The following is a 60,948-nucleotide window of genomic DNA, read 5'->3' on the forward strand; positions in this document are numbered from 1 at the left end:
TCCGGATGGGCACAAGCCCCTCCATCCCCCAGGAAGGCTTTACGAAAGACCAGGGGTGTACCCGGAGCCCTCCAAGAAGGGCTGCAGAGGGAGCAGGCCCAGCAGATGTGCTACATGGGTGCTCTAGCTGGTGACCTGCGCCATGTGGCAGACAGCCTGGCCTCCTCAGCCAAGACCCAGGCTGAAAGCACAGCGGTTGTGCAGGGCACCTCAATCTCTGACAGCCTGCTTGATGTGAGCGCAAACTGCGCTGCTATGGTTATATGTTTGGGTGACCAAGCCCAGACCCTGGAGGCCATGCAGCACCACATGGTGGCAGGGGGTCCCTCACCATCTAGTGACCAGGGCTCCAATATTCAGGCCAGGTGAAGAGCCTGGGGGAGGCTATCCAGGCCAATACTGCTGCCATCGAGGCGGAGGGAAGGCAGACCACCACCCGCCAGCTGCGGATGCAGGCGGAGACCAACTCTGTCCTCACCCGCATCGCCCTTGAATTGGAGGGCAGGCAGCCAGCATCTGCCAGGAGTGACAGACCAGGGGATGAACCTCCTGATGCCCCACCCGAGGCTCCCCCCATACTATTGAGGAGCAGGACCCGTGGCACCAGGCCTGGCCCACGAGAGGGCAAATGACTGCTCTCTTTGTTTTTTGTTTGCTCAGATTATGAGCTTTTTTTTTTTGCTTGCTCAGATTATGAGCTTTTTTTTTTGGTTTGAAATGGACGTGCACAGAAGTATGTGCCGTCCTTCTGTAAGGGCATGATCCCTTTTTTTTTTCTGCACAGGGTGAGGAGTGCAGAAGTGGTGCCCGGACACCCCTTTGCAGGGGCAGGGTTTGCCCGGTGCTGCTACAGTGTAACTGTGTGCATGACATTTCTGCCAGCAAGGCGTGTCAGCTGGCAGGGGTCACCTTGGTTCGTTGGGGAGAGGTTATCCCCACGACCGTGTGAATGTGGTATGAATGGACAGCAACATCATTGGGGCCTTGGCGTGGCGTTGCTGCTCCCAAGTCCTGCATGGTGGACTTGGGCTAAACCAATGTGAGGTGGATGTGGTGTGTGTGAGCTAGGGACCACAGTGGTGTGCATGTGTGCATTGTCCGTGTGCCATGATGAATGTGTGTGTGTTAATATGCAAAGATACATTCCACAAGGCAACTCCTGACTGCTGTTCCCTCAGCAGACGGGGTAGCCTCGGTTAGGGGGGGACTGTGTGGCTCGGGGGTCAGGTCATCACATATGTCAATCTCCAGGCCCTTTCTCACGGCGTAGTTGTGCAGCACGCAACATGCACCGATGATCTGGCACACAAAGTTTGGGGAATACAACAAGGTCCCCCCTGATTTATCCAGGCATCGGAAACGGGACTTCAGGATGCCAAATGTGCTTTCCACCACTGCACGGGTACGTATGTGTGCAGCATTGTATTGTCTCTCTCCTCTGGTTTGGGGATTCCGGTAGGGAGTCATGAGATGGGGCCCAACTGCATATGCGAGTCACCTGGAAGGGAAAAGACAGGAGGATATTAGTCGTGCATGTGCCCCTCGTGATGTCTGCATCATTGGGTCGGACAGTCATGCCTGACTCCCATGTCACTCACCAACCAGCCAGCTGTCCCCATACACGTTGTGTTTGAATTCCGTTGGGATGGTGCTTTGACGGTATATGTAGCTGTCGTGTCTGGCCCCTGGGTGTTTGGCACGGACGTGCCATATGAGGCATTGGGCATCGGCTATCACCTGTATGTTGATGGAATGCCACTGCTTACGATTGCGGTATATGTGCTCTGTGTCACGGGGGGCTGTAGTGCCACATGTGTGCAATCAATGGCCCCCACGGTGCGTGGGAATCCTGCAATTTGATAGAAATCCGCCATTGCCTTATTCCTCAGGTGCTCATGGGTGGGTTTGATGATGTGGTGGGACATGCGTGTGAGGATTGCGGGGACAACCTGGTGCACACATCTGCTCATGGTGGATTGTGACATCCCAGCCACGACTCCACTTGTACGTTGAAAAGATTCACTGGTGAGGATATGCAGTGTTGCCAGGACCTTGACCAGTGGCTGCACTGCATGTGAGCGTTGTGTCTGGCTGGTGATGTCATCATGCAGGGTTGTGGCTAATTCCAGGATGGCATCAGGGCTGAATCTGAAGATGTGATACACCTCCGATTCCCCCATGCCAAAGACGTTCATGCGCATTCAGTTTATCCTCTCCCGTGCCGTCCTCTGTGCCTGTGGACGCAGTAGTGCTATGACCATGGCTGCCCCTGGCTTGTTGGCATACAGATGTGTTGTCCTGCAAGTGTGGTTGCTCAGCTCGTCCGTAACGGTGCTGCTGCAGCTGCTCTCCAGCTGACCTGTGCACATCTGTTGCTGAGTTACACCTCCTTTATGAGGGATAACTTTAGGCCGGACGTACAACTTACGCACACATCGCGTAGCCTGTGCCGTGCGCAAGTACGTTCGTAAGTCGCCGTATCTCCCTCATTTGCATATGTGAATACAAAATCAATGGGAGCGCCACCTACGTCCAGCGTAAATATGCGCCCATGATACGCCGGCGTAGGCAAGTTACGTCGGTCGGATGAAGCCTATTTTCAGGCATATCTTGGTTTCTGAGTCCGGCGCATATTTGCACTTACGCAGCGTATCTGTAGATACGTCGGCGTAAGTGCTTTGTGAATCCGGGCCATCATCTCTACAAGTCTAGTCATGTTCTAGATCAGGGCTCTCAAAACTAGATGCTCCATTCCACCAACCTTGTAACAGTGAGGGATGGTGTGACCTTCCTGTGTGGAATCCCGGGAATACAGAGGATGGGGACATCTCTCTGGGGGGTTTCTGTAGCTGGATGACTCCACCATGGTGTCCTGGTACAGATCTTTGTGTTCTTTTAGAAACTCCTCCATTACCCCATCCTCATCACCCTCCTCTTTTATCTCTTCTTTGATGTCCACTTTAGGATCTCTCAGGTTTCCACTCTGAATATAGAATAAAAATGACATCAATGGTAACAATGCAGATAATGTACAGATCCTAATGATACTATCAGTGATTGTTCCTCATCTACCTGATGATGGTGGGGGATGGTGTGACCTTCCTGTGTGGAATCCCGGGAATACAGAGGACAGGGACATCTCTCTGGTGGGTTCCCATTACTGGATCCATCTGTAGGAAACACACACACTGACTGAATACATTGTTTCTATGTGTTTATCAGATGATGGGGGATCTAGGTGGAGCCTCCGTACTGCTCTCTCCTTTACAATAAAGTCTCCTCTTACCCGGTGATGTGAGGGGCGGCTGATTGTCCATCATGACGTCCTTGTAGAGATCCTTGTGTCCTTCTAAATACTCCCCCTCCTCCATGGAGAAATAGACAGTGACATCCTGACACCTTATAGGAACCTGACACACACAATGATACAGTCACCATCCAGACACACCCCTTGTCTGTTACTGGATAATGTCCCAGAATCCTCCTCACCTCTCCTGTCAGCAGCTCCATCATCTTCTTGGTGACTTCTAGAATCTTCTCCATGTTGTGTCTCTCAGGTTTTAGGGAGTCACATGGAGGCCCTGTGATGGTCATATGATCACCTGACTTCACAAGAGGAAATCTCTGTATTGAAGAACCAATAGGAATATCATGTTAGAATCCCAGAATCCCCCTCACCTCTCCTGTCAGGTCTGTATTATTAATAAAGATAAGAGGGATGTCATGTGACCTCCCAGAATCCTCCTCACCTCTCCGGTCAGGTCTGTATTATTAATAAAGATAAGAGGGATGTCATGTGACCTCACAGAATTCTCCTCACCTCTCCGGTCAGGTCTGTGTATTATTAATAAAGATAAGAGTGATGTCATGTGACCTCCCAGAATCCTCCTCACCTCTCCGGTCAGATCTGTGTTTTATTAATAGAGATAAGAGTGATGTCATGTGACCTCCCAGAATCCTCCTCACCTCTCTGGTCAGGTCTGTATTATTAATAGAGATAAGAGTGATGTCATGTGACCTCCCAGTATTCCTCCTCACCTCTCCGGTCAGGTCTGTATTATTAATAGAGATAAGAGTGATGTCATGTGACCTCCCAGAATCCTCCTCACCTCTCCGGTCAGCAGGTAGATGATCTCCAGGGTGAGGTTTAGTATCTTCTCAGTCATGTGACTCCGCTCCTCCTCCATCCTCATTGGTGGCCTCATTTGATCTATACAGATCTCCTTGTAGACGGATAACTTTGGCAAATGAAAGTAAGAATTATTTGGATGGTATTGGTCACACAATAATAGGATGTGGATGTGAGGGGGTAATAGGAGGGTTGCTGTACATTTAAGAACTTCTGCCCCCATTGGAAAACATTTAATCTGGACTGTTACGTGTTTGTTCCATCTTGGAGGACCCGGTACCCACTTGGCCTGACAGATCAGATAGATCCCTTAAGAAGAAATGCTCACCAACAAGTGAAGGAATTCCCTTCTTCATCTTACTTGATATTCCAGAACAAATCATGTGACCAATAAGATGGTTAAGATTGCCAGTTTTGTAAGGTCTGAAGAATAAAATAAGTGCAGGTGGGGGTGGGAGAGTCATCACAGACTCAGAGACCCTCCCTGTCCCTCAGAGTCCCCTGAGCCCTCCAGCCCCCTATTCTCTCAGAGCTCTGCAGCCTGACTACTCATTCGAAAGGTTTCAGAGTCCTTTATCTACATTTCTCCTTCAGAGGCCCCTAAAGTCTTTCAGCTTTACTAAACCCTCACAGCTCATCTACTTCCCTCAGAGCCCTCAGTATTTTCCTCCCTCTGACGCCAGGGAGTCAGCACTGCGCTAATCACAGGCAGTGAGACATTTCCTGATCTCTGCAGCCGCACATCGGGACAATGTATTACTGCAGTGCTGACTTCCTGATGGGCGCTGCACGTGGGGTTTGCGAACACGCCAGAGCTCATCCTGAAAAGAGAGTAGTAATGCGGTGCACATAGCGTGCTGCAGTGAGCGGTGGGCGTGGCCAAATTGCTTTTTCTAACATCACCCTGCTCCCCCCTAGCATACCTCCCAACATTTGAACTTCAGAATGAGGGGCACATTAGGGAGTAAGGGAGCTGCGGCGCGCGTAACAGCAACATGTGGGTGTTGCCAAAATCTTAATGGATGGAGGGTCTTATAAGACTGTGATTAAACAAAACCCAGCTCTCTCACCAATCCTAGCTTTCTCAGCAATTTCCCCTGGCTCGGCTCTCTTACAAATTCCCCCCCTCTCTTACTAATGCCCCCCCAGCTCTCCCACCAATCCCCCCCCATCTGTTACTAATGCCCCCCCAGCTCTCTCACCAATTCCACCCTCTATTACTAATGCCCCCCCAATTCCACCCTCCTCTATTACTAATGCCCCCCTCCTCTCTTACTAATGCCCCCAATTCCACCCTCCTCTATTACTAATGCCCCCCCAGCTCTCTCACCAATCCCCCCCATCTGTTACTAATGCCCCCCCCAGCTCTCTCACCAATTCCACCCTCTATTACTAATGCCCCCCCAATTCCACCCTCCTCTATTACTAATGCCCCCCTCCTCTCTTACTAATGCCCCCAATTCCACCCTCCTCTATTACTAATGCCCCTCCAGCTCTCTCACCAATCTCCCTCTCTGTTACTAATGCCCCCCCCCCAGTTCTCCCACCAATTCCACCCTCCTCTCTTACAAATACCCCCCAGCTCTCCCACCAACCCCCCCTCCTCTCTTACTAATGCCCCCAATTCCACCCTCCTCTATTACTAATGCCCCCCAGCTCTCCCGCCAATTCCACCCTCCTCTCTTACTAATGCCCCCCCCCATCTCTCTCACCATGTCCCCCCTCCTCTGTTACTAATTTCCCCCCAGCTCTCTCACTAATTTCCTCCTCCTCTCTTACTAATGCGCAGACTGATATGTCTCCCTGTGCTTTTTTTTTAAAAACACAGTGGGGCAGATTCAGGTACCGCTGCGCACTCCTTACGGAGGCGCAGCGTCCCGTTTTTGCCCTGCGCCCCCGCAAATTATTTGCACTACGCTTCATTCACGAAGCAGTAGCCACGTAATTTGTGTGGGCGCTCCTCAAAAATGCCCGGCGTAAGGGCGCGTAATTTAAATGATCCCGTAGGGGGCGTGGATCATTTAAATTAGGCGCGTTCCCGCGCCGAGCGTAGTGCGCATGCTCCGTCGGGAAACTTTCCCGACGTGCATTGCGGCAAATGACGTCGCAAGGACGTCATTTGCTTCAAAGTGAACGTGAATGGCGTCCAGCGCCATTCACGATTCACTTACGCAAACGACGTAAAATTTAAACTTTGCGACGCGGGAACGACGGGTATACGTAGCATTGGCTGCCCCTGCTATTAGCAGGAGCAGCCTTACGCGAAACCCGACGTACGCAAACGACGTAAACTGCGTATGCAGGGCTCGCATAGGGTTGTGAATCGGCGTTAGTATGCAATTTGCATACTATACGCTGACCACAACGGGAACGCCCCCTAGCAGCCAACGTAAGAATGCAGCCTACGATATGACTGGCATAAAAGCCTTATGCTAGTCATATCTTAGGCTGCCGTCGGCGTAACGAGGTTCCTGAATCAGGAGCATTCGAAACGCCGGCGCAAGTAAGCAATAGATTGAGATCCGCTGAGAGCCGGCATGGAGGCTGCTGACACACAGGATCGGGGACGCTGAGAGCCGGCATGGAGGCTGCTGACACACAGGATCGGGGACGCTGAGAGCCGGCATGGAGGCTGCTGACACACAGGATCGGGGATGCTGAGAGCCGGCATGGAGGCTGCTGACACACAGGATCGGGGACGCTGAGAGCCGGCATGGAGGCTGCTGACACACAGGATCAGGGATGCTGAGAGCCGGCATGGAGGCTGCTGACACACAGGATCGGGGACGCTGAGAGCCGGCATGGAGGCTGCTGACACACAGGATCGGGGACGCTGAGAGCCGGCATGGAGGCTGCTGACACACAGGATCGGGGACGCTGAGAGCCGGCATGGAGGCTGCTGACACACAGGATTGGGGATGCTGAGAGCCGGCATGGAGGCTGCTGACACACAGGATCGGGGACGCTGAGAGCCGGCATGGAGGCTGCTGACACACAGGATCGGGGACGCTGAGAGCCGGCATGGAGGCTGCTGACACACAGGATCGGGGACGCTGAGAGCCGGCATGGAGGCTGCTGACACACAGGATCGGGGATGCTGAGAGCCGGCATGGAGGCTGCTGACACACAGGATCGGGGACGCTGAGAGCCGGCATGGAGGCTGCTGACACACAGGATCGGGGACGCTGAGAGCCGGCATGGAGGCTGCTGACACACAGGATCGGGGATGCTGAAAGCCGGCATGGAGGCTGCTGGCACGCCGCTAATAGGCAGGATCGGGAGCCGGAGATAGGGCGGAGCTGAGAGGCCTGCAAATGATGTCATCAGTTGCTAGGACGCCGGCGGTCCTAACAACCGGTGACTGCATGGGGGGGGGGGTTGAAGCAGAGATTGCGGCCAGATTTTCTATCAGAAATCCTCAATTGGTGCTGGGTGTGAGAGCACACATTGAGGATAAACCTACTGAGTGGAGCCCAGGGCTGGAACTTGTTCCAGCTCTGGGCTGTGGGACTTCAGCCCAGATCGCGGGACTGCAGGACTTGCTTTAAATCGCAGGAAGGTCCCGCGGAATCCGGGACGGTTGGGAGGTATGCCCCTAGTGTTGCTGAACCTGCCCCCAGACATCAGCCTGCAGCTCCCGGATGGCAACAGATTTTTGTGTAACTATCTTGGTTACTTGGGGAGCCACAGCATGGTCTGAATAATGTGTCCGGGTTTCAGTCTTCCTGAAACCTGAACACATGATTCAAACCCCAGACTGTCCGGGTGAATCCCCTGTTCTGACCCTGAAGAGGTAATCTAGGTCTCCACACTATATATGTGTGTATCATCGTCTGCTGGAGATAAAAGACGTCACAGTGACTATGGAGGAAGAGGACGGACATGACGGGGTTACTGGGTGTAAATAGAAGATAAGATCTTATTACCTCCTCTGCTTCCACTTCCAGCACCTTCCAGTGATGTCTCCTCTCTACTTCCTCCCGACTCACCTCTCACCCGAAACTTCCTGTCTGTGCCTGACATCACTTCCTGTCTGTCTTCCATAGAGATTTTCTGTCTGGGTAGAAGTGAGATCACCACCTTGTGGAGCTTAGAGGAACTGCAACCCCAAGAAATGTCTTGTAGTGTTCATGTGTACTGTACACTGATCAGCCATAACATTCTGACCACTCTTTTTGAAAACAAAAAAAAAAAAACATTCTGACCACTGACAGGTAAAGTGAATAACATTGATTATCTCATTACAATGACATCTGGGAGAGAGTGGGATATATTAGGCCACAATTGAGTTGTCATTGATTTTGATGTGTTTAAAGTCAAAAGTGCCAACAATGGGCACATGAGCATCAGAACTGAAGCACAGAGCAATGGAAGAAGGTGGCCTGGTCTGATGAATGATGTTTTCTTTTACATCATGTTGATGGGTGGGTGTGTGTGCGCCACTTACCTGGGGAAGAGATGGCACCAGGATGTAGTATGGGAAGAAGACGAGCCGGCAGAGGCAGTGTGATGCTTTGTCTGGTGGAGTCCGTGCTTTGATGGCAGCAACAGGGGGACCTACTCAATATTAGAGGGGTGATCCTAATGTTCTGGTGGATCATCCTAATGGTCTGGTGGGTGGTTATAATGTTCTGCACATATTTCCCTTTCTATGTCTCAGCAGATCTCCTGCATCCTATTAGCACCTATTTCCCTTCCTATGTCTCAGCAGATCTCCTGCATCCTATTAGCACCTATTTCCCTTTTTATGTCTCAGCAGATCTCCTGCATCCTATTAGCACCCATTTCCCTTTCTATGTCTCAGCAGATCTCCTGCAACCTATTAGCACCCATTTCCCTATTTGAGAATAAAATGGAGGTAGTTCCATTTTTTATGTCACATGATATTAGCACAATGGTTTAGGAAACACAAAAAAAACACCCAGTGCAGGTAAGTTTGGGGCCACAGACACACTCTATCCCCCAATTCATAGATCCCTAGAGAAGAGATTGTTGTGGAAGTGAAGTTGTGTACAAATTAATGAAACCCCCGACACTCCCTGCTGAGAACAATGGAGGAGTTTACTATTCCAATCCTCCAACCAGTTTTATGTCTGGGAGTAGAGTTGAGCGGACACCTGGATGTTCGGGTTCGGACCCGAACCCGGACTTTGAAAAAAAAGACTTTGACCCGGACCCGAACCCCATTGAAGTCAATGGGGACCCGGACTTTTGACTACAAAAATGTCTCTAAAAAACGAAGGGAAAGGGCAGGAGGGCTGCAAATGGAAGCAAAATGTCGGGAAGAGCATGGCAAGTACTCTAGAAATAAATGTGGATAGGGAAATAACTTAAAATAACATAAAAGAAATAAAAAAAAAAATATAATGATTTTAACCTTGGAGGACGAGGTCCATACAGTTTTGTTCCAAATTATTGAACCCCCCAATGCTGTAAAGGGTTTTAGGGAATTTAGTGTACATTTGTAATTGTATTCATAATGAAATCCTACAAGGACTTCATAAAGAACCATATGCAACTAATATGACATCAATTGGTTTTGTAATACAGTAGTAAATGCAAAATTGAAGGCAAAGGGCACTGTTGAAACGCTACCTGGTCGTGGCAGAAAGAAGATGCTGACTTTGACTGCTGTGCGCTACCTGAAGCGTAGAGTGGAGATAAGTTCCCGTGTGACTGCTGAGGAACTGAGAAAAGATTTGTCAGATGTGGGTACTGAAGTTTCTGCTCAGACAATACGGCGCACACTGCGTAATGAAGGCCTCCATGCCAGAACTCCCAGGCGCACCCCCTTGCTGTCTCCAAAGAATAAGAAGAGCCGACTGCAGTATGCCAAAAGTCATGTGGGCAAACCACAGAAGTTTTGGTATTGTGTTCTGTGGACTGATGAAACAAAATTAGAACTGTTTGGGCCCATGGATCAACGCTATGTTTGGAGGAGGAAGAACAAGGCCTATGATGAAAAGAACACCTTGCCTACTGTGAAGCATGGCGGGTGGTCAATCATGCTTTGGGGCTGTTTTGCTTCTGCAGGTACAGGGAAGCTTCAGCGTGTGCAAGGTACCATGAATTCTCTTCAGTACCAGGAGATATTGGATAACAATGTGATGCAGTCCGTCACAAACCTGAGGCTTGGGAGACGTTGGACCTTTCAACAGGACAATGATCCCAAGCATACCTCCAAGTCCACTAGAGCATGGTTGCAGATTGAAAAGAGTGGAAGAGGGCGCTATTAATATTAATACCAATATTGCGATACCTCTCAGTGGGAGGATGCGATACCTCTCAGTGGGAGGATGCGATACCTCTCAGTGGGAGGATCGCAATGGTATGATTAAAGTAAATAAATTAATTTAAACACTCCAGTGGACAAAATACAATATGAAATTAATTATGTCTCTACCGTTACTATACAGTGATTTACCATACACAGGTGAGTTATTAAATACAACAAATAAGTGATAGAAAATGTGTCCCATGAGCAAAGTCAACCATAACGTGTCTCTTGAATGACACCTCAAAAGGATGCATCAAGTGAAAAAACAACAAAGTCCATAGGTGATTGCCTTCGCAGGTGAATTTAATCCAAAATCATTCAAAAGAGTCTATGTGATACTGCAGCCACCACCATGTATTGAGACTTCACCCGATGTGCTCTTGACAAGGGATATGCTTACCAGATGCAGTGGCCCCTTTAATTAAAAAGTGTGTCGTTAGAGCTGAGCAGGCCACCGTTCAGACTGCTGCTATCATGTGGCCATTGATATCCAGGATTCCATCACCCAAAAACAAACAGGAGAAGCTAATAGTGCATTACCATTTATTAAAATTTAAAACCATAAAAAACGCTGATTGCCCCTGAATTTGAGAGTGCCTGCCTGGCACTAGGATTGCATGCGTCTCTGACAGGACCTGATTGGACTCTCACCGGTATCTGTGTGCAGACAGTGGGTCCGTAGCTGTAGAGTAAGAGCGCAGGGTCAGCTGATGAGCGGGGATGTCAGACTGCCTCCGACATATGTTTCGTGGGTAACCACGTCATCAGGGGGGCGTCCCTGTCAGAGACGCATGCAATCCTAGTGCCATCGGCGTCAGCCAGGGGACACATAAATGGGATCCCTCTGCTCACAGCGGAAGGGATGCCGTAACCTGGGATCGCTGTGGATCTATCCTATTCACAGTAAGTCACACTTTAGCTCTCCCTAGCTACCTGTCCAGCTTGCCCTAGCTGCTGTATCTTACTTATTTGTCCCCCCTCCCCCTTCTATTTAATTTAACACCTCACTGATTTTTTTTTTTCAATCAAAAAAAGTTTTTATTGAGCAAAATAACAACATACAGGGCATGTAGAAGGCGTACAGTCATAGTATACAACAAGTGTTCACGAACAAAGTACAAGCTTAGGTATCTCGACTATAGGTGACAGAGGGTACAGTAATATTTCTGTCTAGTCTCCCCTCGATGCCGGCCCAGTACAGCAGGGTAAGTAATCCTCCAGACCGCGTCCCTCCCCTTCCCCTCCCGCGAGTTCAGTGATTTTCTGGTCATGTTATCCCTCCCGGGAGCAGGTCGCAGATGAACTTAGCCATTTTCCCCAGATTTTTTCGTATTTGGCCGCGCAGCCCCTGTGCGAGTACACCAACTTTTTATAGGGCAGCGTGCTGTTGACCTCTGTCAGCCAATGGGACAACTCTGGGGGTTCCGACCTCATCCAGACCCGTGCTATTACTTTTCGGGCTATAAAAAGTGTCTCGTGCAGAAAAATCTTAAGAAATTTATTGATTTCAGTGTCTGGGAGGATGCCCAGAAGGCATATCTTGGGCTGTAACGTAATGGGGGATCCCATTTTGTCATGGAGAAATTTCACGACTTGCTCCCAGAAGGTCTGGACCTTAGCGCATTGCCACAGTAAATGAAAAAAGGTGCCCGTTTCACGGCTGCACATTGGGCACATGGCGGAGCAGTCTCTCTTGTATTTAGAAATCCTAAGGGGTGTAAGGTAGGCCCTGTTTATGATGAAGGTTTGCGTAAGGCGGTCTGACAGTTTTGGGGATACCAGTTTGCATGCGTCTAGAGCATCACTCCACTCATCGTCCTCCATTGGACCCACCTCCCCCTCCCACCTGGGCTTCAGGGCGTAGGCCGACACCGTCGCCCTCGGGAGCGTAATCATGGTGTGGAATTGGGTGATCAGCTTTTTGGGGTCTGGATACTTGACAGCGGCCATAAGGGGGTTATCGGCCAGGGCTAAATCGTCCTGAGGGAACTGAGCCCTGAAGGCATGTCGCAGTTGGACGTAGTGGAATAACATATGGTCTGGCAGATTATACTCAGTTTGTAACACCGTGAAGGGTTTCAGTTTTCCGCTCCTGGTGACATGGGACAAGTAGTAGATTCCCCTAGCGCTCCATACCTCGGTCCCATGAATGCGCTCCAACTCCGGTAGTGCGGGGTTGTGCCATAGGGAAGTGTATCCGTGCAGGGGCGATATATTTAGCCTGTCTGACACTATATTCCACACCCTCTGGTAATGGTACAATAGGGAGTATCGTCCCCCAAGTATCTTTGGCCCCCCCGCTATAGCCACTAGGGGATCGCCTATCGTTTGAGTCCACGCCGGACAGAGCAGGCGAAGGAACCTAAACACCTCACTGATTTTTACATTGTTTTAACCTTGTCCATAGGTGTTACTGGCTGGCCTCATTACCACGGCGCCACCCCCCGCCCTCACATTAGGTTATCAACCTTTGAAAATACCTGTTCATCATATCAACATGTGCTCTCAGCACATGTCCAAGCTGGGCTCCATTTCCAGGGGCACCTTCTATGTATTACCTATCTTCACATATCCAAGGTACACACCACCTCTCCCCCTTCCTTTCCCTTCCCTCTCCCTTACCCACATACCGTCCCCCTTCCCTAACCCATTCCTCTTCCCCCCCTCCTTTTCCTTCCTGTGCTTCCTTCCCTCCCCTTCTCCCCTACCCCCTTGCTCCCCCTCCTTTTCCCTCCCTCCACGCACATCCTCACATCACCTTTTTCACCCTTATCACTGGTAGTCATCACGCGTGGTTATGCACTCACCCAAAAGTCCGGGGCCAGGGCCTCTGACACTAACTACCACCCATTGTCTATATATTTGTCAAGTAGATCTCTCCCTATATATCTGCCCTTGGGCTGCCACACGGGACCCCAATTGGTGATTCCCGCCTCTCTCCCTTGCGGGGCTTCCATAGGTAAGCAGCTGAGCCCTTGTTCCCCATATATGTTTTGTAACTTTTCATATGTATAATTGTTTGTTTTCTAATCTTATTGTAGACATGCTTCTGACGAAGCGGCCATCGCCGCGAAACTAGTCAAGTTCAAGTTCTATGTTGGGACCTTCAACCCACAAATTTTCCCTTTCTTGGGACTATTTTATTGGTGTTATGTATGGTCCTCACCATTTTAATTTTTCCATTTTGTCTCTTCATCTTGTATTTAATAAAATTATATTTTATATTCTCAATTGTATCCTTATTACTTATCTGCACCAGTACCGCAATAGTCCAATTGGCCCCCCCTCTTTTTTCTTGGCTCTCTGGTTTGGGGACCTTAGACCCAATTACTTTACATTAAAATTCCTGGATGATGGTACTTTCATCATAATATTTATGTATAATTACCTAGAGGCTATACTCTATTCGAACTTGGTGTTGAGTTATTCACTTTACGGTCAACCCTGAGGACAAGGGGGCACTCTTTACGTCTAGAGGAAAAGAGATTTCACCTCCAAATACGGAAAGTTTTTTTCCTAGTAAGAGCTGTGAAAATGTGGAACAGACTCCCTCCAGAGGTGGTTCTGGCCAGCTCAGTAGATTGCTTTAAGAAAGGCCTGGATTCTTTCCTAAATGTACATAAAATAACTGAGTACTAAGATTCGTAGGTAAAGTTGATCCAGGGTAAATCCGATTGCCTCTCGGGGGATCAGGAAGGATTTTTTTTCCCCTGCTGTAGCAAATTGGATCTCATGCTCTGCTGGGGTTTTTTGCCTTCCTCTGGATCAACTGTGGGTATGAAGTTGGGTGTATGGGATTATACTGTTTTTTTTATTTTGTTTGTTTATTTTTTTGTGGTTGAACTGAATGGACTTGTGTCTTTTTTCAACCTGACTAACTATGTAACTATGTGCTGTAAAATTGGATTAGCAAAACACCACCTGAAGTTTACTAGAACAATTACACCAGGAATGGCCTGCAGTCAGGTATAGGCTTGGCTGGACTACAATGCAGTTGATATATATGTAGGAGACTGTATATACCGTGTTTCCCCGAAAATAAGACGTACTCCGAAAATAAGCCGTAGCGGGATTTCGACGCAAGATCAAAATATAAGACATCCCCCCGAAAATAAGACGTAGCGATGGCGTGTCGTATGCGTAGCGGCGCGGGCGGGAAAACAAGACGTGATAGGCGTACTCTACTGGTGCGGAGCTCAGGAGCTGTAAAGAAGTCGTGCAGCCCTTCTTATCTGCTCCACGGTATCTCTAAGTGACCGGAGAGGTGTCGGCAGCCCCATAAATACGGTAAGGTCGGCACACATACTGTTGTACCATACTTGCTGGTAAAAAAAATAAGACGTCCCCCGAAAATAAGCCATAGTGTGATTTCTGGAGGAAAAATAAATATAAGACGTGTCTTATTTTCGGGGAAACACGGTATATATATTTATGCACTGCAGATCACTGAATCGCCTGCCTGCCTGGAAGTGTAGTTACATACACTAACACCAGGAATGGCCTGCAGTCAGATCTAGCTACACAGGATACAGTGTATATATATATGTGTGTACATATATATCTATATACACAAGCCGGGATATATAGTAAAATACTAAATACACTGCAGATAGCTGAATCACCTGCCTGCCTGAAGTATATTAGAAACAGTACACCAGGGCTGGTAAATGACATATTTAATGGCCCCTTTCCCCACTCTCCATCCTGAAACACCCCCCTGTGTGTTTACAGCCGCTGGCAGGAGGGGAAATGACAGCACTTGGGGGGCTGGCAAGCAGGAAGAATCAAATAGTGGACAGGAACATGTGATCTGCGTGGGGGAAATTACAAGAACCAATCTCCTTGGCTTCCTTCCTGGCAGCCACTAAACACTGGCAGGAGGGAGAGGAGGAGAAGCAGCTTTCAGCAGCTGCAGGGAGAGATGCACAGGAGATCAGTTCTTATAATTGCCCCCCCTTCCCCCACCGCACTGATCACATGCTCCTGTCCACCATGTTTCCTCCTGCTGTCCCCTCTTATCTGTGGGGACACACAACTCTCCTCTCACATGGAGTGCAGAGCGGCGCTGTCAGTTTCCTTCAGTTTAGGTGCGGAAAACTGCAGACATGCTGCATAACCCCACACAGCTCCGCCCCGCACATCACACACGGGTTTGGGTGTGAACCAGACATAGAAAACAATTGTTATCTATGTGTCTTGCACAGATGTGCATTTCCCTAGTGCAGAACAAGGCAGATCTCTGCAGATGGTGAGAATAATGACCCCGAACTCTAAACTGATGACCTGTAAAGACTTTTATAGTGTCACCGATGAGAAATGTTTCATATCACAGATTTTCATCATTACACCGACACACACTCTTTATTTTTCTTCATTCAATAAACTTTTTATTATAATGTTACTTATAACAAGATTGCAGTCATAAAATCAGGAAATAGTAAAGGAAGAAATCCGATTGGTCAGGAAAATGACGTGTCTGGAATGTGGAGGCGGAGTCATACAATACAATACACAACGTGTTACATTATTATAACAAAGTATTGTAGAAAAGATCACACCATAGAAAATGGGGGAAAGGAGAAAATAAACGCGGATATGAAGGTGACATTTGTGTACGAGGAACACCTTAACAATCACCACCATTTTATTCTCCAGGGCCTCTGCTTTCAGAAAATATATGTTTGGGGGTTTTATCTAATCTTCAGGCCCAAAATCTACATTTTACCATGCGTGCAAAAAGAATGGAAAACCAGCTCTGGCAGTGAAAGGGTTAATGTGAGCTACATGGGATCACTCTGCTGTGGTCACACTCTAATCATTAGAGCTCCCCCTAGCTGCAGCCTGGTAATAACATTGCTAGGAGGTCTATTCATTTATCTGCTACATACTTCCCATCTTTATATAAACTTCTCCTGACATTTAGGGGTCTAGTCATAAATAATTGTACAGCAATTTTCCGGGTGAAAATACATGTACATTCCTTCTGTGTGAATGAGGGGAAAATGGAGTTTAATTGGCTATTTGCTGGTCGAATAATTTCCATTGATTTAAAATAGAAAATCCTACATTTGCCACCTGCTGGAGATAATTGTTATTATACTTAGCGCCATCTAAAGCCCAAACATAGTATTTCTCATTTTAATTCAATGGTTAGTCTAATAGTGTTGTCTTATTTAAGTTCTATCCTTCAGTGTGTACTGTACTGATAAGTGTATGAGTATGATCTCAGGTATTAGTATGAAGACATGTCTGATGAAGGGAAATAAGACGTCTGTTTTTCAAAGAATTTATTGGACTAATGTGACAATCATTCATCCAGCTGTTACAATTTCTGGCTGTGATCTAACACAGTGATTTCCTATGATCATCAGCTCCATCTAGTGGTCATAATCGGGTATTTTTCCTGAAATACCTCAATTAGTGCAATACTGCATTATGGTCACTAGATGGAGTCAAGGAAATCAGAGTATGAAATAAAATACGGACAATATTCATCACAGCTGGGTGAATGCCGGTCATAACCATTCAACAATTTTTTTAAATTAAACCTTATCTTAAGATTGTGAAATCTTACGCCACAAAATGTACTCAGTCAACGAGAGGTAATGACTCCATTTTTATTTTTATACTGCTATCAATGGCCAACACGGTACAACACTTCATCCATGTCTTTGGTGATCTCTGATCTCCTTATGAAGTGTTTCTTACATGATGAAGATCAGCCATGGAGTATATCTGAGGTGTATATCAGGGTGTGCTTCTTCCCCACATGAGAGCTGTGATGTCCAGCAACATTCATATACAAGACATTTCCCACACTCAAGGCACTAATACACCTCAAGGGTTGTGTGAGATCCCTGATGTACAGGAAGATAGGACTTCAGTGAGGAACAATTCCCTCACTCAGGATAGGAAAGTGACTTCTCCCCCGTGTGTGATCTCTGATGTGTGTAAAGATGGGATATCTGTGAATAACATTTCCCACACTCAGGACAGAAATACGGCTTCTCCCCGGTGTGAGATCTATGATGTTTGGAAAGACTGGACTTCAATGAAAAACATTTCCCGCACTCAGAACAGGAATACGGCTTCTCCCCAGTGTGAGATCTCTGATGTGTGTAAAGATGGGACTTTACTGAAAAACATTTCCCGCACTCAGGACAGGAATATGGCTTATTCCCCGTATGTGATCTCTGATGTGAGTAAAGACTGGACTTCTGTGAAAAACATTTCCCGCACTCAGGACAGGAATACGGCTTCTCCCCCGTGTGAGATCTTTGATGTATGTAAAGATAGGACTTCTGTAAAAAACATTTCCCACACTCAGGACAGGAATACTGATTGTCCCCCGTGTGAGATCTCTGATGTGTCAAAAGACTGGACTTCCGTGCAAAACATTTTACGCACTTAGGACAGGAAAATGGCTTCTCCCTCGTGTGAGATCTCTGATGTGTGTAAAGATGGGATACCTGTGAAAAACATTTCGAACACTCAGGACAGGAATACGGCTTCTCCCCGGTGTGAGATCTCTGATGTTTGGAAAGACTGGATTTCTCTGAAAAACATTTCCCACACTCAGGACAGGAATATGGCTTCTCCCCATTGTGAGTTCTCTGATGTGTGTAAAGATAGGACTTCACTGAAAAACATTTCCCACACTCAGGACAGGAATACGGCTTCTCCCCATTGTGAGTTCTCTGATGGGTGTAAAGATAGGACTTCTGTGAAAAACATTTCCTGCACTCAGGACAGGAATACGGCTTCTCCCCCGTGTGGGATCTCTGATGTTTGGAAAGACTGGACTTCTCTGAAAAACATTTCCCGCACTCAGGACAGGAATAAGGCTTCTCCCCCGTGTGATATATCTGATGTCTGGAAAGATGGGCTTTCATTGAAAAACATTTCCCACACTCAGGACAGGAATACGGCTTCTGCCCCGTGTGAGATCTCTGATGTGTGTAAAGATTAGACTTCCGTGAGAAACATTTCCCACACTCAGGACAGGAATACGGCTTCTCCCCTGTGTGACATCTTTTATGCACATTAAGATGGTATTTAGAACGGAAACACTTCCCACACTCAGTACAGGCAAGCCTTTTCTTTGTCGGAAGGACGGCACCGTCTCTCACAGTCTGAGGTTCCTCAGGATAAGAGGAATACGATGGTCCGGCACCGTCCAGCACAGTCTGAGGTTCCTCAGGATAAGAGGAATACGATGGTCCATCTACACTGTGTGGTGCCGGATGGACATTTGAGGTAGTCGGGTTTTCTCCTGGACTATACTGTGTGATGTCTTCATCTTCTACTTTACAGTCTGGAGACAAAGTGAGACAATCCTCTGAGGTTTTCCTCATCTCCCGTCCATCTACTAAAATAGGAATAAAAACATTATTACTAGACATGAGCTGATTGGTTCCCCTAAACTAGGACTCCGCCCACATCAGGCAGCTTTGTCTCTGAGGATCTTACAATTCCCCCCTCAAGGTAACTAGTAAATGGCTCCTCTGATCTCCTACCAGATCATTTCTTTATTCATGGACCTTAATCAGAGAGTGAGGAAACAACGAGAACTGTCTTTTATAGGAGTGACAGTGATGAGGGGATTATAGGACGAGTGTCCCACCCCCTCTATCACTCAATGCCATCTTCCCAACACAAGAAGTCCTGCACTACCGATACCGAGCATTTGCCCGAGTACTTGTACAGTCAGCGGTGATCAGTGCAGTGGGGGAGTTACAAGCATCGATCACCTCTGTATAGATTTAAAAGTAGTTTCTCCACTTCTCTCTCTCCCCCCCCCCCACCCCACACGCGGCTTTCTGCTGCTTTAAAATCAGCGTTGATCGGTGCTTGTAACTATCCCACACACGATCACCGCTGATTGTCCCTGCATCCTCCTCCAACCCCCCTCCGTTTTGCTACTGTCTCCCTCCCTCCATGTCCCCCTCCGTTCTCCTCCTCCTCCCCTTGATCTGTCAGGGTGGAGAGCAGAGGTAGGAGCCGGTAAATACAGCTCCTTACTGTTTGGAATGTACAGATCACTGACTCTGTACATTCACATAACTGAAACATCGTAAACTGTGTTTACAATGTTTCAGTCTATGAATGGAGAGGAGCCGATGTCTTCTCTCCGTTCAATTTTAGTGCAGCTGAGGCGGCTGAGAAAAGGACTGGAGAATCTGTGTCCCTAATCCCCTTCCCCATCTCAAAGGGGAGATGTCAGAGGTCTGTTAAGACTCCTGCTATCTCACAAAAGCCCCCAACAGGGCTAATTAAAAAAAAAAAAAATTATTGTAAAAAATAATAAAAAAGAAAAGAAAAAACACACTGACACTGTCCACCCCCCCCTTAAAAAAAAGAAAGCATTGTAAAAAAAAAAAATAATAATAATAAAAAAAATTGCAAAAAATAAAACTACTGACACATGTGCCACTGTCCATTAAATTTTTTTATCGGTAATCGTTATCGGCGAGTACTTGAAAAAAGTATCGGTACTTGTACTCTGTCTTAAAAAAGTGATATCGGGACAACCCTAGTCATGAATAACAGCGGGGCTGAGTGAGTTTGGAAGGAGAACAACCAAGATGAAGACTGGACTGAATATTGGTATTCAGTAATCAGTGGTGGATGAAATGATTACTAGAGACAAGTTGCAGAGATCCCACACCGCTGCCTCCCATCTCCTGAGACTGCACTCAGTGACTTGGGTCTGAGACTATACAGACATATCCCTCCACCCGGCTCAGCCAGCAGACAACAGAGCAAGTGACCCGGGAGAATTGTTCTCCCAATTGATGGTGGCTTCACAAGTGGACTCTCTGATCAGAAGTGCATTCTTTGATCAAAAGTGCCGGAGTTAAAAACCAGGAGTTGGCTATCATCTGCTTCTGCTTGCAGATTTTTTTCCCCCTCTTTTTCTCTGACACTTTTTAAACAGCTTTTTTTCTTTTTCCTTTCTGCTAATTAAGGGGAGGGTTTAATTGTTCACAGGTGTGGGTTTGTTCACAGGTCTTCACAGGTGAGTATAAAGTGGCTGTACAAGCTCCCAGAGGAGCTGGCTCCCAATGATGGTGGCTTCACATGTGGACTCTCTGACCAGAAGTGCATTCTTTGATCAAAAGTGCCGGAGTTAAAAACCAGGAGTTGGAAACAGGAGGTAAGACAGGAGTCTTCATTATTTTTTTTCAATCACTGATCCAGAACAAGCTTGCAGCTAATAAAGTTGGAACTATTGCTATATAGATTCAGCGGTGCAGCAGACGCTCTCATCTTAGTCTGCTCACCCCAGGGATAGTGAGAGCAGGACGCTCTCAAACGAGTCGGCTCTCCCCAGGGATAGTGCAGCCAGGCAGGGTCCTCCCAGCTCTCGGCTGCTGCAGACACAGCTCAAAAAAACAGGACTAAGACCCCCCCCCCCCACACCCCCCTAGCCAATTGATCCAGGGTTGCACCGATCGCCGTTAAGGGGTCAGGAAGGAATTTTTTCCCCCGATCGCTGCAGATTGGCACAGCACGCCGGGGGTTTTTCGCCTTCCTCTGGACCAATCGGGGAGAGAAGACTCAATGAGTGACGGCTCACTTGGACAGTCTTCCACCCATCACGTCCGGCGTCTCGCGGCTCTTCCTGCATCCGCGCCAGACCAGGCCTCATTCGCGGCCGCCGCAATTAGGAAAGAGTGACGACAATGTGACCGGCGACAATGGCTAATCTGCGATACTCTGCGAACTCTATTCGGGGTCTGAGACAATTCGCAACAGCATTACCAGCCGTCACCAAAAAGGCCTTAAAAATAGAGCAACTTTTGAGATTCGATCGACGATCGACCATCAAAAATGTTAACTATTTAAGCCAGCTCAAGCACATATCATGTGCTTTGATCAACACAAGGTCGGCAGTAAAACACCGATTAGAAATCCACGATTTCTTACTACAAAACGATCTAGACTGCCTCTTTATTACAGAAAGCTGGCTCTCAGACGACTGCAACACCATTCTCGGAGAATTGGTGCCAGAAAACTATCGCATTATAACGGAAAACAGAATAGGGCAAAGAGGAGGAGGCCTGGCGGTGATCCACAAGAATCACATTACAATCACTAAGCCAGCCCTTCAAAATCCTCTTCCATTCATGGAAACCCTTACTCTTCAACTTCAAACTTCCCCCCAGGAGACTGTTCACATTCTCCTCTGCTATAGGTCACCTGGGCCAAAATCGCAGTTTTTGCCATCTTTAACGGAGTTTATATCCACTTATACCCTTAACAGCAAACACCTTTTGCTGCTCGGGGACTTTAATCTGTGGGCCAACTCCTCACAGGATCCCATTGCGGACGCCTGCATCGATCACCTGGAGGGATTAGGGCTACAGCAACTTATAAGCGGGCCAACACATGCTTCAGGTCACACACTCGACCTAATTTTCAGACAAAATCTGAAAATAAGCATTTTAGAAAATGAACCATTGCCATGGACAGACCACCATGCAATTAATTTCATAATCTCCAAAATTCCCCCAGTGATAAAAGCACCCAAGCCGGTGACAATACACTGGGCTAGATCTCAGAAGAAGCTCCATTCGGAACTCTTCAAATCTACCTTGGGAAACAGAATCAAAACAATCCATCCACATCAAACAGCCGCAGATACACTGGATGCCATAAACGCAGCCCTGCTACAGTCAGCCGATTTAGTAGCACCGAAACGCAAAGCCTGCATCCGAAAAAGAAAGTCTGGCTGGTTCAACAACCAGCTGTCGCTTCTGAAGCAAGAGCGCAGAAGGGCGGAAGCCGCCTGGAAAAGAAGCCCTGCAGAGGATAACCTCATCATCTACAAGGCAATAACAACACTATATCATAAAGAAATCTTCAAAGCCAAGAAACATAATTTTTCTATGGCGATTAACAGCGCCCTAAACCGCCCCCGCGAACTCTTCAAGATGGTCACCCAGACCATGAATCCAGGATGTCTTGAAGTCCCCAACTCAGACACCCAAGAGTTCTGTAATGAACTATCGGATTTCTTCATCAACAAAATTGAAAGAATCCGGGAAAGCATCTTGCAAAACAATACCCCCCTCAACCCCACCGTCAATCAACCACAAAACACCCACAGAAACGCTCTACAATCAACAAAGTTCACTCTGGAACCGATCTCCATCGATACCACAAAAAATATCATTGGTGCTTTGCGGAACAGCACATCGCCCAATAGGGGTGCAACGGATCAAAAAACTCACGGATCGGATCGATCCTCGGATCAGGAGTCACGGATCGGATCATTTTCGGATCAGCAAAAAAAAAAAAAAGGGTGCGTTTTTTCATTGGTCCAAAACATTTTTTTTATATATATATATATATATATATATATATATATTTTTTTTGGACCAATTAAAAAAAGGAACCTTTTTTTTTTGCTGATCCGAAAAAAGAGCACAATAGCAATTCACAGGGGTGGATTAAAGAGGAAGCAGGTGAGGCTGTTTGGGACTTAAGTACAATCTTGATGTTTTTACAGCAAAATATATATACATATATATATATATATATATATATATATATATATTTTTTTTTTTTTTTGCTGTAAAAACATCAAGATTGTACTTTAAGTCCCAAACAGCCTCACCTGCTTCCTCTTTAATCCACCCCTGTGAATTACTATTGTGCTCTTTTTTCCCCCTTTCCCCCCCCTCCTCTCACACCAGTGCTTCACTGCTAACATTCCCATTCAGCTTGCTAGAGCCCAGTGCACAGCGTGACACGCCTCCCCGGGGAGGCGTGTCACGCTGGGCTCTGGCAAGCAGACTGGCCGCCGCTCCGGAGCTAGGCCGAAGCCGGGGACTTTCCTAGGCCTAGGCTCCGGAGCGCTCCGCGGATCGCGGGGTGTGCCGATCCGAACGGGGTGGCCCGTTCGGATCACGGATCGGTGACGATCCGTTACACCCCTATCGCCCAATGATATCATCCCCACCAAACTGCTGAAGGAATGTACCGACATCCTGGCACCACCCATCACACAGCTTATAAACCAGTCATTTAAGGAAGGCACAGTGCCATCCCTGTTGAAAGAGGGCACAATACAGCCCATCTTGAAAAAACCTAACCTGGATCCCAAGGACCCAACTCACCGCCGTCCCATAACAGGCCTAAATGTTCTCTCCAAGATAATGGAGAAAGTAGTGGTACAACAGCTGCAACAGCATCTAGATACCCACAATCTACTGGATCCATTACAATCAGGCTTCCGTCCTGGACACGGGACAGAAACGGCCTTACTCAAAATATGGGACGATGCCCTCGAGGCCGCAGACGAGGGAGAATCCTGTCTCCTGGTTCTGCTGGACCTAAGCGCAGCCTTTGACACAATAGACCACAAAATGTTACTGATGCGACTAGCCAAGGTAGCAGAAGTCGCAGAAGGTGATTTACCATGGTTTTCTTCCTTTCTTGAAAACCAATCACAAACAGTTAAATTGGGTTCTTTCACGTCGGAAAAGCACACGGTGTCATGTGGAGTCCCCCAAGGATCCCCCCTGTCACCGGTGCTTTTCAACATCTATCTTCGCCCTCTCTTTGATATTATCAGTAGCCAAGAACTACTCTATCACTCTTATGCAGACGATACGCAATTGTATTTTCGCATCTGCAACAAAAAGGATCATCATCCCAGTTTAGAGAAATGTCTCTCTTTGATAGAAAACTGGATGACAAAGAGTTATCTTAAACTCAACAGTTCAAAAACAGAACTCCTTATGTTTCACGCCAGCCGAAAGAGTCAACTGGCAACAACCTGGACACCCCCGCCCATTCTGGGCCAAATCATCACCCCTAGCTCCAAAGTCAAAAGTCTCGGGGTCATCTTCGACACCTTCATGACAATGGACGCACAAATAGGGTCAGTAGTCAGCGGAGCGCACCATCTGTTGCGCCTACTACGCAGACTTATTCCATTTATCCCCAAAGAAGACGTAGCAGTCGTGGTGGGAACAATCGTGAATTCCAGACTGGACTATGCTAACGCCCTGTACCTCGGACTCCCAAAGTACCAAATCTCCCGTCTGCAAGTCGTTCGGAATACGGCCGCCAGACTGGTGACTGGGAAAAAAAAATGGGAATCAATCTCACCTTCGTTGAGAACCCTTCACTGGCTGCCAGTAAAAGACAGAATTGCATTTAAAGCACTCTGCCTGACACATAAGTGCATCCATGGGAAGGCTCCGCAATATCTTTGCGACAAGATAGAACCTCACAATTCGAATCGCGTTCTGCGATCCACCGACCAAAATCTGGTCAGGGTACCAAAAACCAAATTCAAGTCCAAAGGAGAAAGAAGGTTTGCTTTTCAGGGTCCTAGACTATGGAACGCTTTACCAACCAGCATTCGGTTGGAGGAAAACCACCTGACTTTCAGAAGACGAATCAAAACTCTGCTCTTTTGATGTCATGAGACACGAACAACTAGCGCCCAGAAGCGATTCAGTTCGCATGCGCCGCGCTTTATAAGTTTTTCATTCATTCATTCATTCATTCATTCATTCAGAGATCTTGCCAGAAGACCAAAAGCACATTCCCCAGGTACCTAGGTCTAGTAACATCAATAGTGAAAATCCACATTTTGCTTACAGCTGGACCCCAGAATCACCATAAATCCAGTCTAGATACATAAATTGTGTCTGCAGCACAGAGAAGGAAGATTATCCGAGAGGAATACAGGACAGGGAACACAGCTCAGGAAAGTGACCAGGGGATTACAGGTTGCTATCACCCAGTCCCCGCCCTACTCTGGACCAATCAGTGAGCAGTATGGGTGGAGGAATGGATTTAGTGTTAATGACCCACCTGTGCTGATCTCTGTAGGAGTGTCCTCCTCTATAAATGTCCCTGTTATTCCATCCTCCTCCATAGACTGCTGATCATCCCTCACACACCTCTCTTCTTCTTCTTTTGATTTCACCTCAAATTCTATATCGATTGGATCTCCACTCTAAATCAAGAAATGAGACAAAAATTAGGATTTTTTTTATAGTAACCGTAAAATCCTTTTCTCTGTCGTCCATGGACGGACACAGCCTTCTCAAGTCTTGACATATGGGTTATGTTCCTGTTCAAAGGAGAGGACTAGGCAGAACATGTTAGATATTTAAATACATGTTACTTTAACAGAGTTCAACAGTCCCGCCCAGGGGGTGGTCCCTACGGACATAACCCTCCTCCCTGCAGCATGCAGCCTCAGTTCGTAACAAGCAGTACAAACCTAAAAAGGAGGGGTGGGTGCTGTGTCCGTCCATGGACGACAGAGAAGGATTTTACAGTGAGTACAAAAAATCCTATTTTCTCTTTTCGTCCATGGATGGACACAGCCTTCTACAAGTCTTGACATATGGGGCGTCCCAAAGCAGTGTAAAAAACAATGAGGGGTGGGAACAGTATCAAAAAACAACCAACTTCACCCCAAACAAGCAGAGCTCCTCAACAGAGGAGTTGCAGCTTTAAATAGCCGCCTGCAAAACCTTGTGGCCGAAGGAAGCATCTGAAGATGCACTCACATGAACCTTGTAAAATTTGGAGAAAGTGTGAACAGACGACCAAGTTGCTGCCTTGCACACCTGTGAGACAGACGCTTGATGTCGGAAAGCCCAGGAAGCACCAATTGCCCTGGTTGAATGTGCCATGACCGAAAAGGAAGGCGTCCGCCCCTTAAGGGCATAGGCCTGGATGACTGTCTGTCTGATCCACGAGAAATGGTGGCCGACGAGACCACCAGGCCCTTTTGTGGACCAGAAACCGACACAAACAGTGAGTCAGACCTCCAAAACGGAGCCGTAGCAGACAGGTACACCCGCAAGACACGTACCACGTCCAAAGTATGGAGTGCAGTCTCTCTGGGATGCGACGACCAAGGACACAAGGACTTAAGCACAATGTCCTCATTTAGGTGAAAAGTCGAAACCACCTTTGGAAGGAAGGAAGGCGGCGGGCGTAGCACCAAGTATGGTGACTTGCAAGACGAGGCCACCAATTCAGAAACCCTTTTGACAGATGTAATGGCCACTAGAAAGGCCACCTTCTGAGATAGCGTCAAGAGAGGAATCTCTCTGATGTTCTCAAAAGGAGGTTCCTGAAGAACCAAGAGCACCAGAGTCAAATCCCATGGAGGAAGAGGTGGTCTAATTGGGGGAAGCACATGTCGAACCCCCTGCACAAAAGTACCCACCAGGGAATGGGTCGCCAAAGGCCATTGAAAGAAAACAGCCAAGGCTGAAATCTGACCCTTAATGGTGCTTAAGACAAGTTTCTGATCCACTCCACGCTGTAAAAACAGCAGGACCCTGGAAACCGAATACATCCGTGGATGTCACTCCATCTCTTCGCACATAGAGATGTAGGCCTTTCAAGTACGATGTTAGATCTTCCTGGAAAAAGCTTTCCGTGCCCTCAGCATGGTGGAAATGACCGAATCCGAAAGACATCGGCCCCTTAGTACCTGGCTTTCAATAGCTATGCCGTTAAAGCCAGCGACTGTAAAGCAGGATGAAGTATGGGACCTTGAGACAGAAGATCCTACTGCATTGGCAGCTGCCAGGGTGCATCCGCCACCAGGCGCACAAGGTCGGCATACCAGGGTTGCCGTGGCCAATCTGGAGCGATAAGAATCACCTGGATCCCCTCGGTCTCCACTCTGCGGAGAAGACGAGGAAGCAACTTCAGTGGGGGATAGGCATAAATTAGCCTATACTGACCCCACGGGGCCACCAACACATCTGACGTGTCTGCCCAGGGATCTCTGGACCTGGCCACGAATCTCGACACCTTGTGATTGAGTCAAGAAGCCAGGAGATCCACGTCCAGCGTGCCCCATCTCTGGCAAAGAAGTTGAAACACCTCCAGATGTAATGACCATTCCCCCTGGTCCAACATCTGGCGACTCAGAAAGTCTGGGGGGCTGTGGGGCTTGTAAGCATCGCTCTGCTCTCTCTCCCCCTCCTCATAAGCTTGCAACATAATGAAGGGGGTGGGGCGCAACTCTGCATCTTTTGCCATGGGCACTGGATCATCAAGTCTTGGCACTGTCTACAAGGATTCCTCAAGTCCTGACACTGCACTGGAGCAGCTGAGAGTAAGGCAGCAGGAGCTGGAACACTGAAGCAGACGTAAAAACAAGGCTTGATATGGGTGGGAGCTGGGATGGCAGCGGACGTGTTTCTTTTTCAATCTCCTGTGTACACTCTAAAAAAGCAATACACAGTAGTAAGCACAGGATTCAGCTGCCTAAAGCGACCCCCCAGGCATTACATTTAAAGGATTTTTTCATTTTTAGGATTTCTCATTTTGATGGTTTCACTTTAAGCATCAGTAAATCACTACTTATTTAAAAATTATGTTTTTTTTTTAAATGTTTTTTTCCACTGATACATATCCCGCAGGGTAGTACCCAGACCCCCATAACCATTGTTTACCCAATAACTTGCATATAAGCCTTCAAAATGGGCACTTTTGATTTTTACAGTTCAGGCCCCATAGACTTCAATGGGGTTATATGGTTCCGAAAGTTTTCTATGTTTGAAAGTTCTGCCGCAAACTGAACAGGGGGTCGTTGAGTCCCTCTCTATCTGGCAACAGTATTCAAGAAGACCCAGGGCTGTTCTAATCTCATTAACCAGCTTTCTTTTCACATACATCTGATTACTGAGTTTCAAGTTGGCAGAGACCATCATGGCTTCCTTGACTGTTAAATGTAATATGTCCTGTTATGTAAAGCAAAAGGACATTATTACTAAATTCTTGTAGCTCCCTTAAATGCCAGAGCACATAGTCAGTAGGCAAGAGTCTACCCTGCAATCCCTTCCAAAAGCCCCTGTCCTGGTTGGGTTCAGCGACCCTGGGGCGACTGGACCCCCCAGACTCCCCCTAACCTGTGAGGCTGGCGTCCGTCGTAATCACCGTCCACTGGAATGGGAGAAACGACTTCCCGGACCGAAGAACCAGGGATCACAGCCACCAATTCAGAGAGGCTCTGACCAGCTGACTCCCCTAAATCTAATGATCCAGAGACAATGGAGATTTGTTCCATTTGGACAGGATCTCCCTCTGCAATACACGAGTGTGGAATTGGGCATACGGTACTGCCTCGAAGGAGGCTACCATGAGGCTCAGAACTCTCATGCAAAAACAGAGGGACGACCATTTTCGGGATGCCAACAGCTTCACCGCAGACTGGAGTGTCTGCAACTTCTCCAAGGGAAGGAAGACTCTCGCCTCCGCAGGGTCCAGAATCAACCCCAGGTATTCCAAACACTGAGTCGGTACCAGGACCGACTTCTGGATGTTTAACACCCAACTGAATTCTCTGAGGGGCTGGCTGGCTATAGACACATCTACCTCTAATTCTGAGCCAGAAGCTGCTCTCAGAAGAAGATCGTCTAAGTAGCCCACGATGGCAACGACTCGCTGTCTCAGAAAAGCTAGAATCGTGGAGAGCACCTTGGTGAAAACTCTTGGTGCTGACGCTAGGCCAAAGGGAAGAGCCACAAACCGATAGTGGTCTTTTCCGATCGCAAAACGCAGAAACCTCTGGTGTCCTGCGCAAATTGGGACATGCAAGTATGTGTCCTGGAGCACAGCCACCACCGAACAAATTGATTCCATGCGGAACTTCCGTACTCTTACAAAAGTATTTAGGGCTTTGAGGTCCAAGATTGGACGGACTCCGTCCTTCTTTGGGACTACAAACAGATTCAAATAAAATCCTTGAAACCTCTCGTCCAGCGGTACAGGTAAAATTACCCCGCAACTCAGCAACTCTTGCACTGCCCCAATAGGGCAGACCGACGAGTCGGAAGGAGGAGATTTGAGGGAAAGAATCTGTTCGGTGGACAGGAAAGAAACTCTTATCTTGTACCCCAAAGTGACCACCTCGCAGACACACTCGTCGGAAAGCAGGGAGGTCCACCGAGCCATGAGTCGGGCGGGGGCAAAACCTCATGCAGTTGCGGGTTTGGTTGCCGGCTTGTTCGGCTTACGCACCCAAGGACGTTTCTGTCCCTCAGCTGAGCCTTTGTCAGCCTGGGAGGATCTACCCGTGGGCCCTGACTGACGAAAATACCACTTCTGCGTGGGAAAGGAAGGACCCAGCTTACGGCGCGGCTCCTTCCCCTTGGTGGACTGAGGGAGGAGAGTGCTCTAACCCCCAGTGACATCTTTATTAATGTCATCCAGCGAGGTACCAAAAAGTCTCCCACCTTTGAAGGGTAAATCAGCCAAAGCTTTTTTGGATGCTTGGTCAGCGGACCAGCATTTCAGCCAAATCAGGCGGCGCAATACCAATGCAAATACAGAGGCTCTGGAGATCAAGGGGGCTGCATCCAGGGTAGCATCACAGACATATACAAGGCCCTCGACCAACTGGTCGGCCAGTCTTACACACTCTGGAGGGAGCTGATGCTCCTCCACAGTCTGATGCAAAATCTTTGCCCATTCAGTGAGAGTCTGCGACACCAAAGTCGCAGCCAAAATAGGCCGCAACGCAGACCCCAGCATGGTAAACATGGAGCGGGTCACCGCCTCGGACCTCCTATCAGTATGGTCCTTGAAAGCAGGGGTCCCTTCCACAGGGAGAGTGGTTACCTTATTCAACTGAGCGACCGGGTGGTCAACCACCGGAGGAGAGGCCCACTTTTTCAAGAGGCTGTCCTCAAAAGGGTAATGTACGACGCTGAGGGACCACAAAGGACTTCTGCGGCTTTTCCCATTCCTTATCTATGAACTTGATAAAAAAGGATACATAAGGAAAAACTTTTACAGAGCGGTCCAATTTGTGCGACCCAAAAGAGACTGACCCCTCTGTGGATGCCTCAGCTGCAACATCCAGCTTAAGGGAGTCCCTCACAGCATTAATAAGCACACTGACAAGTGCCCTGTTCTGCACTGACCCGGGCGAGGGGTCTTCCTCACAAGGAAGGTCCTGGTCCACATCCTCTGACAACCCAGAACCGGGGTCCTGTGCCGCAGCCATGCCCAGGTCTGAGTCAGAGCATTCCCCAGGAGATGATGGGGGAGGGGAGCGCTTTTTACCCCCCTTACGTACCTTTTCAGTGTGTGTATGTATATTGTGTGTGTATACAGTATGTGTGTGTATACTGTGTGGCCCCATAATCTATTGCCTGGGGGCCCCATAATTTCCTATTGCCTGGGGGCACCATAATCTCCCATTGCTCGGGGGCCCTGGAGCAAAAAAGCCCACCAGCCACAGGGTATGCCGTGACCGACCCAGCATGTACAGTAGCTAAGGTCTGCTCACGCTCGATGGCCGGACTGGGGAGACTACAAGAATCTATAATATCCAGCCTGTCACCCAGCCGTCAGTTGAAGAATCTCAAAATCATTGTCTTTGTGAGTCTGTGTTTTATAAGCTTCTTCCCACCAACCTTGTAACAGTGGAGGATGGTGTGACCTTCCTGTGTGGAATCCCGGGAATACAGAGGACGGGGACATCTCTCTGGTGGGTTCCTGGTATTAGGTGGCTCCATCATATCCTTGTGTCCTTCTGAAAACTCCTCCATCACTCCATACTCCTCATCCTCCTCTTTATACTCTTCTTTAACATCAATATTATCATCCCCGAGGTTTCCACTCTGAATATATAATAAAACATTCATTGTAACAAACATGCTGTGTATAAATCATAACCACCAATAATTGTCACTCATCTACCTGATGATGGTGGGGGATGGTGTGACCTTCCTGTGTGGAATCCCGGGAATACAGAGGATGGGGACATCTCTCTGGTGGGTTTCTGTAGCTGGATGACTCCTCCATGGTGTCCTGGTACAGATCTTTGTGTTCTTTTAGAAACTCTGACTCCTCCATCACCCCGTCCTCATCATCCTCCTCTTTTATTTCATCTTTAACCTCAACTTTAGACTCTCTCAGGTTTCCACTCTGAATATAGAATAAAAATTACATCAATGGTAACAATGCAGATAATGTACAGATCCTAATGATACTATCAGTGATTGTTCCTCATCTACCTGATGATGGTGGGGGATGGTGTGACCTTCCTGTGTGGAATCCCGGGAATACAGAGGACGGGGACATCTCTCTGGTGGGTTCCCATTACTGGATCCATCTGTAGGAAACACACACACTGACTGAATACATTGTTTCTATGTGTTTATCAGATGATGGGGGATCTAGGTGGAGCCTCCGTACTGCTCTCTCCTTTACAATAAAGTCTCCTCTTACCCGGTGATGTGAGGGGCGGCTGATTGTCCATCATGACGTCCTTGTAGAGATCCTTGTGTCCTTCTAAATACTCCCACTCCTCCATGGAGAAATAGACAGTGACATCCTGACACCTTATAGGAACCTGACACACACAATGATACAGTCACCATCCACACATCCCTTGTCTGTTACTGGATAATGTCCCAGAATTCCCAGAATCCTCCTCACCTCTCCTGTCAGCAGCTCCATCATCTTCTTGGTGACTTCTAGAATCTTCTCCATGTTGTGTCTCTCAGGTTTTAGGGAGTCACATGGAGGCACTGTGATGGTCATATGATCACCTGACTTCACAAGAGGAAATCTCTGTATTGGAGAACCAATAGAAATATCATGTTAGAATCCCAGAATCCTCCTCACCTCTCCGGTCAGGTCTGTATTATTAATAGAGATAAGAGTGATGTCATGTGACCTCCCAGAATCCTCCTCACCTCTCCGGTCAGGTCTGTGTATTATTAATAGAGATAAGAGTGATGTCATGTGACCTCCCAGAATCCTCCTCACCTCTCCGGTCAGGTCTGTGCATTATTAATAGAGATAAGAGTGATGTCATGTGACCTCCCAGAATCCTCCTCACCTCTCCAGTCAGGTCTGTGTTTTATTAATAGAGATAAGAGTGATGTCATGTGACCTCCCAGAATCCTCCTCACCTCTCCGGTCAGCAGGTAGATGATCTCCAGGGTGAGGTTTAGTATCTTCTCAGTCATGTGACTCCGGTCCTCCTCCATCCTCATTGGTGCCATCATTTGATCTATACAGATCTCCTTGTAGACGGATAACTTTGGGAAATGAAAGTAAGAATTATTTGGATGGTATCGGTCACACAATAGTGGATGTGAGGGGGGAATAGGAGGGTTGCTGTACATTGAAAAACTACTACCCCCATGGGAACACATTTAGTCTGGACTGTTTAGTGTTTGCTACATTTTTGAGGTCCGGGACCCTCTTGGCCCGACGAATCAGAAATTCCCTTTTGTTTGGTTTCTGAACTGGATTTATTTTGTTTTATATCTGCAGACAAAAAATGATGCACTACTAGACTCACTGGGGTCCATCCATGAGGTGAGAGGCTGGTACTACCGGGGGAGGATACGAGGATTATCTCTGTGATACTTATATAGATTGACAGATCTAGACTCCCTTATCCATCCTTCTCCCCTTCTTCCCAGCTTGTTTACATCTTTAACTGTCACACTGTGTTAAAGACACTTATTTTATTTATTTCTTCTCTGGATTTTCAGATACTTTTTGTGGATGCACTTTTTTATGCAATTCACGCATGGACTTGTTTATATATTCTATTCATTTTACATTACATTCACATGGACTTTGATCACTTGCTGGATTATTTGCGGTGCTGCTTTGTATATTGCATTTTTTATTAGATTTTTATCTTTTATCAATTTATTGTAATATTATTAGCACTTTAACCACTAGAGTAATTAGCGCTACTTCAATACTTATACACATTTCTACGGGTGCTGGCAACACTATAGAAGTTTAGCTGCTGTTTACACCTTCACTTTAGCACTTTATTATTAGTATATATATTTTATGTTTGAACACTTTGGCAGCACATTAGTACCCTATTGTATATCTAGCTAATCAGGATAATTGCCAGAACTCCGGCTGCACGGCTCCAATCTCTGGCAGCCTGCTGACTGACAGGAGTGATGTCACTATAATGGATTGGATTGGATAGCAGGAGGATGCTGCTAGTGCAGTAGAAAATTATGGGGGAGGAGTCTGTTCTCTTTCCTCCAATGGCAACCCAAAGTGTGAAGGGGGAGGACAGTAGGGGTAGGTGTTTTTGTTCTCTTGGTCTATTTTGTGTCCTGCAACATATTTCTTGACCAGTGAGATGGTGAGGTGAAGGTTTCCTTCGCTTTCTGGCAGGAGTTCTTTAAGGAGGTCAGAAAATTAACTGCAAGTGGGGTGGGAGGAGCATCAGAGACCAAGAGCCCCTATGAGCCCTAATGCCCCCCTTACCTCAGAGACATGCAGCCTGACTACCCCTTCAGAGCCCCCACAGCCCTTCAGCCCCACTAACCTCTCAAAGTTCTTCATCCCTATCATTTCCTAAAAGGCTCCCTAAGTCCTTCTGCTTTACTTCCTCCTCAGGGGTCCAAAGAGTCCATCAGATACAGTAAACCATCAGAGGGTCACGTTAGTCCCACTACCTCCTCAGAGACCCCTCAGCTCCTCTACTTCTCTCAGAACCCTCAGTATTTTCCTCCCTCTGAAACCAATGATGGAACCTATTTTTAATTTCAGGCTGGGCAATGTTTATATATATATACTTGGCCATTCTAGCTGGGGTATCCTATTTCCTCAAATCCCAGAAAGGTCCTAACCCCCTATATATAGGTACCGAAAAAGGGAACCCCACCAAGAGAACGAGTCCCAAACGGGGGGTGACAAGATGGAGGGGTGGGAAAACAAAAAGAGGTTCATACAGTCCACCCGAGACAAGAGTGAAACAAGGAGGACAAAGGACCAAAAGGTCAAGATAGCAAACAGCATTAGTCCGTTTTACCAGAACTGAAACCCTCAAGGAAAGGTCTGAAACTTTCCATTTTGTTAAGTCCTGGAGGAGTTGTGGCTAGACATGTGCAGACTGGAATATTTTGTTTCGTTTTTTCGTTTTCGTTTGGAAAATAAATTTATTTAGTTACTCCCGAAAATTGTTTTGATTTATTTCGTTTTTCGTTGGGGAATAGCTTTCGTCCGAAAATCCAATAATACTTGTTTTCTGTCAAATGGTCAAAAGAATATTCGACGGAACGTCGAATCTTTGTTGGACTCTGTCTAATGGTCAAAAAATATTCGATGTAACGTCGAATCTTTACGCCGAATCGTACATTTTCGTTCGAATATTCCGCCTACAAGAATTCTAATGTTGTATGACTAGTAATAATGTCGAATCTATTCTCTATAATGTCGAATCTATTTTCTCATAAATCAAAATCTATTCTCTGTAATGTCGAATCTATTATTTCTATAGTGTCAAATCTTTTCCCTATAATGTCGAATCTCTCTATATCGAATTTGTATCGCAACAAAAACGAAAATAAAGCATTTTTTATGTCAGATCTTTCGGTTTTCGTTTCTTGCACTTTCGTTATCGTTTGTTAAAACAATAACGGAAAAAACAGATTTTCGGACGAAAATGCATTCTAACAAAAACGAATGCACATGTCTAGTTGTGGCTTTAAGGCGTCTAATCCAGCGCATTTCGCGCTGGAGTAGCACCTTATTCCAATCTCCCCCACGAAGGGGAATATGTAGCCTATCCAGGACTGTAAAATTCACATTGGGCATGTGATACCCATGCTCCTTAGCCACGTGTCTTCCAAGGGGCAAATAAAGGTTGCCTATCCGCATTGAATGCATGTGTTTTTCAACTCTCTTCTGGAAGAGTTGTTTAGTCTTCCCTACATAGAAGGAGCCACACTGGCATTGCATGAGGTAAATTACCCCCCGGGTCTTACAGTTTGCATAATGTCTCAATGCAAAAGTTTCTCCATTGGGCAAAGCCAGTGTGGTCCTTCTTCTTATGACCTCACATTGTGAGCAATGCCCACATGGGAAAGTCCCGTAGATTTTGCAGGGATCCTTACTAGAATTTCCTTTATACTCAACATGGTCCCAAGTGAGTCTGATCGCCTAAAGGTTAACTGGGGTTTGTCTAATAGAAGATTTTTGAGAATAGGGTCCTCCGTAAGTATAGGCCAGAATTTCGAAAAACGACCTTCCTTATCCGTGTATGTTCATTGGAGAATCCTAAAATTATTCTCAAATTATTCTCTTCAGGTTTGGTCTTATGAAGTTTGCTTTTAAAGATCAAACTCCGCCTGTTTGTAGCTTTAACTCTATTAAAAGCTTTTCTAAGGCAAGTTTTTGTGTATCCCCTGGCGAACAGGCGAAGAGCAAGTGCATCACATTGTTTGTGGAAGTCGTCATCTAGTGAACAATTCCTCCTTATCCTGAGGAATTGGCTGAAGGGTATTGAATTTTTCAAAGGTTCTGGATGAAAACTGGTAGCGTGAAGTATTGTATTGCCAGCTGTCTCCTTTCTAAAAAGGGTAGAATTAATTTTACCCTCCGTGTCCTTTCTAATACTGGATGTCCAAGAAGCTGATTTCTGACTGGTTGTGGGACATTGTGAAGAAGAGGTTGAACTCATTGAGCAATTGTCCTGGGGCATGTGGTGACTTACAGTACTTTTCTTGAACAATGTTTTTATACTGTATTTTGATATTGTGATATTTAGTATGTCAATCATTTTGTAATAAATTTAGTATCTTTTATGACCTTAGTTGTCACTTACAATTTTTGTTGCCCCGAAAATCCCACCTACTTAGAGGTATTCAATGTTACCATATTACCAGAATTTATCTCCAAAATGAAGAGAATGTTCCGGCCCCATAAATGGGGAAATGTTCTGACCCTGAAGGGGTTAATCTACAAATAATAAATGTTGGGGCAGCGCTTGCACTATGGACAAATATCTGAATCCACAACACGATAGTTCTAATAAAACTTTCTGATAACAATAGGGTGGATTCAGGTACAACTTGCGCCCTCTTACGGAGGCGCAGCGTACCGTTTTAACGCTGCGCCTCCGTAAATTACCTGCACTACGCTTCATTCATGAAGCAGTAGCTACGTAATTTGCGCAGGCGCTCCTTAAAAATGCCCGGCGTAAGGGCGCGTAATTTAAATGATCCCGTAGGGGGCGTGGATCATTTAAATTAGGCGCGTTCCCGCGCCGAACGTAGTGCGCATGCTCAGTGGGGAAACTTTCCCGACGTGCATTGCGGCAAATGACGTCGCAAGGACGTAATTTGCTTCAACGTGAATGTAAATGGCGTCCAGCGCCATTCACGATTCACTTACGCAAACGACGTAATTTTCAAACATCGCGACGCGGGAACGACGGGTATACTTAGCATTGGCTGCCCCTGCTAAAAGCAGGAGCAGCCTTACGCGGAACCCGACGAACGTAAACAACGTAAAATGCGTACGCAGGGCGCGCGTAGGCTTGTGAATCGGCGTGAGTATGCAATTTGCATACTCTACGCTGACCACTACGGGAACGCCACCTAGCGGCCATCGTAAGAATACAGCCTACGATACGACGGCATAAGAGCCTTATGCCAGTCATATATTAGGCTGCAGTCGGCGTAACGAGTTTTCTGTATACAGAAAAGTCGATACGCCGGCGCAACTAAGCAATTGCGCTGCGTAACTATGGTTACGCAGACGCAATTGCTTACTGAATCCACCCCAAAGTGTCAGACAACTCCTGGGGTAACCTGGCTGCATTTACTCAGAAAACCCCTGGTTGACTAGGTGTGCTGGGCTCTGTAGTCCCACATAACACACGGTGCCTGTGAACCAATAGACGCCTCTATAGCAGTTTATGAGGAATGCCAGCATTAGGAGCAGAAGAGCTAATCCACCGCCAGGGTCCCGGCTGCAGATACTCCATTGGATGGCAGGCCGGATACCCTTTGATGTAAACATAGAGGGCGCCTCTCCTAACCTGGTGAAATCCAACGCGTTTGGATTGGAAAATGGCAATCTTTGTCCAGGAGGGCGATTGCCCGGTGAAGAGGTCCTAAAATCTATCCTACCCCTACCCAGATTGCTTAACCATTTATAGCCCAGAATCATTTAATAAAACTTCGATATCATCATGACTATAGAGGAAGAGGACGGACATGACGGAGTTACTGGGTGTAAATAGAAAATAAGATCTTATTACCTCCTCTGCTGCCACTTCCAACAACGTCTCCTCTCTACTTCTTCCCGACTCACCTCTCACCCGAAACTTCCTGTCTGTACCTGACATCACTTCCTGTCTGTCTCCTATTGGATACTTCGCGTTTCAGTAGAAGTGAGATCACCGTCTTGTGGAGTTCAGAGGAACTGCAGCCCAGAGAAATATCTCATAATGTGATTACAGCCTTGACATTGCTTCCAGATGATGGACAGTCCCGGGATTTATTCCTCTGTCCCATCATGTCCTCATCTCACAGGTTCCAGGACTCAGAGTGCAGAGTGTCAGTGAGGGGATGACGGGTGGAACACTCTCTGGGTTCCATCACCAGGCACTGCAATTATACCAGACTGTAGGGAGCAGTGATCTCCTTTCTGACAGTGATAGTAGAACTCCGACATCAGCAGAGAGGCAGCGGGAGTGTGTGATCAGGTAAATACCACCACTGATTTACTATTGACTATTTTATTATCTAGGGTGTCTGCTTTCAGAAAATACATCAGTACCCCCTCATCAGTGCTGCATATTAGTGCCTCCTCATCAGTGAAAGAGAAAACGTACTTATTTACAAAATTTTATAACAGAAACATAGAAAAGCTTTTTTTTTGTTCACAATTTTGTCTTTTTTTTATTTGTAGCACAAAACATTAAAAACACAGTGATGATCAAATACCACCAAAAGAAAGTTCTATACGTGGGGAAAAAAAAAGATAAAAATGTCATATGGGTACAGTGTCACATGACCGTGTGAGAGTGCTTGTAACGGAACCCCAAATGGGACAGGGGTTAATGCTGTTTAAGATATTCGATTCCGAACCCAAAACAGCTTATCGACACTCCACAATCCGGCGAACACGACCCATACGGATTTCCCCCAGAAACTAGACACACGGATCTGTTCTCTGGTTCAAAATGAATAGACAATCTTTATTGAGAAGGCAGGCTCTTATATACACCAAAAAGAATAGAAGAAAGAAAGTCACCACTCCAGGTGGGTCTAGTATACGGTCACACACTGTTTACAGGATTCCAAGGGTGCTGGCGGTGCACTAGGCAAGCATAAAAGATAGATGAAGGATGGATGGCCGCACTCCAAAAATTGTACAGGTTGTCTTTTATTAAATGAACAGCAGATACATCACCAGATCAAAACAACAGGAACAGGGGAACAGCCGACGTTTCGCACAAAATCAGTGCTTATTCATGGCTATATACACCAAAAAGAATACTGCAGTAATCAAATGGACAATGACACACTCCACCCACAACATCATACAATGGTTCATAACGAGCCCCCCTCAATACACATCTTTTAGTCAGACATAATTTACATGAGCTAATTAACTACAGCTGACAAGTCAGACATCTGACCTTTAGACTGTGCTAACTCACAACACACATCTATCATCAATAGAACTTTCACACAATACAGTGTCAATTAGCATAACACAATGAAAGGTTTTTCGGAGCCATACTAAGATTCATTTACATTACAGTAGCAGATGACATTAACACCTTAACAGTTGAATGAGTCACTCTTTCAATTGACCTGTTGAGTTCAGAATCAACAACCTGTATATAGGTCTTACAGATATGCTGGAATACATTGTAAATTACAGACCCATGTTAAAGCAATCCAAGATGTAATTTCTCAGCCACCCTATTCCCCTAGTCGACATAGGATGATTTTAGACATAGGAGTCATTGGTGAAGCTTAAACAGGAGTATCTCATACTTTTCATGCACTCTGCAGTGTAGATGAGCACCATGGGGAATGTAGTTCCAAAACATCTGGGGTGCCATGATTGGCCATCACTGCCCTATAGGAAGGTACAAAGTATAGTATAGAGTTCCCCTATAGGAAGGTACAAAGTATAGTATAGAGTTCCCCTATAGGAAGGTACAAAGTATAGTATAGAGTTCCCCTATAGGAAGGTACAAAGTATAGTATAGAGTTCCCCTATAGGAAGGTACAAAGTATAGTATAGAGTTCTCCTATAGGAAGGTACAAAGTATAATACAGAGTTCCCCTATAGGAAGGTACAAAGTATAGTATAGAGTTCCCCTATAGGAAGGTACAAAGTATAATATAGGAAGGTACAAAGTATAGTATAGAGTTCCCCTATAGGAAGGTACAAAGTATAATATAGGAAGGTACAAAGTATAGTATAGAGTTCCCCTATAGGAAGGTACAAAGTATAGTATAGAGTTCCCCTATAGGAAGGTACAAAGTATAATATAGAGTTCCCCTATAGGAAGGTACAAAGTATAGTATAGAGTTCCCCTATAGGAAGGTACAAAGTATAGTATAGAGTTCCCCTATAGGAAGCCACAAAGTATAATACAGAGTTCTCCTATAGGAAGGTACAAAGTATAGTATAGAGTTCCCCTATAGGAAGGTACAAAGTATAATACAGAGTTCTCCTATAGGAAGGTACAAAGTATAGTATAGAGTTCCCCTATAGGAAGCCATAAAGTATAGTATAGAGTACACTGGTGTGCCGCCAGAGGTTCTCAGGTGTGCCGCGGGATCAGGGGAGAGAAGGGCTGTCAGATGGGCCCGATCTCACGATCTCCTGCTGAACTGTACATCAGCACTGTGAGAAGCTCCGTCAGCCTCAAAAGTGAAAGTAAGGTGCAGGGGAGTGTGCTGTGCTCTCTGCTTCCCCCTACAGTGCAGAACCCGGCTGAATGAGGAAACTGGAAAGATACTGTGTTAGAAGCTACATAAGCCCCAACCTTTGGATAAGGAAAAGGGCAGCAACTATAAAATGGTGTTGGATTACAACATCCAACATAAGAAATTTGAGAAAATTGTGGCCAAACATTGGCCAATCCTCAAGGGTGATAAAGTATTGGGCCCGGTTTTACCTGACCGACCTAAATTTATCTACAGGAAGGCACCCTCTCTTAGCCCCTGGAGTCGTGGACCCACCTGTAGTGGCCCCACCCAAACTTTTCAATTTTCTTTCTGGTTTCTATGCGTGTGGTCGCTGTGCGACTTGTAAACATGCGAAGGCCAACATTAAAAAGCGGAAATCCTTCTGTTCCACTGTTACACAGACTGAATACACAATAAAACAGTTAATTACATGTGCCACGGTGGGTGTTGTTTACATGCTCGAATGTGGATGTGGCCTCCAGTATGTGGGGCGCACCTCTCGTGCACTGCATGCAAGGGTAGGTGAGCATGTTAGCAACATTAAGAGAGGCATTAAAACTCACATTGTCTCTAAACACTTTAGGACTCATCATCAACGAGATCCAAGAAGCCTGAAATTTTGGGGGATAGAAAAGGTTTCTAGGCACTGGCGGGGTGGACATTACATTCGACAACTTAGTCATCGTGAATCCTATTGGATTTATGAGACCAAGGTGACCTCGCCAGCAGGATTAAATGTTGAGTTTGATTTGAATTGTTTTATTTCGAACAGGTGACTTCAGTATTTTATTTTATTTTAGTGCAATTTTTCTTTTTTGCTTATCTTATTTTAATATTCATCTATTATGTCTGGTTTACATTATTGTATTATTACTGTTTTTTATTATATTTGTATCTTTGGTTTTAGAAAGGGTGATCGCGTCTGACGTTTTTTCCATATTGGTCCTTATGCTTTAGATGTATGTGGACCATTGTAATTTATACAACAATTCCATAGAGGTTGATTGCAATTTTGGCATGATCCATGCTATTTTGCACATCTGGTGACTATTGTCTCTCTTACCTTTTTTAATGATATTTTTCAAGAATTTTTATATCCGATCAGTGGCCTGATTGATGGATGTTTCATCTTGATTAATTTAGCTGCCATTGAGCCTGGTCTGTTGTGGCCTTGTGCTCTGGCTATTATTAAGCTTACTATGCATGGTATATATGCTTGGATCTGCGGGTTGTCTTCACTATCTCCATACCCGACGCTGATGAAGTCCCGTCCATGGAACGTAACGTACAAGGGGGAGGAGGTATGTGCTGACGTCACCCGCGATCGCCGCTTTCTTTCCATGCTGCACATGCTTGTTATATCATCTGCCTGTGTACCTGCACTCGGTTGTGAGTGCTCAACCATGTGAGTGGCTTTTTATTTGTTTTAATAAAATACCCTTTGTTGCTACTGAGAGCATTAGATCTCTCCTTTCTTTTTATGTCCACACATAGTGGCCCAGATTCCGGTATCTCCTGATACGCCGTCGTATCTCTAAGGCCGGGTACTCACGACCAAACATGTATGGTGAAAGCGGTCCGTCGGACCGTTTTCACCATACATGTCTGCCAGAGGGCTTCTGTACGATGGTTGTACACACCATCGTACAGAAGTCCGCGCGTAAACAATACGCGGGGCGTGTCCGCGGTGTCGCCGCGTCGATGACGCGGTGTCGCCGCGACAATGACGCGGCGACGTGGGCGGCCCGCCTTTAAAATGCTTCCACGCATGCGTCGAAGTCATTCGACGCATGCGAGGGACGGCGGGCGCCTGGACATGTACGGTAGGTCTGTACTGACGACCGTACATGTCCGAGCGGGCAGAATTCCAGCGGACTGTTTTAAAACAAGTCCAGGAATATTTGTCTGCTGGGAAAAGGCCCGGCGGGCAAATGTTTGCTGGAATTCGGCCCGCTCGCGCCCACACACGACCAAACATGTCTGCTAAAACTGGCCTGCGGACCAGTTTCAGCAGACATGTTTGGTCGTGAGTACGGGGCCTAAGGCCGACAGGTCTTATCTATGTGACTAATTCATGGAATCAGGTTACGCATAGATATGCCTAAGATCCGACAGGTGTAAGTGACTTACACCGTCGGATCTTAGGCTGCAATTCCAGGCCGGCCGCTAGGTGGCGCTTCCGTGTCTTTTACGCGTCGAATATGCTAATGAGCATTTACGCCGATTCAGAAACGAACGCCCGCCGTTTTTTTTTTACGTCGCTTGCGTTCAGCTTTTTCCGGCATATAGTTACCCCTGCTATGTGAGGCGTATCCTATGTTAAGTATGGCCGTCGTTCCCGCGCTGAGTTTTGAATTTTTACGTCGTTTGCGTAAGTCGTTTGCGGATACGGATGGATGTAATTTATGCTCACAACAAAACCAATGACGTCCTAGCGACGTCATTGGGAGCAATGCACGCCGGAAAAATTCGCTGACTACGCATGCACAGTTAAATCGGCGCGGGGACGCGCCTGATTTAAATACTACACTCCCCCTAGCCGCAGAATTTGAATTCCGCCGGGGGATTTACGATACGCCGCCGCTCTAAAGATCCGCTAATCTATCTGAATCTACCCCGCTGAGTTTATGATTGATATCCGGAGCTGTCCATGAGCTGCTGTCTGCCATCCATCTGGATCCCTGATTACATATCATGCTGTGTGGCTCCTTGAGGGTCGATTAACTGAGGTGAGAGGCCATCTGTTTTCTCTATGGTGGAGGATCTCTCTTTGGTCACAAGTTTGGAATCTGCACTGCTATATTGAAATTCATTTGGATTTCTCGTTCACTTCATCACTTATGGACTTTTATTTCTATTTTCACTTTTTGGTTTCCCTATGATTACCCATGGACTGATTCTCATGTTTATTTATATTTTTCTATTCATTACCATTTAATTTGTTTGCGCTGCACTTTTTCATTATTACAACAACTGACATTTCTCACTCCAAAATCCCTACATTTGGAAGAGGGTCTTTCTCTTCCATTAATGTTTTCTATAAAAAATTATAATAATACATTTTATTCAATAATGTAATCAAATCAAAAAACAATAACATTTGTAGGGTGCAATATTACTAGTCACTGTAATACTAGACACTGCATATTAGTTTAGTAAACATCCCGGGTGTGATAAATTTTGAAACACGGGACTGCACAAAGTCCGACGTCACAATCAGGACAATGGAACCTTGTTTCCTTTCTGATTTTCTTTCCACTGCCATCTCGCTTCGAGCAACAAACCACGCACATCCTTGTAGGTGCTGACTTTTTCTCGGTTGGTGGGATGTAGTCCATGAAGTGACGACCAGTCAGACGTTCTGGATTGACAACGCCAACTGCACGACGTCCAGCTCTATTCACAGCCATTGATGGTGTTTGGTGGTTTACAAAGATCCGTTCGGTAACTTTCCAAATGAAGTCAGCATGAATCACAGGCTTGTCGCTCTTTTTTTTGAGCAGAATGAAGGCATTCCACAAGCATTGCTCAAGAAGATGCCTGAAGATCTTCTTGTAGTACTTCTTTTGATGTTCCCTCATTGCTGGGTAGAATGTCATTGCTTGGCCTTGGTCGGCTCTATCAACACCTCCCATGGTGTTATTGTAGTCTATCAGTACTTGCGGCTTCATGATTTCTTTCCCACCTTTTGTGCGTACCATAGCAGTGGAGGTATTATGAACTGTACTCAATAGGCACACATCTTTCCTGTCACGCCATCGCAGTGCCATCATTTTGCCTTTCTGCCAGGCAACCATTTCTCCAGTCTTCAGCTTCTTATTGCCAAACATTGGCGGCATGTTGCGCCAGTTAGCCCTAGCGGTTCCATAGGCATCAGTTTTGTTTTGTAGAAGAAACTCATAAAGTTCAGGAGACGTATAGAAGTTGTGCGTTGTTACGCAATAGCCCTGATTTAGCAATGGCTCAATGAGTGAAAGAACGGAAGATGTTGCCATTCCATAGCTGCTGTATTTTGGATTGAATTTTGTTCCTTTCCCAGTGTATAGGACTGAATTCCAAATGTAGCCAGTTGACGATTCTCATAGCATGTAGGATTTTACACCAAATTGTGCTCTCTTTGATGCAATGTATTGTACCCAGCTGTGCCTTTCCTTGTAGGCCATTAGATTTTCATCTATGCTGATATCTCTTTCTGGCACATAACTCTGTTGAAAATTCTTTAGAATCATTTGAGATACTTCCCAAATTTTCTTGAGTTTTGGTGCAGGATGAGTAGTTTCATCAAATTCTTCATTGTTTTCAAAGTGTAAATATTTCATGATCAGGGAAAATCTGTACTCTGACATGACCGTGCCAAAAAATGGAGTGGCAAGTAATTTATTAGTTGTCCAATACCACTTCTGGAGGGGTTTCCCCACCACTCCCTGAAGTATTATTAGGCCCAGAAATTTCCAAATGTCATCTTTGGTCACTGGTTCCCACTTCCTGCCTCTTGTAAACTTCTGATGCGTAGGAGACGATTGTTGCTCTTGGTATCGGTTTGTTTCAGTAACTATTTTTTCAATAACCTCATCGGTCAGAAATAGTTGCAAGTATGCCAAGGGGTTGTCATCTTCAACGTCTACTTTCATACCAGATACTCCAGTAAATGGGAATCTTGGGGGCGCTGCATGATCCGTACCACAGTCAATAGAGCACCAAGTTCGCACATCATTGAGCTCAGTCGCAGAATCGTTTCTGTCGTCACTTTCATCGTCTGATGATGAATTTCCCCACGAATCACTATCGCTCAATTCTTCAAATGATTGTAATTCACTATCGCTGTTTTCAAGCTGATCTAAAACCGTTTTTGACCTACAGGGGCGCTTTTTGGATGCCATGGACGTTCTCAAGTTTCCTGGCAGAAAGAATAGTAAAAGTTCAGGCAGGGCACTGGACAAAGCACTGGGGAGAAAACTGATGTAAAATTATTTGATACAGTAATATAATCCTAACAGATTACAATGTATTATGTGTGTGTTATGTTTTGAATTTGCCAAAGGTTCCGCCCCCATGCATTACAACACTCTGGATTATACCGCAATATCCAGGTACAGGTACTTACCTTGTACCTAGGATCCCGCAATGTACTCCCACTGTATCCTCCGCCCGATTTGTCTGTGTTCCGGGTTCCCTTCCCTGCGAGTGTTGTAACGCATGGGGGCGGAACCAATGGCAAATTCAAAATTCCTACCAGTTCATTTCTTTATTCATGGACCTTAGTCAGAGAGTGAGGAAACAACGAGAACTGTCTTTTATAGGAGTGACAGTGATGAGGGGATTATAGGTCGAGTGTCCCCACCCCCTCTATCACTCATTGCCATCTTCCCAACACAAGAAGTCCTGCGCTTCCTTATTTAGTCCATGATTTAGTCATGAATAACAGCGGGGCTGAGCCCCACCAGAGATCAGAGAGTGAGGATGGGGGAGAACAACCAAGATGAAGACTGGACTGATCCTGAAGACCACCATCATTGGGTTACTGACTCCTCCCTCATTATCACTTTATGTTTAAAGAGGAGTTCCACCCAAATTTGGAACTTCCTCTTAACCCACTACTCTCCCCCTTACATGCCACATTTGGCATGTAATTTTTTTTGGGGGGGGAGTGGGGGCTTCAGCACGAGTGGGACTTCCTGTCCCACTTCCTCCTTCCTGTAGGCGACTAAGCTTAGTCGCCTTCAGGAAGTGGCTGCTGTTGGCGATCGCCTAGGACACGTCACAGGTCCTAGGCGATCTCCTGGCCAATTACAAGGCGCGGCGCCGGGCCGCTCGCGCATGCGCAGTGCCGCGCCGCTCGCGCATGCGCAGTGGGTGCCCGGCCGTGAAGCCGAAAGCTGTCACGGCCGGGTGCCCACACTGAAGATGAAGACGCCGGCCGGGGAGGGAGGGAGAGGAGCGGAGCCCCGGCCGGCGCGTCGCTGGAGCAGGTAAGTGCCTGTTTATTAAAAGCCAGCAGCTACACTTTTTGTTGCTGCTGACTTTTAATAAACACACAAATGGCTGGAACTCCCCTTTAAGGTTCCAAAGTTTGAGGATGTTATTACATTATTATCACCATGTAAAAGTCTGTGCTCCAATCACATCATCAGATATAAAATGTCCAGCTGGTAGGAAATGGGTGCAAAAGTAACACCTATGTACAACTTATTATATAGAATGCAAAAGTTAGAACTATATATTATAAAAATGATGTATAATATAGAGTATATAGTGCAGGGATCAGGAGTATGTAATGTACAATATAAATTATACATTTCAAGGGTCAGAACTCAATATTGGTATTCAGTGAAAATGTTTACATGAGACAAGTTGCAGAGATCCCACACCGCTGCCTCCCATCTCCTAAAAATGCACTCAGTGACTTGGGTCTGAGACTATACAGACATATCCCTCCACCCGGCACAGCCAGCAAGTAATCCTTGGAGAATTTTTCTGTCAGAGATCTTGCTAGACCCGTACATAGGGGAGAAGTTTCAAGATTCTTAACCCTGGTGCCTCTGTTGAGCAATGCCTATGGTGAGAAATCTACATTTTTGCTGCGAGCTGAACCCCAGAATCTCCATAAATCCAGTCTAGAGACATAAATTGTGTCTGCAGCACAGAGAAGGAAGATTATCCGAGAGAAATACAGGAATACAGGACGGGGAACACAGCTCAGGAAAGTGACCAGGGGATTACAGGCTGATATCACCCAGTCCCCGCCCTACTCTGGACCAATCAGTGAGCAGTATGAGTGGAGGAATGGATTTAGTGTTAATGACCCACCTGTGCTGATCTCTGTAGGAGTGTCCTCCTCTATAAATGTCCCCGTTATTCCATCCTCCTCCATAGACTGCTGATCATCCCTCACATACGTCTCTTCTTCTGATTTCACCTCAAATTCTATATCGATTGGATCTCCACTCTAAATCAAGAAAATGACAGTATCACATGTAAAATATAAGCTCACATAAAAAAACACACCACATTATCTCCACAAGTCCATGTTTTAGAAGAAACTCTGTACCACCAACCTTGTAATGATGAGGGATGGTTCGATCTTCCTGTGTGGAATCCCGGGAATACAGAGGACGGGGACATCTCTCTGGTGGGTTCCCATTACTGGATCCATCTGTAGGAAACACACACACTGACTGAATACATTGGCCCGGATTCAGAAAGCAGTTACGACGGCGTATCTCCAGATACGCTGTCGTAACTCTGAGTGCGGACCGTCGCATCTCGGCGTCTGATTCATAGAATCAGATACGCCTCAATGTTGCCTAGATACGAGCGGCGTAAGTCTCCTACGCCGTCGTATCTTAGGGTGCAATATTTACGCTGACCGCTAGGTGCACTTCCCTAGACTTCCGCGTGGAATATGTAAATTAGGTAGATACGTTGATTCAGAAACATACGTCCGCCAGGTGCATTTTTTTTACGTCATTTGCGTAAGGCTTTTTCCGGGGGTAAAGTTACCCCTCATAAAGCAGGGGTAAGTCATGTTAAGTATGGACGTCGGAAACGACCGAACAGCGTCATATTTTACGTCGTTTACGGAAGTCATTCACGAATAGGGCTGTACGTAAGTTACGTTCACGTCTAAAGCATTGACAGTTTGCGGCGTAATTTGGAGCATGCACACTTGGAAACGTTCACGGACAGCGCATGCGCCGTTCGAAAAAAACGTCAAATACATGGAGTCACAATTAATTTAAATAAAACACGCCCACATCATCCACATTTGAATTAGGCGTGCTTACGCCGGACCACATACGCTACGACGCCGTAACTTAGGGCGCAAGTTCTTTATGAATACGGAACTTGCGCCCTAAGTTACGGCGGCGTAACGTATCTGAGATACGTTACGCCCGCCGATAAATACACAATTGTATCTGAATCCAGGCCACCGTTTCTATGTGTTTATCAGATGATGGGGGATCTAGGTGGAGCCTCCGTACTGCTCTCTCCTTTACAATAAAGTCTCCTCTTACCCGGTGATGTGAGGGGCGGCTGATTCTCCATCATGACGTCCTTGTAGAGATCCTTGTGTCCTTCTAAATACTCCCACTCCTCCATGGAGAAATAGACAGTGACATCCTGACACCTTATAGGAACCTGACACACACAATGATACAGTCACCATCCAGACACACCCCTTGTCTGTTACTGGATAATGTCCCAGAATTCCCGGCACCGCTCACCTCTCCTCCATCATCTCTCTGGTGACTTCTAGAATCTTCTTTGTATTTCTCTATTCTATCAGGGAGGGAGGTGGAGGCAATGTGATGGTCATATGATCTCCAGACTTCACAGGAGGAAAACTCTAGAATATGAAGACAAATAGTAAATTCAAAAGGTCTCCATGTTATTAAAGCTCCACTGCAGACTGAGGTATAATTTACTTACACTGGACCCCCCACACTATGCAGGATAAACGCTTGTAGCTTTTAACCTGCAGGAAACAACAGGCAGGACGAGGAATAGCAAGAAGGAGCTCAGAGACAAATGCGAATATTGCTCAGGCAATGGGAGATTATCTCAGCATGACTTACATAATGAAGGAGATGAGGGGGAGGGGAGGAAATTACTAAGGCCCCTTTCACTCTGGGGCGGGAGGTGCGTTGACGGTAAAGCACTGCTATTTTTAGTGGCGCTTTACCGTCGGAATTGCGGCGGTATTCGGCCGCTAGCTGTGCGGTTTTACCCCCTAGCTAGCGGCCGAAAAAGGATTAATTCTGCCTTGTAGAGGCGCAGTGCTGGCAGTATAGCCGCGATTTCCCATTTCTTCCATATAGAAGGAGAGGTGGAGGAGCAGTAAAAACCCCGCTCCTTCACCACTCCAAAGATACAGCTAGCAGGACGTTTGCAGCGGTCCTGCTAGCACACCCCTCCAGTGTGAAAGCCCTCAGGCTTTCACACTGGAGAAACAGCAGCCGCTGTTTCAGGTTGGTTTGCAGGCACAATAGCGCCTGCAAACCGCCCCAGTGTGAAAGGGGTCTTAAAGGGGTTGTAAAGGTTCATTTTTTATTTTCTAAATCGGTTCCTTTAAGCTCATGCATTTTCCTTCGATTTCCCTTCTAAATTTATTTTTTCTTTGTCTGAATTTCTCACTTCCTGTTTCTCCTCAGTAAACTTGCCACCATCATCTGAGCGGTGGTTAGTCAACCAGGAACAGCTTACTGAGGAGGAACAGGAAGTGAGAAATTCAGACAAAGAATAAAAAACATTTAGAAGGGAAATCAAAGAAAAAGGAAAGTGAACCAACAATGCACTAGCTTAAAGCAGAGGTTCACCCAAATAACATCTATATAAGAGAGCAAATTCTTTATACTACTAACATGTACAGTAGACACTTTTTGTTTTTTAGGCTGTACATACCTTATTATCGCTCCAGGACTTTCACACTGGAGCGGTGCGCTAGCAGGACCTCTCCAAAAGTCCTGCTAGCTGTATCTTTGGAGCGGGGTTTTTACTGCTCCTCCACCTCTCTTTCTAAATGGAAGCAATGCGGTGGGGGGCCTTATCCGCCAGGGGGGAACTTTTTCTGAAGGACATCACTCATCTGGGCGAACTCCCAGATTACATTGCGCCTCAGGATAGAAACGCCTACTCCCGCGGGAGTGAGTACCCGGAAGCCGAATTTAAAATAGCGATAATAAGGTATGTACAGCCTAAAAAAAATAGTGGCTACTGTACATGTTAGTAGTATAAAGAATTTGCTCTTATATAGATGTTATTTGGGTGAACCTCCGCTTTAAAGGAACCTATTAAATAAAAAAAACAAACCTTTACAACCCCTTTAAGGTGACCACAGATACATGGAAATTCAGCTGGTTCAGCAGGGATCGGTCACATTTCCATCCATGTGTGGTCACTGCCGGATAAAAGTCACTCGATCAGCGGCTGCAGCCAATAGCTTCATCACTGATCTGTGTATTCTGAGAGCGGAGGAGCGCCCCCCATTGTCAGAATACAATAGTGCAGCGGGGAGGATTCCCCCATCCCCCTCCAATGTGTAGATGAGGGGAAATCACTTCAGTTTTTTTTTACTCAGTCCACTGGCTGAACGATAAAACTGAACCATGTATGGCCAGCTTTGGAAGGAAGATATATTAATCATCAACTGATCCCCCTGAATGGGTTAATCTACATTTCCACACTATATATGTGTGTATCATCATCTGCTGGAGATAAAAGACGTCACAGTGACTATGGAGGAAGAGGACGGACATGACGGGGTTACTGGGTGTAAATAGAAAATAAGATCTTATTACCTCCTCTGCTGCCGATTCCAGCGATGTCTCCTTGATTCTTCCTCCCGACTCACCTCTCACCCGGAACTTCCTGTCTGTACCTGACATCACTTCCTGTCTTCCATAGAGACTTCCTATCTGGGTAGAGGTGAGATCACCATCTTGTGGAGCGCAGAGGAACTGCAGCCCAGAGAAACATCTCATAATGTGAACACGGCCTTGTGCTGTGTGTGTGTGTACTGTATATCCTTATAGATGGGTCATCTCCACTCCCACCAAGGGGGGTAGAAATACTGTATATATATATTTGTTTACAACATTTTTTATTAGGTACATAAAGTTTACAAGTTGGGGGGATTGTCACATGGTATACAATAATTGAAAGAAATTCTTTATGAAGGTTGAGGGGGATAGAAATATATTGATAATGTGAAAAATATACTACAGCGCTAATTAAATAATCAATTCCACGTGCACCTAAATAAAAAAACAAATAATATAGCTGCTATCTTGAGTAATACCAAATCCAAACAGTGAAACATATAAAATATAGATGCGCTAATATTAACTTAAAAGGTGATAAAACGTACAAAGAAAAACTAATCAGGGAGAATACTCCATAAACTGTGAATTACTAATATGTCCTTAACCACTTCCCGACGGCCGTACGACTATATACGGCCGCCGGGTGGCTCTACTTCTCTGGGAGGCCGTGTTTTTACGGCCGCCCCTTTTCGCGTTCCCCGCGCGCGCTCCCGAGCGCGCAGCGGGGAACTGCTGTGCTGGCCGTGTCCCTTGGACACAGCCAGTCACAGATCGCCGTGAACGGCCAATCGGAGCGGCCGTTTCCTAGGCGATCTGTGCGGCCAATGAGAGATGATCTCATATGTTTACATATGAGATCATTTCTCATTCCCGGCTCTCGCAGACAGCGGTGCTGTCAGGGGAGAGAGGAGACGGATCTGTGTCTCTTGTACATAGGGACACAGATCGGTCACCCCCCCAGTCACCCCCCCTCCCCCACAGTTAGAACACTAATTAGGATACACATTTAACCCCTTCCTCACCCCCTAGTGTTAACCCCTTCCCTGCCAGTCACATTTATACAGTAATTAGTGCATATTTATAGCACTGATTGCAGTATAAATGTGAATGGCGCCAAAAATGTGTCAAAAGTGTCCGATGTGTCCGCCATAACGTCGCAGTCCCAATAAAAATCGCAGATCGCCGCCATTTCTAGTAAAAAAAAAAATTTATACAGTAATTAGTGCATATTTATAGCACTGATTGCAGTATAAATGTGAATGGCGCCAAAAATGTGTCAAAAGTGTCCGATGTGTCCGCCATAACGTTGCAGTCCCAATAAAAATCGCAGATCGCCGCCATTTCTAGTAAAAAAAAAATGTATACAGTAATTAGTGCATATTTATAGCACTGATTGCAGTATAAATGTGAATGGCGCCAAAAACGTGTCAAAAGTGTCCGATGTGTCCGCCATAACGTCGCAGTCCCAATAAAAATCGCAGATCGCCGCCATTTCTAGTAAAAAAAAAAAAATAATAATAATAATTCTGTCCCTTATTTTGTAGGCGCTATAACTTTTGCGCAAACCAGTCGCTTATTGCGATTTTTTTTTTTTTTTTTTACTAAAAATATGTAGAATACGTATCGGCCTAGACTGAGGATAAAAAAAAACGTAAAAAAAAAAAATTGAGCTATTTATTATAGCAACAAGTAAAAATATTTTTTTTTTTTTCAAAATTCTCGCTCTATTTTTGTTTATAGCGCAAAAAATAAAAACCGCAGAGGTGATCAAATACCACCAAAAGAAAGCTCTATTTGTGGGGAAAAAAGGACGTTAATTTTGTTTTCGAGCCACGTCGCACGACCGCGCAATTGTCAGTTAAAGCGACGCAGTGCCGAATCGCAAAAAGTCCTCTGGTCAGGAAGGGGTTTAAGTGCCCAGTAAGGAAGTGGTTAATTAGTGCACAGTGATTAGCAGGATTCCATGCAGGGAAAAAATCACTCTCTTCAATCTGAATGCTAATCCAGCCCTCCACCGCTGTGATCAGATGATACAGGCACTCACAGACAGGGATTGCATGAAAGAAAAGAGAAAAAATCTCATTGCGCAATATTCGATGACAGATCAAAAAATGTAATCAGAGCATTGACATATGCACTCACGAATCCCGGCTTTCAGTAAAGCATGAAAACGCCACTCAGTATGTTGTTTCCTCAGCTCGATCCGATGCACTCGGATTCGATCGCAGGCTCCTCCCTACGCGTTACGTCACAGGCACGCGACTTACTCATGGGTTCATACGTTATGAGAATGGCTTGGGGTTTAGATAGCCTTCTCATTGACAGCGTTTACATTAGTGTGAGCAACCAAAGGGAAAGACAAACATCATTGCGGCAAAACTTTACTCACATAGCTGAATTCTAGTGAGATCAAATGTCGATGCATAGACACACATAATTTTAATAAACAAATTTAAAAAAATGTAATTGATATAAAACTTTAAAAACATTCTATGTTGTTTGCTATGCGGATGGTGCATTTGCATTTGCATATGCAATCTACTGCCCTCTTGTGGCCAGATATACAACAAGCATAGAATAAGTAGATGAACATTTAAAAATACAATTAAATAGATGCAACACTATTCAATATTATCAATAAAACATATAAAACCATCAAAAATATGTAATAAAAATTGTACTAAAGAGTTAAAAGATTATTACTATAATAACAGTAATAAAAACCATCATAATGAATAAAAATCAATATATATTAATAAAATTAATTATTAATACAAAACCAAGAGTATGTTTACGAATTGGAAATGCCACCACAACAATCCCAAGGAAATGAAATTTTGGGCCATTGCCAAATACACTCCACACTGGAGGGGCAGTCATAAAGTAAGGGAATTAAGTAAAACTGAGTCTCGCTGGATACATGAGATGCAGACTCTATCTCCCAATTGCCTTAATATCGAATTTGATTTAAATTGCTTCATTTCCAATTCGTAAACATACTCTTGGTTTTGTATTAATAATTAATATAATCGCTTCTCGGCCTTTTGGCTAAGATCAAGTGTAGTATCTGTTCTTATCAGTTGCCAATAGGTGGTGCTAAGCTGACTGTCCCCGGTACCCTGTGGCAGGGGGAAAGGGATGGCAGTCGGCGGACGCTAAGCCTGTTGGTGTGGAGGTGGAAGCCTTCTGATTTGGACAGAGAGGCATGAGGTCGAAGCCAAGAGGCCGGGTCCCTGGCCGTTGGCCTGGATTTGGTGGTAACTGCCCCAGTCAGTTGTTCTGGAGGGAACCCTTGCTTCTCCTTTAACCGGGATGGAGCGGGTAGTACTTCCAGAATGTGATTAGGTGGGAGAGATAGGGGTTGTGGGTGGAGTCTGCGTCAGTAGGCTCTCCCCGACCTCTTCTCCCACCTTCCTGGCTGGGAAGGGTGCTGCCGGTCCGGACCGGGGGCTAGGGACCGTTGAAAAGCCCGTGGAGATTGTGCCCCTGGAGTGGCAGTCCAGGGGTGCCATACATTGCACGAGTGTTTGAGGGGCACTCACCGTGTGGCACCTTCAGGTCACTCATCTCCACACACACCTTTTTGACACCTGCCGCTAGGGCCCGGCCTTTTGGCTAGGACCAGTGGAATTTTTGTTTCCTGGCCGGAGGGCCGGCCAATGTATAGCACATTGGTCACTTTTCCTCACTCTCCCATCTTCCTTCTCCCCACTTTCTTTTTTTATTTTCCCCGTGTTTGTCTGTTTTGTCACTTTTTTTGTTAGGTGCACTGCACTTTATGTGTGATGAGTAGGGTGCAGGTCCTCGGACCCGCTCTGAAAGTCTTGGGAGTTGGTGGACCCGGCCTTCTGGCTAAGTTCGCCGGCTCTCCCTTCGGGGGAGCCTCACCGAGGAGGGTTCTGTTCCGGCAGTCCCTCTGAGGATGTTGGGTCCTTGTGGCTTCGGCTGCTTGGACCAAGATGGGTCCATATGGCTTCGGCTGTATGGACCACAGTTTACTCTTTTCCCTGCCAGGAGCCTAACGCCCCGGGGGATCAGAGCTGGGTCCTCTTCGGAGGACCGCTTGACGATGCACCCGTCACAGTTTTTTGTTGCACCTCTTTATGTGTGTGCACATTTTTCCTGCACCGGGTGGAGTTTTTGGGCTGTGTTTTGCACGCCACAGGCTTTTCAACAGAAAAAAAATGTGCTGAATAAAACAAAGTTCAATGCTTCCAAGCATGCATCGACTTGAATCTGAGCATGCGCGGGTTTTGAACCAATGCTTTCTGTACTAACCATCGGTTTGGACCGATCGGGCAGCAGTCCATCGGTTCGAATTTAAAGCATGTTTTAAAATTTTGGACCGAAGGACAACAGACCGATGGGCTATACACACGGTCGGTTTGGACCGATGAAACTGAACCTCGGGCCATTCTCATCGGTTTTGTCCGACCGTGTGTACACAGCCTAAGAAGTGTTCTCTCCACTGCACAGATTCACCTGGCAATTCCCAGGGTGAGTGAGTTCACTCAGAAAGTGTGTATGTTTCCAGTAGAGCCAGCAATCTCTTATTTTAACCAGGAGTTATTATATGCAGAAGTTATCAGGAAGAGGGGGCACTCTGGCTTCTTCAGGGAGTACGACAAGCTCTCATTTCCAACAATCTGATGCTCCTTCTGTTTCAACAAGATAGTGCCTTTGCTGCTCTCAAGCTTTGGGCTTTCCAATGCAGTCCCCAGTTCCATTAGGAGTACTGGGAATACACAAAATCTAAACAAGGATCTTCACTTGGGTGGAGTAGGACTTTTACGGGGCTTTTTATCGGATTTTGGAAAGGAGTGATAGCAGATAACTGGGTTCCCAGCATGATGGCTTGCGACTACATGTTAGAAATCCTGAGACTTTCCCCTCCTCATTTCATGCTTCTTCTTTTTTTTCTTTGATTCTGCAAAACAGATTTGCTCCTTATTTGCAAACTTGTGATCCTCCTTTGTTTCAGGGAGTGATTTTGCATTTATCTTCTATCGTTCTATGGTTCCAAGTCCAAGACCACTAGGCAATGCTCATCCTCTTCTGGATCTAAATGCAGTGTGACTGTCTTCAGTCCCTTTCTCTGTCTAAAAAAAAAAGAGATTTTAGGGGTCTGTTTAGATCTCTGATATCTCATACAAAATATAAAAAAAAGGTAAAAACAAGATGTAAATAAAAACAAAAAATCATAGTAAGGCCTTGTTCACACAGGGAATACTACAGCATACACTCCTGTGAGGCTGTGTTTACCTGCATGGGAATGCACAGATGTTCCGTGCATCCCTGTGTAAGCAGACCCGTTGATGTCAATTGGGATGTAGCAACTGCATGAACACAGAAGCTGCTCCTAATTTGACATCTGTGTGAGTCCGGGTGCATGTCCCTGAGTTCACACTGTGTGTGTTTGCAGCTGTGTACCCACACCCACAGGGATGTCAGATTGGGTGCAGCAGCTGTGCCTGTGCAGCCACTGCATCCTAATTGAAATGAATGGAACTGACTGCATGCACGGAACATCTGGGCATCCCCATGTGGGCCTCCACAGGTGTGCACTTTAGTACGTCCCATGTGAATGAGTAGGAATTTGGCTTTTTTTAAGTTATGTTGTGTTTGTCCACTAATAAAGATTTTTTTGTGAAAACACACATATTAATTCTACTGGTCATGTGCTTTCAGAAAAATATATGGTTTGGGGGTCTTTAACAAACTCTGAAAGCTATAATGGAAAAATGATGACATCAGATTTTTAGAGTAAATTGTTCTTATTTACAGTTTTGCTTATCTTTCGTTTTCACCTTTTCACAAAAAGGCACTGTAACGGAACCCCAAATGGGAACGGGGTTAAATCCGTTCACGAGATTCCATTCCATCCAAGACAGCTTATCGACACTCCAACCAACAGGACCCGATCCATCCCATTTCCCAGAATAAGACGAAACACCACTCTGTGCTTTCTGGTTTCAAAATGAAGACTGCTTTAATGGTTTCTTCTCAGCTTTTTATGCAGTTACAAGCAGGTGACCGTAATCAAAGGGAAACTGAATACTCCACCCCCCTTCACACCATGGGGCTTCAATCACATACTTTTATCAATAGAATTCACACAAAATACCATCACACAATGAGTTCCCTTCAATCCACATCTTTAGACAGACGTTCTGTCTCCGACAGACAGGTAGTCACACCTGGGCATCAATAGGCTTTAAACCGTGTTATCACACGATGGAAAGGTCTAGGAGCAGACCTGAATTAACACCTTTACACAATGGACAATGAAATGTCTAGGAGTAGATGCAATTAACACCTCTCAAAAGAATGTGTCCCCACATTGAATAAGCTGACAACTTGTGATATCTCAAGACATCCTGCAACCATGAATTATTATTAATGTCCCCTGTCCTGTAATTTACGATATAATTTCTCAGTCACCCTATGGCCCTATCGGACATAAGGTGACCCTAGACATAAGACTCCTTGGTGACGCCGGTACAGGAGTACCCCTTATCCTTACAAAGTCTCTGTTTGTCCCGGGTCATTCTGTTACAGGCACAATTCAAAATATACAAATATTTGCTATTTATTAACTCAATAAAGCCTTAACTTTTATATTTAGTAGGAATTTAGGAGTTTTGTAAGCGTTGCCATGTATGTATCAACTAATAATGCTTTTAGTGAATTTTTAATGAAAACAGCGAATTTGATAAACATTTTCACAACTATTGTGGGACCTAAAGAAACCAGTAATACGTTTTTTTTTTTATTACACAAGCCATGTGATTTTAGAAAATATATGGTTTGGGGGGTCTTTAACAAACTCTGAAAGCTGCAAGAGGAAAAAAATACTATAGAAAAACTGCAAATTATCTGGCCATCTGAATTTAAAAGTGGATTGCAGGGCCTGGCAGTGAAAGGGTTAAAATTCTAGTAACCACTCCCCCTCCAGTAATGGATGTTTGCCAGGTGTATTTTTCTCAGCTGTCAGCAGCCTTCATCTGAAGGTGTTCCAGAGCACGGTCAATGGTGAGGCTCTGCTGATATGGACTTCTGGAGTCCAGGTTCAGTGGGGAAATGGGCAAGTGTGTCTTAAGATTGTGATAGTCGGTGAACCACAAAGGGGTTAATATGGATTCTACTACTGTTCTGAATTGTAAAGTTTAGATAACATTGCGTGCACGCTTGAAAGTAAGACTCCGACACGTCCGTGCAGATCCGTTACTTCCTTATCTAATCCTTTATTACAGGCAGTGCTAAATTCTTTTACACACAGCACGATACATCACTAATATGTTAATGTGAGACTAATAATAACATCTGATTGGCTGACATACAAGAAGAGAACAAAAATGTGATGGTCAAGCTTGGTTGTCCCTCTGATCTGTCTTCACTTCCGCATTCCTAAAGATGTGTGGGAGAAGAGGGTATCCGCCATTTCTGAAGCTGATTTGAGTAAGTAAGGATTACAGCAGTGGTGGACAGCAATAAAAAGCAATATCGACTTTATAGTATTGTAAAGATGCATAGAGAATAGACATTTTCTAATTTATCATTATGCTCATTACATTCCTTCACAGACATACTGGGGCAGGGAGTTCCAGAGGATGGGAGAGGCTCTGGAGAAGTCCCGAAGGCAAACATGGGAGGAGGTAACAAGGGGGCTAGAGAGCAGGAAGTCCTGGGAGGAGCGGAGGGGACGATTTGGGTAATGGCTGTAGCTGCATGCATTACCCTGGTACAACCACTTGAAGCCAAATGACGTACAGGTACATGATTTTGCAGAAAGTGTTTAACAATTATTATTATTCTCCAGGGCCTCTGCTTTCAGAAAATATATGTTTGAGGGTTTTATCTAATCTTCAGGCCCAAAATCTGCATTTTACCATGTGTGCAAAAATAATGGAAAAACAGTTCTGGCAGTGAAAGTGTTAATGTGAGCTAGATGGGATCACTCTGCTGTGGTCACACTCTAATCATTAGAGCTCCCCCTAGCTGCAGCCTGGTAATAACATTGCTAGGAGGTCTATTTATTTATCTGCTCCATACTTCCCATCTTTATATAAACGTCTCCTGACATTTAGGGGTCTATTTTTAATAAAATGCATAGTTAGCCTTGGGGAAGTACATGTACATTCCTTCTCTGTCAATGGTGGAAAAAGGTGAATGATAGGCTTCCTGCAGGTTGATTATTTTCCATTGGTTTAAAATTGAAAAGTCTACATAGGGCCACTAGATGGTGCTAACTTCTAGGATACTTGACGCCAATTAGCTAATGGTCAAATTTGGTATTTTAACCAAATGCCAACTACGCCATAGCCAAAAGACGGCTACAGCGCGGTCGGCTTAATCTGGGAGGGCGCCCATGGACGTCGTCCCAGAATCTTGCTCCTGTGCGCCCCTGAAGTATCCGTGACCCGGCACATCACAGATCACGGTAAATGGCCGCTGATAGCGGATGTTTACCATGTGATCGCTCTGTCTAATGACAGAGCGATCACTTGTAAACAAACCAGCATCATGTCATGATGCTGGTTCCTCTCTCTACCGATCGGTACAGTGTGAGAGGAGGGGGGGGAGAGATAATTTGCAGCAGCGCTGTGGGCTGGATCTGTAGTGCCCATTCCAGCCATGCCCATATCCATACTCTGCAAATACCCTGCAATACTCATCCGTCCATCCATACTCTGCAATACCCTGCCAATACTCATCCATACTCTGCCAATACTCATCCGTCCATCCATAGCTATACTGAGCCATCCACATCCACGGCTCATCCATGCCACATCAGTTCGCATCCATTCCACTCAGGGCCGATCCTAGGGTCACAGGTGCCTGGGTGCAGAAATATTGCTGGCGCCCCCACATGGGTGTGGTCATCTTACTAACTCCTCCCCTTTACAAATGTTTCTATGGCTACGACTCAAGCACAGAGATGCTCCCCTAAGAAGTCTTCATTAGTGTCCCCCATCAGAGTTCCCCCCAGCAGGTGGCCTCCATCAGAGCCCCCCCAGCAGGTGGCCTCCATCAGAGCCCCCCCAGCAGGTGGCCCCCATCAGAGCCCCCCCCTAGATCAGTACCTGTCCAATAGATCCCTGTAGCTCGGGAGCAGAAGCACATTACAGGGGGGCAGGACATACATGGCATCTTTGGTTACTAGGAGGGTGGCACTCGGAGAGCATTTCTGGAAGTGCACGGGATGATTGGCAGCAGCTCAGGCCAACCCGGAAACCTCTCATCACAGTCTATGGGAGAAGAGCCGACACACGCAGAGGGGGCAGGGCAGACAGGAGACTACTCCACGTGCACCGGACAGAATTAATTAGTGGAGCCTAGTACCGGAAAGTGTTCCGGTACTAGGCTCCGCTGTGGTACCCAACACGGATTCCGGGGACAGCGGGAGGAATGCGCTCTTGTCAGTTGCCAGTGGAGAGAGCAAGCGGGATGGGGAACCGCAGCACCTGCTACATGCGCTCCGCCTCTGGACACAGACAAGGAGGAGGGAGGGGAGCACTTTGGAGCTTCGGCGCACACACCTCTGTGGCGCCTGGGTGCAGAGCACCCCACGCACCCTGCCTAGGATCGACCCTGATTCCACTACAGTGCCTCAAAGTGTAATTAGATAGTCAAATTAGACTTGAAATGTATGCCTCTAGAATGCCTGCTGGTGCTCCCTGCATGTTGGGCCTCTGTATGTGGCCACGCTGTGTAAAAGTCTCACACATGTGAAGGTGCTCCCTGCATGTTGGGCCTCTGTATGTGGCCACGCTGTGTAAAAGTCTCACACATGTGGTATCGCCATACTCGGGAAGAATAGCAGAATGTTTTTTGTGGTGTAATTTGCAGTATGCATATGCTGTGTGTAGAGAAATAACCTGCTAATATGACAATTTTGTGGGGAAAAAAAAATCTTGATTTTGCAAAGAATTGTGGGGAAAAAATGACAACTTCAAAAAGCTCACCATACCTCTTTCTAAATACCTTGGAATGTCTTATTTCCAAAAAGGGATCATTTTGGGGGTATTTGTACTTTTCTGGCATGTTAGGGTCTCAAGAAATGAGATGGTACCGATTTGTACTTATTTTTACCAAAGATATGTAGCAGTAAACATTTTGGGCAAAATGTATGAAGAAAAATTAAAAATTTGCTAAATTTTAACAGAAACAAAGACCATTTTTTTTTTTTACTGAATTTTCAGTTTTTGAATTTATAGCGCAAAAAATAAAAAACCCAACAGTGATTAAATACCACCAAAAGAAAGCTATATTTGTGTGAAAAAAATTACAAATATTTCATATGGGTACAGTGTTGTATGACTGAGTAATTGTCATCGCGTTGAGTTTAAGGCTCTTTGTCTTGCCTATCGCGCTCATCATGGGACGGGCCCGCAATATCTGAATTCCTTGATAACGCGATATTCTCCTGCACGAGCACTTAGATCACTAACAGCTGGTCTTGTCACTTGCCCATCTGCCCATTTGCTTACCTTTGGG

General features: G+C 46.0%; 2 protein-coding genes and 1 pseudogene across 2 annotated transcripts; 1 reads left to right on the forward strand and 2 right to left on the reverse strand.

Annotated features, from left to right (window-relative positions):
* Positions 1 to 17,305: 17,305 nt before the first annotated feature.
* LOC120935221 (oocyte zinc finger protein XlCOF22-like) lies at positions 17,306 to 44,124 on the reverse strand. Its single transcript, XM_040347388.1, has 3 exons — positions 43,414 to 44,124; positions 17,876 to 18,505; positions 17,306 to 17,707 (listed from the first exon to the last, which is right to left on the reverse strand). Exons 1-3 carry the CDS (start codon positions 44,122 to 44,124, stop codon positions 17,306 to 17,308), a joined length of 1,743 nt encoding a protein of 580 aa, XP_040203322.1.
* On the reverse strand, positions 43,177 to 46,972 carry LOC120935824 (piggyBac transposable element-derived protein 4-like). Its single transcript, XM_040347884.1, has 2 exons — positions 46,937 to 46,972; positions 43,177 to 45,026 (listed from the first exon to the last, which is right to left on the reverse strand). The coding sequence occupies exon 2, from the start codon at positions 45,007 to 45,009 to the stop codon at positions 44,209 to 44,211; it is 801 nt and encodes a 266-aa protein (XP_040203818.1). The 5' UTR covers positions 45,010 to 45,026; positions 46,937 to 46,972; the 3' UTR covers positions 43,177 to 44,208.
* Positions 46,973 to 53,479: 6,507 nt separating this feature from the next.
* LOC120938678 lies at positions 53,480 to 53,610 on the forward strand (annotated as a pseudogene).
* Positions 53,611 to 60,948: the final 7,338 nt, after the last annotated feature.

Source organism: Rana temporaria, chromosome 4, assembly GCF_905171775.1.
Source record: "Rana temporaria chromosome 4, aRanTem1.1, whole genome shotgun sequence".
NCBI classification, from domain to species: domain Eukaryota; kingdom Metazoa; phylum Chordata; class Amphibia; order Anura; family Ranidae; genus Rana; species Rana temporaria.

Coding starts and splice junctions, on each gene's coding strand:
- LOC120935221 (XM_040347388.1), bottom strand. CDS start 44,124: ATGGCAACATCTTCCGTTCTTTCACTCATTGAGCCATTGCTAAATCAG. Junction 18,506..43,413: donor CACCTACAAGGATGTGCGTG/GTTTGTTGCTCG, acceptor CTTCCGACAAAG/AAAAGGCTTGCCTGTACTGA. Junction 17,708..17,875: donor GTTCGAAATGTTTTTCACAG/GTATCCCATCTT, acceptor TGTTTTTTACAG/AAGTCCTATCTTTACATACA.
- LOC120935824 (XM_040347884.1), bottom strand. CDS start 45,009: ATGGCATCCAAAAAGCGCCCCTGTAGGTCAAAAACGGTTTTAGATCAG.